Below are 69,099 nucleotides of genomic sequence, written 5' to 3'. Positions count from 1 at the left end.
ACTTTCTTCATCAGCTCCTCCATCTCTGGTACTACCAGCTTCCTGGACAGGATGGCCTGTAGGGGGAGATAGAGAGGATACAGTACAGATTAAGAATTTCATTATACACTTTGAATGCAAATACATCTATATGTCTGGTTAAATAAAGGTATAGAAAATGTTGAGGTCTGATGCATTAGCTGTAGCAATACAGTATGGTCTTCAACTCCATCTCTCTCCTAGATTTGGACAGGTGGAGAGGGGAGGGCGACCGCTACCTTTAGCAGGCCGAAGGCTGTCGCCTGACGTGACTGGTCATAAATGTCCTCCTCGGCGTATCCCAGCAGCACTTGCAGCTGCGTCTCAGTTATCTTGTGTGCCTTCGTGGTCTTTACTAGGATGGTGATGGACTGACAGCGAAAAGAAGGATCATTCAATTATTTGTCATAGCCACATTTCTGTRATTTCAAATCATTAAAACGTACAACATGGCATGTTTTTGCATTGCGGAATGAATGTACTGTTTATATTTTATTTAAGCAATAAGGCACCTGGGGGGGGGGGGGGGGTGCCCGGAAGGCCTTATTGCTATTATAAACTGGTCACCAACATAATTAGAACAGTAAACAAGTCGTCATACCCGTGGTATATTTAAGCAATAAGGCTAAGGCTATACCACGGCTAAGGGCTGTTCTTAAGCACGACGCAACCCGGAGTGCCTGGACACAGCCCTTAGCAGTGGTATTATAAACTGGTTACCAACGTAGTTAGAGCAGTAAAAATAAGTTTTGTTATACCCCGGCTGTCAGCCAGTCAGCATTCATGGATTGAACCACCCAGTTTACAATGTCTCATATACCACGGCTTTCAGTCAATCAGAATCCAGGGCACGAACGGCCCCGTTTATAATTGATACTATATTAAAATTTATTCATTCAACCATTTCCAGGATAGAAACAAACACTTGTGCTACCTTGAAGCAGTTCTGGACAAGTTGGAAGTTCTCTCCGCGGGCAGCGCCAGCCTTGGAGTAGTCTTTGAGCAGGACAAACAGCTGCTTAGTGAGCTGGCCTGCATTCTGCTCTACAGCTGGCATGGGGAACCGCAACAGGAACGTAAAAGCTAAGAGAGCCTCTGTTATCACCTGGAGGCACGGAGAGAGAGAAATACACTCAGATACAGACACACACACACACACACACACACACACACACACACACACACACACACACACACACACACACACACACACACTACTGACCTTGACGTGCATGGAGTTGAGACAGTCTAGTAGCAGAGCAAAGAAGGGATCCAGCATCTCAAGAGCAGAGGCCTCAGAGGAGTTGACCTTGGACTTCTTCAGACTCATATGGAGCAGCTAGACAGAGAAGGAGCGACAACAGTCAACCAACATTCAACTGACCACAGATGAATGAACAGTAAACCACTATTCAGCCATGGGTTACTATCTGTTCACGGGACTGGTCCGTTGTTTATCTTAATGCCTGCCTGCCGCAAAACACTATTTCATCTTCTAGTCAAACTGTGTGAAAGCCTGTGAGAAAGTTTTAGGGAGGGTAGCTCGGTTGGTTTACCCGGAGTCCAGTGTCCACTAGGATGTGCATGTTGGTGCGGCTGCTGACGGGGGCTTTAAGTCCTCCTCTCTTTGGGGTGGGGGGCAAGAGGAGACAGCTGGGAGGAGGCAGGCGAGGGTCCGGGGGCGCCTGGGGCTTTTTGTCCCTACACACAAACATAGACACAACGTCAAATATTTGCGTGAGACTCAGTGAGACAGAGCAAGGAGAAGGGAGCATGCATGCAGTGTGAGTTTGTACATACTTGTTCCGCTTGGTGACGAGGGGCAGACTCTCTGAGACCAGGCCGTGGCTGAGCAGTAGTATAGCCTGATGGTCCATGGCCTGGTTCACCAGTAGACCTGACACTATCCTCTTCAACACTGCATGGGCACGACGGGCTGTCTTCAGATTGGCTGTGTTCTCCAGGATCTAGAGACAGACAGAGACACAGAGAGAGAGAGGTGGAGACAGAGAGAGAGAGACAGAGAGCGAGAGATAAATAAAGTCACATACACACCGTTTGCAGAGTAATCTGTTGATGTCCTTGCTATCTGAGGAATTTCAGACACATCTAAGTGATACTTACATCTTTCATTGGCAGTATGAGTTGTATGACTCTGTCCTTGCCAGAGTACTGGCCCAGGAACTCATAGGAGTCCATACTCTTACTGTGGCGAGCCTCCATCAGCTTAGAGACGATCCCCTTCACCTCCTTCTCCTCAGCCACTGCACCAAACAGCTCGTTGTTGAAGATCTACAGGAGAGGAGTGGAACAATGGTGGATGTATGAGACGTGTGAAAGGAGAGCTGGCTAGTTTGTGTATCAAAATGGATTATGCACAGTGACACACATATATATTTACACACACATATATATATATATATACACACACATATACATATATACATACACACATACATACATATACATATATGGGCACAAACACGCACGGACAAACACACAAACCTGCATAAACATACAAACACACACACAAATGGACATGTATAGGTTAGAATCGTTACATCTATTAGCATGCCCATGCAGTGGTCCAAGTCTCCAGGCTTCAGGATAGGGGCGAGGTGAAACAGGAGCTGGTACACGGTGAACGTCAACACATGGACCTGAGCGAGAGAGAGAGTCAGTGGATCAAAACAAAGTCAGATCATTTAGAATAATTCACTTAATGATTGAATACATTTACACAGACAGAGATGGAGTCTCAGTCTCAAAATCATACAGTCGGTAGTGTAAAACAATAAAAAATGGATGACATTAGATTTTTTCCCCCTACCGATCTACATAACCTTCTCCACATTTAGAAAGTTTATTTTTTATCTAACGTCTTAATTGCATATATGTTCACACCCCAGAGTTTATACTTGGTGGACGCAGCTTCGACAGGCAGTACAAGTGTAAATCATTAACTCTTAGGGCAACATATATCCATTGTTTTTGTCAAACTTGCTCAGTAAATTTGGTTGGAAATCATTTATGAACAGCAATGACCTTTTCTCTGACTTCCAAACAAATMTAAGTTAAAACTGAGACTGGACCACTCAACACCTACAGGAAACCCATTCTGGTGTGTCTTTGGCATAAAAATGTATGTAATTATCCCACTGAAAAATAAAGCTATCCCCTTTTTAGACTTTCACTAGGCACCCTAACAGTGGTCTTGGAGTAGCCTCCCAAATAGCACCCTATTCCATTTGTAGTGCCCTACTTGACCAGAGGCCATTTGGGACGCATGCCTGGGCCTCGTACCCCGTACCCAAGGTCTGAGACCAGTGCTTAGCTCCATCTGTATGACAAGACAGAGGAACCTATTCAGCTGTAGTGTTCACCTGGTAGCCCTTAACCAGAATGGACTTCATCTCCTTCAGTAGGTACTGCAGGTATTTGACCCCCAGAGTCTCGACGATCTTAATCAGGGTGTTACGAGCCACGTCTCTGATCTCCTGGAAACGATTCCTCAGCAGCACACACATCTTCATCAGGATGCTGTCAACACACACAGTGTTTATTATATACTGCGCACACACACACTCCCAGAGACACGGACGCACACACCGACACACACGCGATTCAGCCACATGTACAGGGTGTGCCACATTGTTTACATTAACTGGGTGTACATACCCAGGCAGGTTGACATCCATGACAGTCGTGGGTAGTGTCTGCATCAGTTTGACCATGGCGAAGGCTATAGGAACTCTGGCCACCTCCTCCTCCTTCACGTCCTTAGACCTTACCGCCTTGCACTCCTCATCTCGCTTCACCTACACACACACACACACACGATGTCATCACTCTGCGACAATACTAAACATGCATTGGTGACACATTCCAAAAGATCCCTGACAGCGAGTACAACTGGTGTGTGTTTGAGCGTGTGTGTACCTTGGCGGTCAGACACTTGTGTAGCCTGGGCAAGACAGCATTTTGAACAGTGGCATGGATAGAGGTGATGAGGGCCTCCAGCTCTGCTTTGCTCTGGGGTAATCCACTGGGAGCCGCAGGGGCTCTAGTGGAGGGGTTCGGCTTCCTCACCGGAACAGCTTTAGGCTCCGCTGTAGATTCTGTGGCGTTAGTTTCCATAGCAACACCCTCAACGGTCTCAGCGGCGCCCGTTTCCATAGTAACAACCTCGGCCGTGTCTATGGTGGTTGTTTTCGTGTCGGTTTCAGTTTCCATGGCTTCCTCAGTGTCACTCTCCTCTGATTCGACAGCTGCCACCTCTTCCTCGTCACCTTCTTCATCAACGACGGTGCTCACAACTAAACAGAAAGAGGTAAGATCGATCAATATATCACACGCTTGGGACGGAAATCATAATCTACTTCATTGGGACCTCTTGGTCACCGATGTCCAGTCTGTTCACTCACCCCCTTTGGCCCTGGTCTTAGCGGCCTCCATTTCTCTCTCCAGAGTGTCATTGTCAAAGTGGAACGCCTCCAGAACAGTCACCAACAGACTGTGGATGGACACAGGTATGAGACAACAGTACTACTGGAAAACAAACATATATATCACCCTCTGATACACACAGACACCTACCTGACAGCCAGTTTCTGTTCAGCCTGTCCAGTCTGCAGTATGTGAACAAAGTGTTTAAGGTAGTAGAGGTATTTAGACCAGGTCAGTCTCCTACACACTGCTCCTATCACCTCTACTGAGGCTGACGTCATACCCTCGTTCTGCAGGACAGAGAGAAACACACAGGTTACACACACACACCGTTTACACACACACACACACACACACACACACACACACACACACACACACACACCAGAAAGAAGGATAACATTATTCAGTGTGTTGTGTAACTGACCTTGAGCATCTTCTCGTCGAAGAGGGCAGTCATGGCGTAGGGCATGATGTAGGTCTGGAGGGAACGTGATGACATCACAACCGTACCCTCCGTCAGCTGCTTGGCGAACTTCCTCAGAGCGCGACCTCTACGGTGGATCTGAGAGGCAAAACATTAAGCACTGGGCTGAACGCCACGCGTCCTGACTCATTTGAAGAGCGCCGGCTGTACGGCTACAATCCAAGTTGCCCCGAAACCAGTTGAAACAGTGCATTTTCCCAGCACAACTCCTATGTTCCGAAATCTATACCAGCATACCACTTAGAACGCACGCCCAACACGTTGCTTCAATCCCTGTAGTGTGCCGGTGTGAATATTGGAACAGCGACTGAAGTCTTACCTGGATGTGCTTCATGTGTTCAAAGAAGTCAGACTCGGGGTCGTTGTAGTCGGTGAGCTGCACCAGATCTCTGAAGTCTCTACGGGTGGGGAAGGTCTTCACCAGACACGCCAGCACTGTGGTGTAGTCCTGCTGCACACTCTGAGAACACAGGAGACACACACTGGACCCAAGTTCACTTTAGTGTGTGTGTGTGTGTGTGCGTGTGTGTGTATACTAACCTCAGTCTTGCTCCTCAGTCCTTTCCTGACTGCGTCCAGTATGGTGTACTGTACTATCTCCTTGTAGTCCTCGTCTCCACGACCCACTGCAGCCAGACGTGTAAGGACAGCAGACAGACACAAGGTGGCGTTGTCTGCCAGGGACATGTCTCCAATCTACAACACAGGGAGGAAAATGAATGGACGAATTACATTACTGTTAATATTACTTTGAAGATTCAATTATTTCCACAACTCGTGAAATAAATTAAGAGCAAAAATCACAGACATGCACGGACACATGTTAAGCAATATGCGACACAAATGTTTTGTCAAAAGCTACATACGGATACATTTATTGAGTCACAAAGTGAATAGGACATCTAAAATAAGACGGGAGCGTTCCAAAACACTACCAAAGTCGACGCAATAGTCAAGACACCAGACTGCAGCGTAACCCCCCATCTGTAGTGTCTGATCTCTCCTGTGTGTTGGGTCTCACCTCGAAGGAGGCGAAACAGTTGTGCATCATGGTGTAGATGAAGTTCATATCCAGCGTGTCCATGTCGTTGATCCTCCTGGTGGCCTCCTGGAAGGCGGTGAGACGCACGTCGAAGTACACCTCGTCCAGGTGACGACTGTCAAACGCATTCAACTGGAGGGAGAGAAAGGGCCGATGGTTATACATGGCTGCGTGTGTGATAAACACGGGTTTGTTTGTTCCTGTGTGTGTGTGTGTGTGGTTTTTCGAGCCTTACCTTCGCAGCTGTATCTGTGATGTACTTCAGTCCCCTATCCAGTTCTCCCAGAGTCTGTTGGGAGACAGTAACACAGGTAAACGTTCTGCTATTCACATCATACGGACCACTAGATATGAGTAGCGGGAAGCATGTAAGGCCCGGCTTCAGCAGCTAAAGCTGTGAAAATGAGTGTGCGCAACAGAACACACACACATCCGGAGTCAGGCTAAGGGGGGCTTGAGGTCCTACCTGGAAGACGGAGGTGAGGGCCTGCCTGGGCAGCTTGTTGTGGAGGATGGAGAACAGTCGACTGATAGGCTTGAGGAAGGAGGCGGGATCAGAACACTGTCTCAGCAGGTTCTGGACTGTAGCCAGGATGTCAATCTCGGTCTCCTGAAACACAAGGGAAGGGAAATACATTTACATTCAAGTCATTCAGCAGACGCTCTTATCCAGACGAACTTACAGTCGTGAGTGCACACATTTTCGTACCGGTCCCCGGTGGGAATCGAACCGGCAACCCTGGCGTTGCAAGCGCTGTGCTCTACCAACTGAGCTACACGGCAAATACTCATGAGTGTAACATTATAACATATAACCTACCAGTTATATGTGGGAGCTCATGTAACACCTACCATGGCATAACGTATCACAACCGTCACATTACGCAACCTGGCATGACGTTACCTTCGAACAATCCAATACGGCACGAACGCATAAACAAATAACCACAACACAGACTTAACATATCACTAGAACAGTAACACGTTGCTGTACCTGTGGGTTGCGGGCCTTCTGGAGGTATGGCAGCAGCAGGCGGATGAGCACTGAGCTCTGGTCCTTATCACTCACAAACCTGCTGAGCCTGGAGAGGAGAGAGATCATCACATTAGCCTGTAGAAACCATAACTATCATCATCACCATACAACGACCGTAAACCTGAGAAGGAGAGCTGTGATAAGATCACAAAGAGCAGAGGCTAGAATACGCCATCTACGATCAGTTGGCATTAGAGATATTCGACTGTCTACAACGGGGCTCTCCAACCCTGTTCCTGGAGAGCTGCAGTCCTGTAGGTTTTCGCTCCAAACATAATCCAGCACATCTGATTCTAATAACTAGGTGGTTGATAAGCGGAGTCAGCTTAGTAAACAACTGGGGTTGGAGTGAAAGCCTCCAGGACGGTACAGTAGCTCTCCAGGAACAGGGTTGGAGAGCCCTGGTCTACAGTGATCACAAAGTCAGAACGTCACCACAGCACAGTGGTCAACTCTTCATACAGGACGCAGAAGGATGCGAGGAGCGAAGGACTTACTTTGAGAGGATTCTGAGCTCCTTGGCCACCTGGGATCTAAACTTCTTCTTCTTGAGTCTGACAGAGTTGCGTACGATGCCACTGAGGTACTGTAGCAGGGTGGAGATGTGGGGCAGGAGCAGCCTGGCACCCTGGGTCAGATGCTCTGAACAACACAAACAAACCATTCATTTCTGCACTTTTATCAATGTGCACGCTTTGCATTTGCTATTATTACAATGATTTTTGTATTTATTACAAACGTTAAACTATGTATACAACCCATTTTGCATTTGCTTATACCGACTAGAGCCCATAGTTTTGGTCCATAGTCTGGTCCATCGTTATACTGTTTAGGATTTACTTTTATTAGTAGCATTTGCATATTCTAGCAGTGGCCCTGTAAACATTGCATTTGCGTATTCTATACGTTGTCCACAGGCCTCACCCGAAGAGACGTAGGCTCCCTCTGGTGGCTGGGGGAACACACTGCCGTTGACGCTCAGCTCCGCCTCCTCACCCTCCGAAACCAGAAGGTCCTTCGTGGCCACCAAGGACTCGGCGATGTCCATCACCATGGCAACGGTCTGGGTGGAGACATTCTTGGCGGAGAGCAGGGCGAACACGTTGAGGAGGACGTCACACTCCGGGTGACCAGACTTCAGCTTGGCCAGGAGGGGGAAGTATCTGAGAGAGGAGGAGAGGAGGAGAGGAAAGACGGTGGCCACGTTCAGGCGGGTTGAATCGGTCACCTACCACTGGGTCATGGRAAATTCCTCCTAGTTCCCCACTGGAAACTGGACTGTTGCCAGAAACATTCTCCCATTAATATAGTGATCTCATTGTGAAAGGACTTGGCCTTAGTGTAGCTGAAGTCTCAACACAAAGACTGCTTGATAAGCTTACCTGGCATTCTTGCTCCAGACGTGGATGAGTTTGAGGAGGGGGGTGGGGGAGTAGGGGCTCTCTGTTGGCAGACGGCAGACCTGGGGCCAGACGATAGCCTGGAAGACGGCATCTAGCTCATCTGGGGTGAAGCTGTACGAGTCGAAGCCATCAAAGAAGTCCTGGATCCTCAGGACCCCCAGGCGCCTCAGGTTCTTCAGAGGAGCGATACAGCCTGCCTTTAACTGGGCAGAGAGAGAGAAAAAAAACATTGAGGAGTTTTTAAAACCGGTTTATCTATTTTTAGCCTTTCACCTGCAAAGATTATTTAAAAAAAACAAGAGGTAACAAAACAACTTTAAGGAGTTACTGACTTGTCCTAAAAACTCATGTTTGTGTGCAGTATCATACATGAACATCAACATGCTTTATACATGCTCACACCTGCAACTGCCAGGGCAGGCCTCTCTGAGCCTCCTGCTCTAGTATAGGTCTCAGAGGGCGAGCTGAGGCATACTGCCACAATGGCTACACTGCAGCTCCTGCCCAAGACCAGAGTTACTGACTTGAAACTTTACTAAACGTTTTTCTCAAGAGACATCAAATCCCCCCAAAAATCGTCACATGCGCCCCGAATACAACAGTGAAATGCTTACTTACAAGCCCTTAACCAACAATGCAGTTTAAAGAAAAATAAGTGTTAAGTAAAAAATGTAAAATAAAAATAATTAAAGCAGCAGTAAAATAACAATAGCGAGGCTATATACAGGGGGTACCAGTACAGAGTCAATGTGCGGGGGCACAGGTAAGTTGAGGTAATATGTACATGTAGGTAGAGTTAAAGTTACTATGCATAGAACCCAGGAGCTTATTATCAAGCTTCTCTGAGTAGGAGTGCTGATCTAGGATCAGGTTGCCCCCTGTCCAAATAATCATATTAATTGTGATCTAAAAAGACAAAACTGATCGTAAATCAGCACTCCTACTCATCCAGCAGCCTCTTGTTACATGTATTTTTTATTTTACCTTTATTTAACTAGGCAAGTCAGTTAAGAACAAATTCTTATTTACAATGACGGCCTAGGAACAGTGGGTTAACTGCCTGTTCAGGGGCAGAACGACAGATTTGTACCTTGTCAGCTAGGGGATTTGAACTTGCAACCTTTCGGTTACTAGTCCAACGCTCTAACCACTAGGCTACTAAGCTTATGTGAGACAGTGAGACCCTCCGGCTGTGTATATACCTGTTCTCTCTGGTTGAGGATGGTGGAGACAGAGGCGGTGACACACAGTAGGATCTGCAGCACCTTGGACAGGTGTGTGTGGATGAGGTGGCCCAGTTTACTGATGACTGTGGTGACTATGTTCAGCAGGCTGTGCTGCCGACCCAGAGGAAGGACGGCAGAGGGGTCCGTCTCGGCTATCGCCTTGTCTACTGCAGCGAGACACAGACCTGGAGAGAGGGAGGGGGAGAGAAAAAGAGAGAGAAAGGAGTTCTAAGTGTTCGTATGTCACACTTTTAAAACAAACACAAGTCCACACACACACACACACACACACACACACACACACACACACACACAACTAGGCTGAAGCTACAACATAATAGACCAATGAGACAGAGGGCAACAGAGCCATTCAGTGAGGAATGAGACGAGAAACACTCCGCTCCCATACAGGTTGCATATCACACGGCGGAGGGCGCCCTACCTTGTCCGTGGTGGCAGACGGGCTCCAGCAGGAGGTCAATGAACATGCCCAGCTCCTCAGACTGGCATCCTGCCAGGAACCTCAGCACGATGGAGGAACGCTGCACGGCGCCAGACTTGCCCTGGAACTTACTGCCAGTCTTACTGCGCATCCGCCCAAACAGAACCCTACAGAGGTTAGAGGAGGGGGGATGGGTTGGTTATATTGGAGTGGTAAAGGTGACACATAAATAGGCCACAAGTTTAAGTTCACTTAAGATGTGACACACACACACACACGAATAATAACAAACGAGAGTAACCGCACACACACACACACACACCTCATAAGCAGCGGGATAAGCTGGGCCCTGTGCGAGGCGTCCACCACGGCCTGCTCCTCTGAGACGTTGAAGTGGATGATCTCGTCCTTGAAGTGTTTGTCATCCAGCAGCCTCTCCAGATTCTCCCTGAACACAACAGTCACGTCAAAGACATTCAATAGCACAGGACATTAGGTACAAAAGCACAAGACATTTCAGATACAGAAAAAGACATCAGATGAAGACATTGTATTACTATATCACATCAAACACAGAAAGACAGTGTATCAAATGGCCTGCCACCAGATACTGAATCATGATATTTTAGCAACTCTTTAAGCCTATCGGCCTGTACAGCTTCAAAGAGGCACCAGAGCAATGTTGTTGACAGGGTCTACACAGGGTCTCCAGGCTGATTCTGTGAACTAGGTCAGTGGTACATTATGGGAAATGAAATAACAGAACAACTCCGATTTCCTTCCATCATTCCGTTTTCAGTGCCGTTAGATGGTTAGTAAATGGATAGTTTAATAAGGGAGGTGAATAGAGGAACTCCCGTCAGATCTGTGGTTCTGGGTGGAGGTTAACATTCCTGCTCAGTGGAACCGGAGAGGGCCAGTGATGTCTCTGATCTCTATCAGCACTGGTAACAATGACTCCCATTGAGAGACCGGGAGTCCATAACAGTTATTACAGTATCCCTTACTCTTACTCCGATCATCTGAACAAAAATGTTAAATGGTGACTTTGGAAAGTACGTTCTATGCCTGGCAGACTGTAAAAGGACTGAAGGTATGTTAGAACAAGAGATAAGACGTCACGCGACAGTGTCGTTCGGAAACGAGCCAGAGAGCAAACTTACTTGTAGGGGAGGACGTTGGGGTCTTTGTAGGTCAGAACACACTCCAATGCTGCCCTCTGGATCTGCTGGTCCTGGTGACACAGCAACTGAACAGACACACAGTCACACACTGATAGCAGTACACTGACAGAGACTACTTGCTGTTTAGGTAGATAGGCAGATAACGGGTCAGATAAGTATGTTTAATTGAGTATACAGTTAATGCAGGGTAAATAGGCATATAGTGAGAGTGAATTGATGTGAGTAAGACCTTTAAACAGATCAACATTCCCAAGGCCGCAGGGACCGATTACCAGGAAGTGTACTCCGAGCATGCGCTGACCAACTGGCAATTGTCTTCACTGACATGTTCAACCAGTCCGTGGCCGAGCCTGTAATACCTACATGTTTCAAGCAGACCACCATAGTCCCTGTGCCCGAGAATACCAAGGTAACCTGCCTAAATGACTACCGACCCGTAGCACTCACGTCTGTAGCCATGCTGTGCTTTGAAAGGCTGGTCATGGGTCAAATCAACACCATCATCCCAGACACCCTAGACACACTCCAATTTGCATACCCTCCCAACAGATCCACAGATGACGCAATCTCTATTGCACTCCACACTTCCCTTTCCCACCTGGACAAAAGGAACACCTACGTGAGAATGCTGTTCATTGACTACAGCTCAGCGTTCAACACCATAGTGCCCTCAGAGCTCATTACAAAGCTAAGGACCCTGGGACTAAACACCTCCCTCTGCAGCTGGATCCTGGACTTCCTGACAACACATCCGCCACGCTGAACCTCAACATGGGGGCCGCCCAGGGGTGCGTGCTCCGTCCCCTCCTGTACTCCCTGTTCACTCAGGACTGCATGGCCAGGCACGACTCCAACACCATCATCAAGTTTGCAGATGACAACATTGGTAGGCCTGATCAGCGACAACAACGGGACAGCCTATAGGGAGGAGGTCAGAGACCTGGCCGTGTGGTGCCAGGACAACAACCTCTCCCTCAACGTGATCAAGACAAAGGAGATGTATGTGGACTACAGGAAAAAGAGGACCGAGCACACCCCCATCCCCGGGGCTGTAGTGGAGCAGGTTGAGAGCTTCAAGTTCCTTGGTGTCCACATCACCAACAAACTATCATGGACCAAACACACTAAGACAGTCGTGAAGGGGGCACAACAAAGCCTATTCGTCCTCAGGAGATTGAAAAGATTTGACATAGGTCCTCAGATCCTCAAAAGGTTCTACAGCTGCACCATCGAGAGCATCCTGACTAGTTGCCTCACTGCCTGGTATGACAATTGCTCGGCCTCTGACCGCAAGGCACTACAGAGGGTAGTGCATGCTGCCCAGTACATCACTGGGGCCAAGCTTCCTGCCATCCAGGACTTCTATACCAGGCGGTGTCAGAGGAAGGCCCTAAAAAGTGTCAAAGACTCCAGCCACCCTAGTCATAGACTGTTCTTTCTGCTACTGCACGGCAAGCGGTACAGGAGCGCCAAGTCTAGGTCCAAAAGCCCCAAGCAATTAGACTCCTGAACAGCTAATCAAAGGGCTACCCAGACCCCTCTTTTACGCTGCTGCAACTCTTTGTTTATTATCTATGCATAGTCACTTTAACTCTACCTACATGTACATATTACCTCGACTAACCGGTGACCCCGCACATTTGACTCTGTACCGTTACCCTCTGTATATAGCCTCGCTATTGTTATTTAACTGCTGCCATTAACTTATTTGTTACTTTCATTTCCCAATTTTTTTTACTCAACACTTATTTTTCATAAAACTTCTTAAAGCATTGTTGGTTAAGGGCTTGTAAGTAGGCATTTCACTGTAATGTCTACACCTGTTGTACTCGGCGCATGTGACAAATACAATGAGATTTGATGATGATAGGTGAGAGAGGTAAGTTTACCTGAGTATACAGCTCATTGAGGGTATTCTCCAGGTACAGAGAACGAGGGTTGGTGAACTTGGCAAACACATTCAGGTGAGCGATGAGTTGCCTGGGAAAGATATTAATTGTCTTTAGAAAATGCTAAATTTGCTTTAAAAAAAAAAATAGCACTGAAAATGTATTGTGGAACAAAAATAAAATGTTTTATTTCCAAAATCTTCAACGTGATCATCTCTTACTTGGCTGCTGCTCTTTTTGGTGGCATCTTCCTCTCTGGTCTAGCCTTCTCCTCTTCCTCCCCGTCCTCCTCTTCCGTCATGCTAGCCTCCATGGCAGCAAGACTGCTCCTCTTCCTCAGGTCCTGAGTAGGCGCCACCAGCAGGTCAGCTGGGTAGAACTCATTCCTGCCAATCATGAGAGGGGAGGGGCATAGGGTCAGTTAAGAGTGGACAATGGTGCTCTTTCTCAAAAGCCTTTCCTAGATGTATTGTGTCTTGTCTCCTCGCCTCCTCCTCAAAATGAAAAGACCTGAGGTTCCTCTCCGTAGGAGGGCAGTGTAGTGTGTAAGGCTGCAGTATCTAGTCGTGTGTAGGGTGTAGTGTAGGACGAACCTGATGAATCGTAGCAGCAGTGGACTGAGCTCCCTGCTGCGTGGTTCTACGCGTTCGGGGACCAGAGCCATGGCCCTCCACAGCAGGCCCCTGAAGTTAGTGAAGTCTGTCCTCTCGCTGGGGTCAGAGGTCATCTTCAGACGCTGCAGGAACAGCACCCCCACGTCCCCGCTCTCGATGACATCACAGCCCGGCTCCCCTTGCAGCACCGAGCCGCCATCTTCATCATCATCATCGCCTTCACGCAGCTCCTTTTCTGTTGGACAGAACATTTTCTTGATCGTTTTATACATTGACACAAATGGCTCATTAAAAAAACTGATCACAAATGAGCACGCACTCACCAGCAAGACCTGCCACCAACTCCAGCTGCTCATGGTAGACCTTCCAGAAGTCTTTGTTGTCCATTCCTCTGGCATGGGTCCTGGAGAGAGAGACACAACACGAGGAAGAGATGAACTGCGTTATTGGGGGGGTTAAAAAGTCATAGAGTATGTTCCTTTAGATTTATTGTGGTTGTGTGCTCTTACACTATGAGTTCAATGACTGGGTCCCACAGGGGTTTGAAGTTGATGAACAGCATGGAAATAAGATAGCGTAGAGGCACCTGCAAATGGAAGATGCAGAACGTAACTTAATCATCCACTAAGATAATTAAACGTTAATCAAAGGTCCCAAGTCTGTTCGGAATCTAGGTTCCCATATCTACGTTTTAGGTTCCAAATCTAAGTTTGATGTTCTGGGTACCTGTTGGAAGGTCCCTTGTGGCCCCCGGGGTAGTGATCTCTCTACCAGGTCATGTCTGAGCTTCCTGAGGTGCAGCAGCTTCTCTCTGTAGTCCTGCACGGAGGCAGGGACCAACTCAGCCTGAAAACACACTGCAAACACAGGCTGGACCTCCACACTCTCCTCACTCTGAGAACACAGAGAGAATCAGAGTTCAAATGTGTTATTATTGTCCATTTAGGCTCAAAATGGAAAGTTCTCTCAATTACCTTCTGCCATGTGAACAAATTCAATTAACTTGAGCAAATAAAGTCACAATTATCAATTTACAAGACATAATTTGGTTGTTCTGTACCAACCTCTGACGGTTTGAGCTCAGCCTCAAAGTGGGTCAGAATCCTCAGTGACAGCAAGCGGATCTGAGGGAGGAAGCATGGTGAAGAGGGTTAGGTCACAGTTTAAACACAACCAACAAAGTACCCAAAATAATTCAATCTAAACAAATAATTAAATCTACTTCCATACTTTGGAGCTGTTGGAGGATAGGTTGACGTGCAGCATCTGGTGCAGGTCGAGCAGTGCACCGTGGGATAGGTGCTCGGAGCAGCCGTTGACTGACAGCCGGGTGTAGTAGAGGTCTCCTAGCAACAGAGCCGACATGTCTGTTGGGAACTTCCTGTGACACACGCAAACACAGGAAGTCGATCAGGGTCAAAGTGCACCAATTACGAGAACAAAACCAGTTACCAGATTATATAACCAAACATTAAATGGCACCAACAAACTCACACAGATTTACTGTACCAATCCAAAGCTTTATCTCTGGTCACAGCAGTTATTCCCACTAAATGGGAACTAGTCTCTAAGAGCTGTTGATATTTCTCTACTTTTAGTACTTACTGGATGATGGGCTTGACCCGCTCCACTGGCACCAGGGAGAGAACCTCAGCAGATCCATTCAGACTGAGCAGGGAGCTGAGGGCCTGTCTGGCCACAAACAGACCGCCTGGAGGACAGAAAAGGGGAGAGATCTTTATTTGACCAGCTCCTGGGTTACTACTGGAGGGATGGTTAGGAGCTAGAACATGTGCATTGGAATGGACCACAACATTCATCTGTATAGCAGATAAGAGCAAACAAGGGCAGCCCATACCTTTCCCCAGCGCTTCACTCTCCACATTCAGTAGCAGGCGATTGAGGAGGGCTGTCAGACTGGGAACGACACAATCTGCTGCCAGTGGTCTGAGGTGGGGCAGGAGGACCAGGGCTGCCCAGGGCAGGGACAGGTCAGTGATGGTCTGGGTCGGGTCCTGCGGTAGGCTGATCAGAGAGAGGATCAACTCTGGTACTGACACCTTCTCTGTCCCATCACCTGGCTCCTTACCGGGGGTCTTTCCGGTGAAGACCAGGGGGTAGGTCTCGAAGGCCATGGAGCCATCTGTAGGGGGTGGGGCTTTAGCCAGGAAGAGACTGACCAGCACCTCCATGGCAGAGTGACGAGACACAGAGTCTAGACTGGAGAAAAAACCCTCTAGGTACTGTAGCAGGCTGGGCAGGAAGAACTGGAGAGAGAGCGAGAGAGAGAGAGAAGAGGGAGGGGTAAGGAGAGATGGCGAGAGAGAGAGAGAGACGTATGGAGTGGCAGAAAGGAGAGAGATTATGTTATCTATGTCCAGTGAAGGAAGCTTACTCTGCCGGAGTCAGCTAGGATGAAATTGCCTGGTGTATTGATGAGATTAGTCGATGTACCTGTTCAAACCGTTTCATGGTGAACATCTCCTTAGTGAACTCCAGTATCAGGTCCTGGTCCATCCCACTGCTGAACACCTTTATGACAGTGTCCTGTGTGAGGGTGTTAGGCAGGGAGACATTCTCCCCCAGCAGTAGAGAGGAGATGATCTGTAGCACGAGCCTACAGCAGGGTCCTGGGAGGGCTGGGGTCTGGAGCAACTCATGAACTGCCTACAGAGGCACAGAGAAGGACAAAAACAGAGAAATCGATACACATGATACCAACAGTCAGATTCGAAACCAAACTGGGTTCAGGCAAAAGTGTGATCTGAAAATGAAATGGACACAAAGTATTGTTCTTTTTTTATTCGATTTTTTCTTCTTCTGAAATGTATACCGTATAAATGGAGACTGTCAAATACATACAGAGATACACACAACCTCTGAACACAGAGCAAACTCTATGCTTATTCTTAGTTTTACTTATTCATGTCGCACAGATAAATGGCGAGCCATACCTGACAGACAGCGTCTGGCTTGGTGATCTTGGCTCCGTTGCGGTGTCCCACCAGGGTATGGAGGATGAAGAGCAGACGCTCCAGGTGCTCGGAGGCCTGACCCTTCTCATCAACATCTGTCTTATTCAGGTTCCGCAGGGCCTCACTCACACACGTCTAGAGACAGACAAAAACACGATTTAGACACGGGACACGTCTTCAGTCACAGTTAAACCGCCCTGGACCAGGATAATGAACAGTATCACTCAAACAGTCCGACAGACAGATGACAACAACCCATCTGTCACACAGGCCTTGAGACAGACAAGACAACCCATCATTCAGCCACACAGACCTACAAAGAGTTTACATTGGCACTATGCAGAACCAGATGTGAGGTAAAAATGCGCCGTAACCTGTAGAGACTCCCACAGAACCAGGAAGTGCTCTTTCTCTACGTGATTGGCTGCTGCCTGGGCCATTTGATCCAGTGCATCTCTGACAGCATCCCAGGGTAGAGATACTTCCTGGTCAGCACTTGGTCCAAGCTTCCTCAGAGCAATTGGGAGGGCCTGGAGGAGAGGGAAGAAGGATACAACAGAAAAGGGTTGTGAATAAAAGATCTTTCAACTGAATATACACGCATAAGACTCCACTTTGTTAACCTTTTTCGCAAAGAGTCTAATCTCCTATTTCCCACTGTATAACCTAATGAACTCACCGTGCCAGCGCAGGAGTGGAACATGTTGCGGACTCCTTTACACATCTCAAACAGCAGCTGTCCCACCCCCKCTGCCTTCCCAGGGTGCTCCTCCAGGTCCAGGAACATGTGGTTGAGAAGGGCGTCAAGYTCTGGCACCTGGCGGGTATCAATWCAATTTATTCAARGAGATCTGATTTCATCGCCACTGGATGTCAACTAGGTAAGACCACAACACACCTTTCTCATCAGAAAAGAAAAACTCTCTGCCGCAAACTTTCGTATGTGTTCCTTCTTGCTGCTGCCAAGACAGTGTACTGTACAAGCTGTAGGGAGAAGGAGAGATAAGTAAACACCGATGTAATATATACCAATATGACATAGATAGGAGAATAACAACAATACTGCTGGAGCTTCTAGCACCGTCTGTCTACTCCTACTGCAGCCAGGTAGGCCTAAGGCCCAGTCTCACCTGTACATCTTGGTCATGTCCTTGACCATGAGTCTCCAGAGGTACTTGTAGAGGTAGGAGAGGCAGGTGAAGGCCCACTCCAGTATCTCGGTGTCCTGGGTCTCCAGGAGAGAGGTGATGAGGACAAAGAAGTCAGGGAAGTGGGGGTAGAAATCCATCTGGAGGTCCCTAGCCAGCTGGACCACCAGGCTGATGCATAACGGAGGAAGAAGTTGTGATTTGCAGCACACACACACTGCAAGCAACAAGCTGGCCAATGAAGAACAACCATGACATTTGTTTCCACATGATATGAAGCTGTGTGCACTATTTATTGGCAAATTTAGGAACATTCTACAGAACATATTCCTATTCATAGTTTGTATCTTTCTCCTCAGCCTCACACAGTAATCTCAGGTACACACACACACACCACACCACACACACACACACACACACACACACACACACACACACACACACACACACACACACACAGTAATCTCAGGTACATACTCCAGTAGAGGCTGGCAGGCAAGGCTGTTCTTGGTACTAAGGTGAGTCTTCAGGCTCTCCACGATAGAGCTCTGATGGAACACCAGAAGGTTGAAGGACTGGCTCTTGTTGGACACCTCCCTCAGGAAGGTGGCTGAGGAACAGGTGAATGGGTTTCAGATTAGTCACTGGGTGCTGCTCATGGGGACATGTTTGGAAGCTTGACAAGGACATGTATTGGGCCAGATGTGATAGTAGTAGTGAAGCTCCTTGGTGTGACGAGTTATGTACTTACTGAAATGCTCTGTCAAATTCAGGTCCCTCCATTTTGTCAGTCCTTCTGAAAAGTAAGTGTCGACGTCCTACAACGGAAAACAGTGTTACATGCCATGGAATGATATTAACAACGACAAAAACGTCATTTTAAACAAGTTTAATAGGGGATCTGCAGTCTAACAGAGAACGCATACCTCATCATAACTCCCAGTTCTGTCAATGCGATGGATGACATCGATATTGACATTGGCAAGCCTTTCAGCAAACGTGAGAAACTGTAAAACAAACGATCGAGTTAGCTACTTTCTGTTGTGTACTAACGTTACAGTAATAAAATGACTCGCTAGCTAGGCTACATGTGATATTTAACATATTCAAGCAGCTACGCTTGTTGGTTCATTAATCGTAGCAATGGGAAAACATGTTTAATTTGAAACTGTTCAGACATTATGAAAACCAGGCATGAGAGATAGCTATGCATATTCACAAATATTTAGTTATTTTCAATGCAATAGCTAAGCAGTCGTCGCTAGCTATGCTAACAACTGTGCTACACAGATTCCCAACAACACTCACCCTGAATGTGTTCTCAGATTTATGATACGACGACTTGGATTTGATCTTCATTTTTGAGGTGTCTATTTTTCAGATGTATGTTTAAAAAATATATGTAATCCACGTTTCAAATTTGTATGAAAACGACAATGTATAGACTAACTGTGTTTACACACATGCCTTGTGCCGGGGCGCAGCCATATTGGATGAAGCATCATGGGAACGTTTTGCTTTTCCACGTGGTGAGAAGACACAGAAGGGGGCGTAGTTTTGCAACAACTTCAAGGATTACTTCCTGGATACTTTTGTTTCTCAATTACAGCTCAGTCAGTGTCCATACAGTGTCCATACCAGTGGCGGCTGCTGAGGGGAGGACGGCTCATAATGATGGGTGGAACAGAGCAAATGGAATGGCATCAAACACATGGATGTATTGCTACCATTCCACCTATGCTGCTCCAGCTATTAACACGAGCCTGTTCTCCCCAATTAGGTGCCACCAACCTCCTGTGGTCCATACATGTACTAACTAGTGGACATGACATACTGGACACTAGACACATTATACTGGACTGGACATGTTAGTATAAAGATATGTTAGAATATTTTCTCTGGGGTTCAACAATTTTCAGAAGTGTGTGTGCATGCTTGTGTGTGTGTGAACGCATTCCTCTGTGTGTGTCAGTCTGTACCAGCCATCCAGGGGGTAGGGCTGATGACAGGGGTACTTATTGGTTCAGCCAACAGAACAATCCCAGCTCTTGATTTTGTGGAGAGGTGGAGAGGTGTGCTCACTGCTACCTGCTAGTAATGTCTTTGAGACAAGGACATATGGACAAGGACACCACTTTTTCTGAAAACACAGCAGCCTACTGTGAGCTATCATAGATTTCATAGAGAAAAACGAATTATCTGCTGTTCATTGCATTCCAATAACAGAAACCACAAGGGACTACAAGTTGTGGAATAGGACAATCTTCCAGTGAGTACAGTCACCTATACCTCACAATCAGAAGGCTACAATGGCAGTCTCTCCAGTGATTGGATCCTTTGTCGCTGCGGACTATGCTGTCTTTGTTCTGATGCTGCTGGTGTCTGCAGCCATCGGGGTGTACTATGCCATCGCCGGAAGGGGCCAGAGCAGCTCCAGAGAGTTTCTGATGGGGGGCCAGAGTATGACAGCCGTACCTGTGGCTCTGTCCCTGACTGCCAGCTTCATGTCGGCTATCACAGTGCTGGCCACCCCAGCCGAGGTGTACCGATACGGGGCAAGCTACGGCCTCTTCAGCCTCTCCTATGTGCTGGTGGTGGTGGTCAGCTCAGAGGTCTTCCTCCCTGTCTTCTACAGGCTGGGCATCACAAGTACCTATGAGGTTAGAATCGATCCACCCTGTTGAGTTGATTTGTGTTCTATTCTATTCAACAGAAATAGTATAACATGTTTGGTAAATGTTATCCAGATTAATTGCAATGCAAATTCTAAGCAATTCTAAATCCCTGAAATAAATATCTTGGGGGTCACAACGTTTTGTTCAAAAGTGACCAATTGACAAATGCAATCTATTCAGGAAATAAAATGCTGACCTAATTGTGTAATTTTTCTATAAAACAAACAGATTGCTGTTTCAGGTATAGTAATCATAGTAGTCACGGTTCCGTTACTTAATATCGCTGCACATGTCCATTCCTTAGTCTTGTTGAGAGGCTGATGATAAGATTATGATTATGATTCAAACAGCTAAAATATGAGTCAGTGTTTTATCTTCATTAGCTGACTGAAACAATCCTGGCACAGTCTTGTCATCTCATCCTCTTACTGACTCTACTCTTTGCTTTGTCTTTTGGGCTTCACACATTAATTCATGTCACTGTCCTGTCCATGGGAAATGTAACAGAAAAGTGTCATATTTCTTTTTTCTCCTCATGGTCATCATTCTGCAGTATCTGGAGATACGGTTCAACAGAGCCACCCGTCTGTTAGGGACAGTGATGTTCATTGTTCAGACTGTGAGTACCTTATCACAACACTCCCACCCCTCATATCATGAATTACATGAACATGAGAACAAACCTTGTGCTACGGATGATTATAAGAGCCACATGTTATGTCTCTCTGTCTCCCAGATACTCTACACGGGAATAGTCATTTATGCTCCAGCTCTGGCATTAAACCAAGGTGCAGTAAGTCTCTAAAAGTCATGAAAGAATTTCATTCCATGCCCCATCGGCATTGAGTGCACTTGAAACCACTCCTCTGCTAAATGACGTCCCTCTCTCTCTCTTTTTCCTCCTCTCTCTAGTGACTGGGATGGATCTTTGGGGTGCTGTCATTTCAACAGGAGCGGTTTGCACGTTTTACTGCGCTATGGTACTGGACATGGCAGTGATGTCAATAAATAATGCTATAAACACCATTTATCCCCTGATGTAAGGGAAATACAGATGGAGGTTAGATTGAGACATGATTTGTGTAGCACTGTGGTGACCTTTATGGTGACCTTTAAACCATGTATGTAACACGGCTGTGGTGTGTATTGTGACAGGGCGGTCTGAAGGCGGTGGTGTGGACGGATGTGTTCCAGGTGGGCATCATGGTGGCAGGCTTCCTGTCTGTCATCATCAGAGCCGTGGTCCTGCAGGGAGGAGTCTCCAACATCCTCAACCACGCAGAGTTCGGAGGACGACTCAACTTCTGGGAGTGAGTAGATTGTCATGTAGATTATAGATGTAAAAGAGCAGGAGAAGAGTCTGCACCTGGACATTGTGCAGTATGTTGGCACAAAATACAAGACATTGCAAAAGGGCGTACTGAATCTCTCTCTCTCTCTCTCTCTCTCTCTGTCTCTGTCTCTCCTTTATAGCTTTGATGCTAGTCCACTGAGGAGGCACACCTTCTGGACAATCACAATTGGAGGCACATTTGTCTGGACCAGTATCTATGGGATCAACCAAGCCCAGGTGCAGAGATACATCTCTTGCAAATCCATGACTCAGGCCAAAATGTGAGTCATCATCTTCCTGGAAGGATAGAGTAGAGCATGAAGATCTATTTCCTGTTTGCCCCAGTGTTAATAGTGAAAGTGACAGCACTTTAGCAACATGAAATCTTATTCAAATGTGTTCATCTACACCCCCAGGAAGAACATGACACAAAAAATTATCTGGCAAGCGAGCACTTAGATATGGTCATTTTAACATTGATAAATTCTTAGAATGTTTGGAAATCACGTATACTAAGGCATTTGTGAAAATTCTATAGAAATATAGAGTGGGGCCTCCCGAGTGGCGCAGCGGTCTAAGGCACTGCATCGCAATGCTTGAGGCGTCACTACAGGTCCTGGTTCGATCCCAGGCTGTGTCACAGCCGGCCTTGACCGGGAGACTTATGAGGCGGCGCACAATTGGCCCAGCATCATCCAGGTTAGGGGAGGGTTTGTCCAGCTGGGATTTCCTTGTCCCATCGCACTCTAGCGACTCCTTGTGGCTGGCCGGGCGCCTACAAGCTGACTTCTGTGACCAGCTGGACGGTGTTTCCGCTGACACATTGCGGCTGGCTTCCGGGTAAGCGAGCAGTGTGTCAAGAAGCCGTGTTTCGGAGGACGCATGGCTGTCAACCTTCGCCTCTCCCGAGTCCGTAAGGGAGTTGCAGCGATGGGACAAGACTGTAACTACCAATTAGGGGTAAAAAGTAAAAAAATTATAATATAGAGTGGGAAAGTGGGCGAGCATTTTGACTATTAATAGACACTGCAGTAAATAGAATCGAATAAAAACATCTGTCTCGTCCAAGACTCCAAGTCTAGAACAGACTGGTGCGCTATAGCAAAGCAGAGCTACAGTAGGGCTTTATACAAACAAGCCATCTGAGTAAAAGTCTGAAAGTATTTGGTTTTAAATATACTTAAGTATCAAAAGTAAACCAGATGGTGCGATTTTATTTTTTTATTTTTTTTATTTAGTGATAGCTAGGGGCACACTCCAACACACATAATTTACCCAAAAAGAATTTGTGTTTAGTGAGTCCGCCAGATCAGAGGCAGTAGGGATGACCAGGGATGTGAATTGGACCATTTTTCTGTCCTGCTAAGCATTCCAAATGTAACGAGTTTTTTGCGCGTGAGGGAAAATGTATGGTAATAAAAGTACATTCTTTCTTTAGGAATGTAGTGAAGTAAAAGTAAAAGTTGTCAAAAATATAAATAGTAAAGTACTGATACTCCCAAAAACGACTTAAGTAGTAATTTAAAGTATTTTCACTTAAGTACTTTACACCACTGGTGTTTACAGGCAGTTGCAACAGCGCAACTTTAGATTGTTAGCTAGAACGCATTCGCCAAAAGCCACAAAATACTCCTGAATGGATTTCTGCAAATATGTAAACACCATGGGAGTCCTCTTACATTTGGGACCCAACAGTCTTATTGATCAAACAACCCTGAAAAGGTGGGCTCTCTCTCCCTCAGTTATGTACATCAACAACAACAAGATCAACAACTAATAGTAGCCAGAGCAAGATGAGCTAAAAATCTAACAAAGGAACATTAGATAAACCCCTTTTTCTGATAGTTGGCCGCCAAAATTGCTGATAAACGATGGGGAAGTGCAACCTACTCGTCCTTCTGATAACACAAACTCTGGCTCTCCCCCTCCCCGTTCTCTCTCTCTTTCGCTCTCTCCTTTCTCTCTCTTTCCCCTCTTCCTGTCACTCTTCTTTCTCTCTCTCTGTATTCTCTTCCCAGGTCTCTCTACATTAACTTATTAGGACTGTGGATCATCATGCTGTGTTCTGTGTTTGCGGGGCTGTGTCTGTACTCCGTCTACAAGCACTGTGACCCCTGGACAYCAGGCATGGTGTCTGCTCCAGATCAGGTTGAGGACACAAACCAGGAAATAACACTTTAATAAGGACCGCAGGTTGACGTTTATTGGGATGAGTCTTGTCCTGGAGGCAGAACTGAGCGATTACTGCTAGATGGGCCAGGTTAGGGTTAGGTATTAGGGTTAGCAGTGTGGTTAATGTTAGGGTTAAGATTTTATGACAGATTTTGTGGTTGTGCCAGCTAGTGACCCCTCTGCAGAGCTGCCTCCAGAACAAGATTCAAGACGAAAAACCGCATAAATACCAGGCACTGTCAATATTACTATTCTGCCAGACTGCCACTTTACGGATATATTTTGTTATCAGTTTCAACTGATAACATTCACAGCCACTAAGTGTAACCACCTTAAACNCAGGCATGGTGTCTGCTCCAGATCAGGTTGAGGACACAAACCAGGAAATAACACTTTAATAAGGACCGCAGGTTGACGTTTATTGGAATGAGTCTTGTCCTGGAGGCAGAACTGAGCGATTTCTGATAGATGGGCCAGGTTAGGGTTAGGTATGTTAAGGTGAATGTTAGGGTTGAGATTTTATGACAGATTTTGTGGCTGTGTCTGTTAGCGAACCCTCTGCAAAGCTGCCTCCAGAACAAGACTCATGAAGAAAAAAGCTAACCTACATAAATACCAGGCACAGTCAATATTACTATTCTGCCAGACTGTCACTTTACAGATATATTTTCTAAAATATTTGTTTAAACTGATAACATTCACCGCCACTAAGTGTAACCACCTTAAACTATTTTTTGTGGGAAAACAGTTTTTTCCCCCCTCATCGGCCACACATCCAGATTGTTCCCAGGAAAATATCTAAAATAACCCAAACCCAGTGCTACCACTCAGAGAGACACTGACTACTGACCACACTCTCTTTCTCTGTACAGCTGATGCCATATATGGTGATGGACATCCTGAGAGACTACCCTGGACTGCCAGGATTGTTTGTGGCTGCAGCCTACAGTGGGACCCTAAGGTTACTATTCCCATCTAGTACTTATACTGTATGTCAAACTTGATCTTACGTTTGATTATGTCAGTATGTTACATTATGTTATATGCACACTAGATTAAGTACCCTTTTGTTACTATTTGTACTGTATGCAATATCTCATGGTTCATAATATCACGACTATGACTAAATATTTACTCTCGCAGCCTATGGTGGGACACAAAGATTACTATTTACACAGCACTCACACACACTGTTATATTTCTAGGTAAATAATGGCATTATATTTGCTCTCTCTTGTCCACAGCACGGTATCGTCCAGTGTCAATGCTCTGGCTGCCGTGACTATTGAAGACCTGATCAAGCCGTACACACACATGTCAGAGAAACACCTGTCCTGGACCTCTAAAGGCCTCAGTGAGTGTATAATATCAATAGGTGTCTTTGCATTTACCACAGAACTCAGAGAGCTATATTCATGTTTGATGATATATTTATCTTCTTCTTGATATATTCTTGCTGATATTAGAAATGAATAATCCAGGATTTATCATGATTTTAACTGCTATCCCTATGCTCCATTCTAGGCTTTCTGTATGGGGCTCTCTGTATTGGAATGGCTGGCATAGCCTCACTCATGGGAAGTCTGCTGCAGGTATGCGATACAACAAAAGGTGTATGTCTTTCTACAAAAAATATGTTGTCTTGAGGTTCGCAACTCTAAAATATGTCTCTGTCTCCTCCTGTAGGCAGCTATCAGTATCTTTGGGATCATCGGAGGGCCTTTACTGGGTCTCTTCTCGCTGGGGATCCTCTGTCCATACGCCAATGCCACAGTCAGTACAGTCTCTTTAACAAAAGCAGGATTATAAGCATCTAACTGTTAGCTAACCTCTCTGAATGTTTATGTTGAAGTGTTGATGTGTTATTTCTGTGTGTTCTGTGCTGCAGGGGGGCTTGGCTGGTCTGCTCTCTGGGCTGGTTATGTCTCTGTGGGTGGGGATAGGGGCCCAGTTTTACCCTCCTCTACCAGAGCAGAGCAGGCCTCTGGGTCTGACCACACATGGCTGTAACTTCACAACCGCAGCCGATGCGTTCAACTGGACCGCATCCCCAACAGAACCAAGCCTATACACTACAGTACTACAGCAAAATACAGCAGAGAGGTACGTTGTGGGCTTCAGTATCTTTGGTTAAGGACAGGACACACTTTTGCTGAAGGGAACAAGTATATGGTTATGGGCACAGTTGAAACAAATATTCAGTTAGAAATGTACTGTAGAACAGGAATAATTTTGTCATGTTAGAATAGCAAACTGCATKAGCTGTAAACAATATAGGCAACATTATAGCTGCTGGATGCCACTATGTTTGTCTCCTCTACAGACCCTTCCTGGCTGATAACTGGTACTCCCTGTCCTATCTCTACTTCAGTCCTATTGGGACACTTACAACACTGGCTGTTGGACTGGTGGTCAGTCTACTTTCAGGTACTCTTCCCCAAATGGTAGTGTTGCTTCCTACCATATTACATGATGTGTCTAATTAACATGTTCTTTTTTACACTAAAACGTGTCTCTTTCRAGGGGGTATGAAGTTGAATTTGGAACCAAGGGTGACTTTGATGAAAGAAGATACAATGTTATTTTGCTTTTACAAGCTCTTTAAAGAAAGGGTAAGTGATTTGAGTGTTTCAATAAATAACCTCCACGACGTTCTCTCTCTTTCAACCACTTTCCTGTATTCATTTAGCTTTCATCCATACCTAGGCCATGAGAAGAGCAGGAGAGCTGGACCTCACAAAAACCAGAGAGAACAAATTGGGAAACAATAACCCCGGCTTCTGCAATGTCCACGAGTTGGATTTCAGAAAGAGCAGTCTTCCTACATAACATACTGATAAAACCATGACTTAACAGTTGCTCTTTCTTCTCATACTTCTCCCTCCCCCGTGCCGCTGTTTTTCACGTGACTCATGAATGTCCTTACAGATTGTATCAATATCTCATCTATATCCTCATATTTCTATATACAGTGTCCTCAGAAAGTATTATCCCACATTTTGTTGTGTTACAGCCTGAATTTAAAAAACTATTCTCACCCATCTACACACAATACCCCATAATGACAAAGTGAAAGCTTGTTTTTAGAAAAGTTAGCAAATTGATTGAAAATGAAATACAGAAATATCTAATTTACATACGTTTTCACACCTCTGAGTCAATACATTTTAGAAACACCTTTGGCAGTAAATTTTTTAAAATGTAATTTATTTAAATAGGCAAGTCAGTTAAAAACAAATTCTTATTTACAATGACTGCCTACACCGGCCAAACCTGYACAATGCTGGGCCAAATGTGCTCCACCCTATGGGACTCCCAATCACAGCCAGTTGTAATACAGCCTGGATTTGAACCAGGGTGTCTGTAGTGACGCCTCAAGCGCTYAGATGCAGTGCCTTAGACCACTGCGCCACTCCTGCTGAAAGGTGAATTAATCTCCCAGTGTCTGGTGGAAAGCAGACTGAACCAGGTTTTCCTCTAGGATTTTCCCTGTGCGAATTATTTTTTATCCTGAAAAACTCCCCAGTCTTTACCGATTACATACAAGCATATGCATAACATGTTGCAGCCACCACTATGCTTGAAAATATGGAGAGTGGTACTCAGTAACGTATTGGATTTGCCCCAAACATAACTCTTTGTGTTCAGGACAAAAAGTGAATTGCTGTGCCACATTTTTTGCAGTAATACTTAAGCACCTTGTTGTAAACAGGATGCATGTTTTGGAATATTTGTATTCTGTACAGGCTTCCTTCTTTTCACTCTGTCAATTAGGTTAGTATTGTGGAATAACTACAATGTTGTTCATCCATCCTCAGTTTTTTCTTATCACAGCCATTAAATTATGTAACTGTTTTAGTCACCATTGGCCTCATGGTGAAATCCCTGAGCAGTTTCCTTCCTCTCTGGCAACTGAGTTAGGAAGGACACCTGTATCTTTGTAGTGACTGGGTGTATTGATACACCGTCCAAAGTGTAATTAATAACTTCCTCATGCTCAAAGGGATATTCAATGTCTGATTTTTTATGTTTACCCATCTACCAATAGGTGCCCTTCTTTACAAGGAATTGGAAAACCTCCCTGGTCTTTGTGGTTGAATCGGTGTTTGAAATTCACTGCTGGACTGAGGGACCTTACAGATAATTGTATGTGTGGGGTACATAGATGAGGTAGTCATAAAAAAACGATGTTAAACACTATTATTGCACACAGAATCCATGCAACTTATGTGACTTGTTAAGCAAATTTTTACTCAACTTATTTAGGCTTGCCATAACAAAGGGGTTGAATACTTATTGACTCAAGACATGACAGCTTTTCATTTTTAATTCATTTGTTACAATTTCAAAAAATATAATTCAATTTTGACATTATGGGGTATTTTGTGTAGGCAAGTGACCCAAAATCTAAATGTAATACATTTTAAATTCAGGCTGTAACATAACAAAATGTGGAAGGGGTGTGAATACTTTCTGAAGGCACTGTATGTAGCCTACATCACATCAACTTGAAAAGACAAGTAGAGTTAGGATTGTTAATAATGAAATATCTTTGACTTGACTTGTGTTTCCCATTTATTAAAAACATAGTGCTATCAGTGTTGTACATTTAAAAAAAATATGAATTCGAAATAGCTCTGTCATATTTATACTTATATGATTAAATTACATTCTACAAGTAATCAACACATTCTATAATGTATTATTTACAATTATGTACACGAGAGAACTCTAGGCATTTGAACTGCATGTAGTCATTTGGTGGATGTCATTCCACAGCTCGAGGTGGGTAAGAGAGGCAAGTGTAACTCATTTTGGGGTGGCAGGTAGCCTAYTAGTTAGAGCGTGGGACTAGTAAACGAAAGATTGCAACCAAGGGGCTCCAAGATCGAATCCCCGAGCTGACAAGGTAAAAATCTGTCGTTCTGCCCCTGAACAAGGCAGTTACCCCACTGTTCCTACATCATTGTAAATAAGAATTTGTTCTTAACTGACTTAAGTAAAAGTCTCGTAAAATAGAATGTTACTTTTATCTGTAATACATAGCTAACATTTGTGTCTAAGGATGTTTGTGTTGCTAATAACACTCGTGTTCATGGACGGCTAAACTAAAACTTGCATACTGAAGATTTAACTGCCAAATATCTAGGCTATCAATCTATCGGTCAGCCTATATTCAGCACGGCGGACAATTCTTCTTCGTAGTAACGCTTCTTCATGGCTCTGTACTTCCTCAGATAGTACAGGGCCTCCAGTTCCTTTATCACAAATTCCCCACGATCGACTAGTTTTTTGATCTCCMTAGGGTCTGTGACATCATTGTTCTTCATAAAGGCTCTCTTCAGACGTTCCCTGAAGTAGTCTGCTCCTTTGGGGTATTCCCGTCCCAAAAACAGGAGCTGTCAATGGAAGAAGACCGGTTACCAATTATAATTCCAGGCTTTGGGGATTGTTTTGGAAAGATAGCTAAATATTGCATGAGTGGAAGCAAATCTGGCGTGTGGTAACAACAACGGTTGGGTGCATTGACAGCAGTCAGTCAGCGTTTAACTTACGTTCTTGTACAGCTGTCTAACCTCACTCCTCAGAGGGTTGGCCATGTCACTGCSTGAGACAGTAGCAGCCTTCACTACTGGGATGGAAGAAACGTACAGAACATACAACTGGTGATTTAGCATACAGCAGCTGATTATGTAAAACAACAGCTCAGAAATGTGCATATGTCTGATTGCTATCACATATCCTGTGAGCCTCACAATCTTAGCTGTGTCATGCATACATTTTACCCTACATTGGTTCACTTTGCAGGTAGGTTAGTTAACAGTGCAAAAGGGCCAAAATGCGACTACGTCGCAAAGCGAATGATTAGCTAGCTGGCTAGATAATTGGCAGCTGCAATTTAACCAATAATTGTCTTTGTGCTGGGATAAAAGTTACGTTGTCTCCCAGCACAATAATCTTGGCTAAGTAGCTAAACACCCTCTGCTATAAAAACATCCATTGTGATTAATTCACACGATATAATCAAGATTCCATTACATTATAAAGTCCCTTATAAATAAATCCTTGCAATTAAGTAGTGTCGATAGCTGGTTACTTTGCCCTTCGGGAGTTCATAAACAACGCCGTAAATCCTTTCACAAGTCGCAAACCAAAACACGGACCTACTGCGCGTGCGTGCGGTGGCATTTCCATGGTAACTTGGACGCGAAAAGAGTTGAAAGATATCCCACCAAGAGAAGATAGTAACCAGTTTTCCAACAAATGTTATTTCATTACRTATATAGCAAGCTAACCAGTTAGAAAATTWATATTGTGGTTAGGTTGATATGTTTACAAGCCAAGTAGCTAGTTGCATAAYTTACCAGTTGTTACTAGCCAGAGTAAATTAGATTACCAGTTAGCTAGCTAGGACTCAAGGTGAGCAAGTGACTGCAAATCAGCTTCCTTTTACTGGAAGCGTGCTGCAAGTCTGTGTTTGGTTCTTTCAGCCTTATCTTGCTACAACTAAATACTATATCCTAACTTTCTATTCTCTATGTTCTTTCCTTGTAAGCTCCCCGGGGATGCAAAGTTAACTTTGTTATTAATAGCATATCTCTCTCTACATTAGATTCATGAGAGATATTAGATCTAGTAGATTAAAGCCTAGCTAGCTAAATTGAATATAACATGTTTCAATTTCTCCCAAGCAACCCAAGTCTTTAGATATGTTCTTTACTTTTACTCACTTTTCCAATGCCCACAAATTACAAGCATACAGTAGCTTGCACATTTGTTTATGATCACATTTATGTTCATCAAGTTGATTTGGTTCAAGTCTGCCAAAAAGAAAGGAAGCAAGCTCATTAAGTCTGAAAAGGAGCAACTTCAGAAAGAATAGGTGAGAAGACAAACGGAAGAGGGTACTCTAGAACTTCTCATTTCATTCAATCAGAGCGCATCGAGCATAACATGTCAACCCATAGATAGGTTAGAAATATTTTTAAAACATTAAACATTTTCGTGAAGCTTGCATTCGAATCCCCCTTCCTGTTGCTCACAAGTTCCAATTCCCTATCGAAAGGGGATTTATGGAAGGTTTAAGATAYACTTCAAACCTGTTACTTTAATAGCACTTACTAGTCATTAGTTTTATTTCAGCCCTTGACATGGAAAAATAGGTTTTTACAAAGTTAAACATGTGCTCTTTATGACAGCATGCTAAAATGAGGTGAAATCATTATTTTMGGGGGACCAAGTTAAACAACCCAAAATGTCCTCAATTCATGGAACAACCCGCATACTGAAGATTCAGTTGCCAAACATCTGGGCTATCAGTCTGTCGGTCTGCCTATATTCAGCAGGCCTAACAATTCTTCTTCGTAGAAACGCTTTTTCATGGTTCTATATTCCCTCAGATAGTACAGGGTCCCCAGTTCCTTAATCACAGCCTCTCCACAGTCGACAAGCTTTCTGATCTCCTTAGGGTCTGTGACATCTTTGTTCTTCATAAAGGCACTGTTCAGACGCTCCCTGAAGTAGTCTGCTCCTTGGGGGTATTCCCGTCCCAGATACAGTAGCTGTCAGTGGAAGGAGGGCAGGTTACCAGTGATAATCCCAGTGCTTTGGGGATTGTTTAGGACAGATAGCAAAAGATTGCATGAGTGGCAAATCTTATATTGGAAGTAAGTGTGGGTAACAAAAAAGCTTGGGTGCATTGACAGCAGTCAGCCAGTGTTACATTCTTACATTCTTGTACAGCTGTCTAACCTCTCTCCTCAAAGGGTTTGCCATGTCACTGCCTGAGACTATCAGCCTTCACTACTGGGATGGAAGAAAAMAACAGAAGATACAACAGGTGAATTACTATTCAGCAGCTAATGATGTAAAACAGCTCAAAGAAATATGCTTATGTCTGATTGTCACATCACATATACCGTGAYCTTACAATCTTTAGCTAGCTATGTGTCATGCATAGTGCATTTTAGCTTATTTTACCTTGGTTCACATAGCAGGTAGTTTAGGTAACAGTACAAAGTCTGCGGCTAGGTAGCAAAGCTCTGGTAAAGCGAATGATTAGCTACCTAATAGTAACGTAATTGGCTAAACACCCTCGGTTATAAAAACATTAATTAGCTTTGTGATTTATTCACACGATATAATTTAGCTTTCATTACATTGTATCTAGGCTCCCTTACCGATAAATCCTCGCAGTGCTGAACGCTATCTACCTTGCTGAAAACTGGCTACATGGGAGCATTACGTCAAACAGTGCGTCGATTCCAGTGTCACGGCTAGAAGGGATCCAGCTTTTGTCAAATTAACATCAGATTTGACTTTTCATAGCAGTTTAGGATAATTTACGCAGCAGGTCAGGATACGGTTAGAAAACGGGTTAGGATGAACTAAAATGACATTTAAAAATATATKTWTTTTTAAATTAATTTGACAAAAGTTGGATTCTTTCTAGCCATGACACGCTTATAGCTGGTTGAGGGACGAGCGTCGCATAGGAGTGACATGTTCCGACTATTAGACGTTGGGCTTGTTCGATGTTGCAGGCAACCGACAGTGCAGGCAACTGCCGTCTAATGCCCGTTCACATGCTAGTCGAAACTAGGAAACTCGAACATTTCCGACTTGATGATTCGTTGAATGCGGCACGTGTATMACTACAACTTGTTAGCAAGTCGGACATTTTAGAGTTTCCTAGTTCCAACTAGCACATTAACGCAGCATGACTGATCTACAAAGAACCTTGCATCAGTAGTTCTACTCATAAAAATAAAATAAAAACTACTCATTGTAGTGAGTAGTTTCAGTCGGCTAAAGKAACCGACTGTAAAGGAGTCGATGAGTGATGTCGGGGGAGGTGCATCTGTGGCAGTTAAAGTCAGACACCAATCTGGTTTTCAAACAACAACTCTGATATTAATATAACAGTGTTGCCATTGTTTATATGTTTTTCTTTATAATGTCGAAATGAACATGTCTTCAAACCCCATATCATACCCTTACAAACTGAAATCGTATGTGTGCACATTGTACAATCAATTAGTGTGAGGGCCTCAAACATCACATTAGTTTGTCCACTGTATACATTAATCACGGTAAAGTTGATTCCTGTTTCAATTATGTATTTGGTTACTTTTGCATGAGTAAAAAAACAACTAATGATTGGTTAAAAATGTACAGTAGCCTCCCACAATGCAGGTGGTGGCTGCAGGATGAAGTTGGTGAAGAGCAACTGCAGAAACTTGCAGTATACTGCAGTCAAAACGTCATGATCACATGATTTTTGTAAAGTTCATGCAGTCGACATGTAGGCGCAAGTCGGACACATTTCCCCCTCCATACTGCAACAGCTTTGGTCAGCAACTTGACAAAAGTGATCGGCTCGAACGTGCCCATTATTATTCGTAGAGTCAGTCAGTGGCCCTGTTGAAGAGCATAAAGCGGTATTGTATCATGGGTACATTTTGACCTAGAGACTTACAGTTATCAAGACGTCACACCAGGGTACTTCTGCATGAAACACGGCCCTTATTTGAAGTGTTTCTAAAATCCCCTATGGGAAAACTGAATGGTGGAAAAACGATTGGAACCATTTCCCTGTTTGACTGCTAGCTTTTATGGGTATTATGATTCATACTGTGGTAGTCTATTAGGTGATTTCTTCCCTTATCAGCTGTCTATCACGGACTCCTGGTTTCAGCCAACCGGTGTGCGTGAATGGACATTTGGACTCCGGCCTCTCCCACTATAGCTCAAAGTGGTTGTCATCTTTAGCTGATGAGGACCAAGTTTTCTGTGTGTTTTCTAGAAGTGTTTGTGCATGCATCTGCAATAAGAAGTGATCTTGTGTTTCTATGTGCGCTAATGTGTGGTGGTGAACTAGAAAATAAAACTAAGGATATGGACACATCTGCCCGGTTCTTGCCGACCGCCTGTAGTGGGTCTGACCAAATTAGAGTCAGCTTAAGTTACTAGCGGGTGAAGGCATCTTCAGTCAACCGCTCAGACGGGTCCAGCTAGCCGTTTTTACACCTGTTKTTTTTCAAAGATTTCTCACAAAAACAAGCATATCTCTGTGAAATATAAACAGAGCACTGAGCGTATACCAAGTTATTTTCAAATCCTTTTACATTTAATTCAGCTCGTGTCATCCTAATTTTGCTTTTAGAGACCCGCGGAAACAATTTTGAGGACGACGACCGCAAAATGTAAAATCTTCAAAAGATGTTACTAGAAACGTGCACTGCTATGTCAACAAAGCTCAGTGCTTATTACCAGATGTATTTGTTTACGAAATCCGAGTTTTGGGATATAATGTCAATAAAATGTGAAAGAGCCCACTGAACGATCATACTTGTCTTTGTAAAATGGGCAGAGTGGGTGGAGACCCTATGTCATTGACCGTGTTTGAGAGCACCAAAACAACTGCAGTTGACTGCCGACTGACTGATCTACAAATCACCTTTCATCATAAATAACTACTCATTATTATTTGGAGATCAGTGTCAGTCACAGTTTACCTATGATACGGTTTTGATCCTCTCGAACAGGGCCAATGTCTTACGTCAGATAGCACGAGGAGCATCACTCTCCGTGACGCCATCTGATCTGACGTGAGACAATATGCATCCGATGTATTGTTCCATTCAAAACAACTGGGAACTCAGAAAATCCGCCTTCAGACTTCAGTGCATTCAAGACAACTGAGGAAAAAACGAGCTCCAACTTGGAAAAATCGTTTTGAACTGTGATCCCACTCGGAATTCCATGTCTGGAACTCAGGCCTATTTCTAGAGCGCATACTTTGCGACCTGAAGCTCACCGACGTCAGGATTTGACCTTGTATTTCCCAGATATTTCCCTTGAAAGCACAATAAGATACAGTACATTATAGTTATGATCCTCTCAAACACGTGCATACATGGGTTGGGTTTATATTTATGTTCAGTATAGTTCAGAAAGTGCCCTTTCTGACAGCAGTTTCCCTTCCTACCGCTCATTGTAATGTACTCCATGGACTGTGATTGGGCACCCCTTCTGTGGGTTACTGAATGTGTAAACTACTCTTTGAAGTTGTTCGATATGATGCATTAATCAYGGGGACTAGATAACCTTAAGGAAAGTAAGAACCACTTCTGCCTTTATTTCTCCAAGTTAACATTAGGGTCTCTCGCCCCAACCCCTAGCTGTTGGACACAGGGCTGCAGCCGTTCCCTTACCCCACGGAGCAGTCGCAGATCCAGGGCTCCGCCTCCATGAAGCTGGAGGACAGTGGGGTCCTGACCTGTTCCCCTGTAGGGGTCACAGTCACTCTGCCTGACTCTGTCCTGTTCCTGGAGGACCCACAGATGGCCCGCTGGGACCCTGAAGGTGAGAGACACCTGGAGGAGAACTGGACGGGCCCCACATTGACTGGGACTGATAGTGATACTGTTAAATACATGTATTTTAACATATCCCAGAATCTGAATGTAGTTCCTACCTTGTGGGGGGCACTCTTCACAAAAAGTACAGAACTTACAGATAGAAATGAGTGGAGTTGACATGATTCCCTATTCTACATTATTGAGAGCCATGATGTCTAAAATTATATGTCAATCAATAGGTCAGAATAATCTAGAGAGGAAGGAAACGCATACCTATTTAGGCGAGGTGCTGGCTAGCAGAGTGGAACAGTTAAAAAATTAAAGGAGAGCCGCACACCATAGGAGCTCAGATGCAAAAACGTCAGGTCCAATGTTGACAGACAAGCCGTCTTCATCAGGGTATAATGACAAACACTGCGGGGTGACTCGTTTATATAGTGTCAAAAGACACACAGGTGTCTGTAATCATGGCCAGGTGTGGCCTGATATCATTGGTTAATAACTGTATTTAGTAAATACAGTTAGTAACTGTATTTTAAGACAATTAAATACTCTAACAAAAAATCTGTTAGAGTTAAGTGTATGTATGTCCCTTAAGGTCCTTGTGTAATGTGATATTGTACCCCTTAGCCCAATTGTCCTTTGTATATTATTTATATATACACTTGTGTTCCCACATGTACTTCCTGAATTGATTTGTTGTTAATAACATTTAAAAAACCTGAGTGTACCAATTGATCTCTGAGATTTCTGCCCCGCGAGAATACGACCAAGGAAAGGTCCGAAAACACATTACCTATACTATCATCGGATTTAGAATGTGCCAATGTTTGTTAATGATTTCCTTAATTTGTTCAGAGCGCTTTGAATAGCGGGTAGTTAGAACGGAAGTATGCTTCTTTTTTGCGAGACTGACCTCATGTCTCGTTTTGAATTTTCTCAATGGCAGTATTAATCTGACCATTTTTGTACCCCCTCTCCATTAATTTTCTTTGCGTCTCAGCCAATATACAATTTCCAAATAATGTTAGGCAATATTTTTTGTTGTTGAGAGAATTGAAAATGGACTTTCTCCATGTATCCCACATAAAATTAGCATAGTTAGGAGCCATGGGGGATCCCATAGCAGTACCCTTCGTCTGAATAAAGAAATAATTTAGAAACATGAAATAGTTGTGTGTGAGTACTATTTCAGCCAATGTTATAATGCATGCACTGGAAGGTAGTTCATTAGGGTCACGTAACAGAAGAAAATGTTCCATAGCTTCAATACCGCCCTCGTGTGGAATATTTGTGTATAACGACTCAACATCAAAAGTAACTAACAAGGTATTCTCAGGGAGAGGATCAAGAGATCCAATAATAGAGATCATACTGCTGGTGTCCTTTACAAAGGAGGGGAGCTGTTCTGCGAGTGGTCTAATAAAAAAGTCAACAAAAGTAGATAGAGGGGCCGTTACTGCATCACTGCCCGCTACAATAGGGCGCCCTGGAGGTTTAGTGACATTCTTGTGTAATTTCGGCAAAGTACAGAAAGTGGCAATTTTAGGGTGTTGAATAGCCAAAAAGTCGTGTTCTTTTTTCGTTATCTGACCAGAACTTAAATACCCATCTAGGACAGTAAAGATCGTGTTCTGAATTTGGGCAGTGGGGTCACTTCTGAGTTTCTTGTAAAATGTGTTGTCGAACAGTTGTCTATGACACTCATTTACATAAACTGTCCTATCCATGAGTACAACTGACCCACCCTTATCAGCAGGGCGGGTAAGGTCTGAGGTATCAGATTGTAAATCAAGCAAAGCTTGTTTTTCATCCTTATGTAAATTTTCGAAAGATATGTACTCCTGTTCGTTCTTAAGGGGATGAGCAACATCTTTTTCAACAAGTCTGCAATATGTCTCAATAGAGTGATTGCGATTGGCTGGAGGTACAAAATAAATCGTGCTTCTGAAAGGAGTCGGAGTATGTGCAGGTGAGCAACCTACTTGTTCAGTAGAAATATCACGATTAGGGGGCGATAAACTATTCCCTTAAATGGATGTTTCTAAAAAAACAAAAAAATAAAAAAAACGTATACATGTCTACCTTAACATCAAAATCATTGCAGGCATAAAATATACCCCTTTATTAAGCAAGGAGACATGGGCAGGGCTCAATATCTTGCTTGATAAATTAAAGACACTCAGACCCGCGGGTTCTGGGACCGTGTTAACGGTCCCCTCTGCCTCTGGTAGTCGTTTCTTCTTACCCCGTCCGGTGCGGCATCTCGTCGGTGCGCGTGCCTGCGGCCACCCCCGCCCTTCCTTCAGCCCAATCTCTTGTTGGATAAGAAACTGGCACTGGAAGCGGATGAGGCGCTGGTTGTAGAGCGTTGGTCAGACAGGCGCTGGTTGTAGAGCGTTGGTCAGACAGGCGCTGGTTGTAGAGCGTTGGTCAGACAGGCGCTGGTTGTAGAGCGTTGGTCAGACAGGAGTGGATAGAAGTAAGCGGCATCCCTCCTGCGTCTGTCATGGAGAGGAGGAGCAGGACCTCTTTTGTCAGGGTTTCTCCAGAAGTAGACTTTGTCCTCGGCCTTGTCTTTTTTTGTCTTGGTTGAATTTCTTGATTTTTAAGTTATTTTATTTCTGTAGACAACCTGTCCTGGAGCGCTTGGTTAGTTTTCATCAGTTCATTGAATATGTCGCCATCAGTAACAGCTCTTTGCAGAGCTGTGCGTTAGGTCAGCACTGGAAGACAGACTGCATCAGTGAGACGTACGACGAGGCAGAGCGGAAGATCTCGTTCAAGATGGACTCGTTCTACGCCTTCACGCTGCTACAGGACTCGTATGCCAACATGCCGTTCCACAGCTGGGAGCTCAGACCACTGGGCCAGGACTCTGCCCTGCTCACCATCACGGCAAGAACTCACAATGTCATGCTCCATCTCCTCCATAGAATCTGGGTGCGTCTCAGTCTAAAATCGCTTCCTTTATTCGTGAACATTCCTCAGTGATTCATATCTGGGGAAACAGTGTTGTGGAAATCTAGCCAATGTMTTCAGTGGTAATGAAGGAAACGAGGCTATTATTGTATCTAGGCATTGCCCAAATCCATGACACAATGCATCCTGACTCCTTGCTCCTCTCTCTGACAGGACAACAAGTGTATGCTCCAGTCAGACCAGGAGAGAGGACTGAACCACATCCTGGGCCAGTGGATGAGTCCCTCTGTACTGCAGAAAGCCATGGTCAGCACGGGGGTCAACATCTTCGTCAACCAATACTCCGACAAATATGTCACCCGTAAACGCAAAAGGTGAGTGCCATCAACCCGCATACTGTGGATTAGATGAAGAATGTTACACAAAGCAAGGGTGGGCACACAATTCATGTTGCTTGTAACACCGTTGAACCTGTATAGCTTTTTGCAACAAAAACCTATTAGCAACTCATGGGAAACCTACAGTGGATTGCTAGATTGGGGTGTGACATGTCTGATGCGGTATCCTTCTCCCTTGTAGGACCCTCTGTAAAAAAAAAAAAAGTTCAAATCAACTCTTGGAACTGAAAATCCTGTTAGGCTTAAATGGTGTCGAGTTGAAAAGCTTGTGTCATAACATTAACCTATTCTCCAGGACCCTGATAGAACACGCGGTGTATGAACAGATGGCACTGCTCTCCTCTGCCTTCTCCTGGAGCCAGTGGAACACACAGTGTGGCCAGGAGCATCTGGTGCTGCAGGTACACACACACACACACCTAGAGATGCATACTGTTTAAACACACTCACATCCTCTGTCACACACACAGAATGAGGAAGAGTCCTTGGATAGAGGACCTTCCCAGATAGTAACAGAAGTAGCTTCAGAATCAGGAACAAAGAGCTGCAGTGCATATAGGGGAAACATTGAGCTGGTTGACTGGACAACTAGATTTGATTGACATTCACCTCTGGTACTGACATTACCCTGCACCTGCATAGTACTTTGTCCGTGCAGATGGAATGGATATTTACCGTACTATTGGCACCATCTCTCCAAAGTATGTGAGCATCTAGCAGCCATCCCAGTGTCGTCGTGGTGTGTGTGTGTGTACAGTAGGATTAACCTCTCTCCCAGGTGTGTGAGCACCTAGACCCGGTCCAAGAGGACTCGTGGTGTGTGTACCTGCTGGGGACCCGGAGGTGCCAGAGGCTGATGAGCAAGGAACACAGTGAGGCGTTCTCTCCAGAGCTGGACTCCGGCAGTGAGTTCCACTCCACCTTCCTGCACATGCTCGGAGACGACATGTCCCGCGCCGGACAGGAACAGGCGCGACACTCTCACCACCTGTTCGTCGATGCCGTGCATAGACTGCTGTGTGCCACACGGCCTCTCACATACTCCTGACTACAGTAGATACCAGACTCCCCATGTAGGAGTAGCCAAAAACAACAGATCTAGGATCAGATTTGACAATTCCCAATCATAACTTTAACCATTAGGGGGAATATGTATATCTGATCTTGTATCAGAGGTTAGCGGCAACTTCAACCTACTCTGTGCAGAGCACCGTGGGTATGACAGACTGCTCACTGTGAACTTTAACCCTTACAACAGATGGACCCTCATGTAAAACCACAAAGTTTATTTCTGCAGAATAAAGTTCCTTTATTGTGTAAAGTTTGACTCCCCCTCTTTGGAACATACAAAAGTGGATGAATTTCACAAGTGAGCACTTAAAGAAGTAGCGTAAAAAKCATTTGTGTGAGTTTGTAACAAAACGCTGGTTATAACAAAAACAGATGCAATATAATAGATATTCATATCCCCACACAGTCTAATGCTGTCAAACAATAAATTAAATTAAAAAATGGCAGTGTATTACCAAGGTTCATAAATGTAATTTAAAAAAAAAACTATTTCACCTACAACAACTTAACAAATTAATGCTAAATAATTCTTAAAGTGGTGGCCTCTTCAGGCAACCGCAAATGCCATAGATTCAGAAGTTTACTATGAAATGTGTTTTAAAAAGCAAAAACTGCTAAATCCACTGTCCATGAGCAAGCATGTTGATGGACCAACAAACGCTCAAAAAGGTGTGACGTGATTGGATAGCATGCACTGAAGTCCATTACATGATTGGACAGCCCAACACTGGTGTCCTCCTTGACTTGATTGGACAACATTGTGCCCACATATACAACGGCCAATAACATTACAATCTCCCTTCCGTAATGGTGCGGCAGAATGTCTCCGGGCACCAATAGGAAATCTCCCTTAGCTGTGGTGGTCAGTGTTCAGAAACTTCAGCACCAACACGCCGACTGCTTCTGTCTTCAATTGCTCTTTCTTCACACACTAACTAGTAGAACACACGTGATGGTTCAAGTTGCAGAAGACCTTCCAGGGGTTGACCATAGCCAGATGCCTGCCTGTCCATCTCTGTCTGTTGGGGCCACTGCCCCTCTAAACCGGTGGCTGTCCGTTGTGCCTCAGCCCTGTGTAGGGCCACAGGAGCTGCTGGATGGTCACCCAGGAGTCCCCTGTCCCCACGGGCGCTGCATCRACGGCCGGCTGCAGCACCAGGCTGGCTAGGAGGGCCAGGAGGCCTGCTAGGACCACTACTAGGGCCAGCCACAGCCACAGTCCCCGGGACCCACTCGCTGCAGACGCAGGCTGGGAGGAGTAGCCTGAACCCGGGGCTGCTGCGGCCTGCTCTGCCAGGATGGGACTGGAGAGAGAGTGGGAGAGAGGGAAAGAGAAGATTTAGAATGGACGCCAAAATAAGATTTAGCCTGGGTTAGGCGAAGCCAAGCTAATGTCTGGATGAGACAGTCAGTCTGCTTTAGCCAGCTGGTCGTCTGTCCGTATCCCCAAAGCAGTGATGTAGCGATGCAGAAACAGACTGGTGCCTAGGCTAAGTTAGGATGGCGTTAGCAGCGTGGACTGACCACCACTTTTAAAGCACTCTGTGAAGCACACACCTGGTACACAGACAATAGAAAAACAGCACTAAAGCACTGCAGCAGGTTGAGCGGCGAGGCACTGCATGTCTCACATACACTCCCCAGAGCACACACACACACACACACACACAAAGTCACACCAGTTCTCCTGATGGGAATGGATGGAAGAGATTAGAGCTGAAGGAGAGTTTGTTTGAAGCAGAAACACTGAACCGAGACCCTCACCACAACCACACATCCAGAGACTGCCCGGGCTCAGAGACCAAGGGCCAGATTGACAAAGCGTTCGCTCTAGACCAGGTATATTGTTTACACCCGTCTTTCTGCTCAGTCAATCTGGACCAGAGTCTGCTCCCCGGACCTAAAGCAGCACAGCCTGGAAGCCAGATGGTCTTATGATTTAACCCACTGCTTTACATTTGTCAAGCAGTTGGCTGAAGCAGAAAACAGACAGGAATCCAGGCTACAGCATCAAGAACGCTTTTCACACTACTGAGCTAAGCCGAGCTGTACTGCTCTGGCCTCGTTACGCATCCACGGTAGTTGGTGAAAAAAAACTATTATCTGAGCCAGCACAGTACAGTATGGTTCAAGTGGGCACGATGGTGTGAAAAGTATATAAGCCTCAGGAGCAGCAGAGAAGCTGCTAAGCCTAACCAGCTACGCAGCAGTAAAAAGCAGTGCTGCCTGGCTGTAGATGGAAGCGAAACACTAGTGGTTGGTTRACTACTAACGTCTTGTTGGGCATAATCAGGGCGGTGATTTTGTTGCCCAGCTCAGTGAGACTGGACTTCCTCTGAACGGGCACTTCTCTCCTCTCCTCATCTGAAGGGGAGTCTGTGTCGTAGGCAGGCCTGTGGAACGGTGTGGGCATGCACGGTTCACACACACACACACAAAAATACATACACACATAGACACTCTGTAATGCATGTCTCACACACACACACACACTTGTTTAACACAACACACACTAAGGACCCACATTGTTACATACATGCTCAGGGCATGAACACAAAAGCACACAGATACTCTGCAATCAAATGTCCCACATGCGCTTGTTATGTACGCAGGTTATTCTCCTGCTGACTAGGTAGAACCACAGACTTGTTACATACATACAGTACATGGTTGGGCAAATTAAAATGGGCACATCATGCAGAACGTTTGTTTTCAGGTTGAGGTCAAGTACGACACTCGCGTGTGCTTCTGACACARAGTCGATATCAGCACTTACCCCTTCATCAGCATCACGAGTGAYGGCTCGTCAGTCTCAACCCAAGCCCCGGAGCTAACAAAGCGCTTTAGAGGAGGACGCCCCGTGCTCTTCCCTGTCACATTCCTGTAACCGCGCCACATACATACGTCACATTCCACACAAACACCGCACACAGACTACACGGCCCGCAAGTCATGTTTTAACAAAGGCCCCTAGATGGACATTTCTCCCTCAGAAATCCGAATGGTGTTTGTTTTGCAAAACAGGGTCAAGACTGCGTTTTAAATATACTTCAACAACTCCCCACTTCCCCCACACAGTGCTGCAGTCTACCTACCAGGGAGATCTGTGGGTGAGTCTCTCCGCCTCCGTCTCGGTGGTGTCCTGCAGTTTATTAGGCATGTCAAAATGCATGGGTCCCCCTCCACCACCGGACCGGGGGATAGCTGCTATGCTGACCCGTCGGGCTGATGCCTGACGAAAGGAGGAATAGGGAAACAATACAAGACAGTGTACAGATGCACAGACAGTGATTACTACAGTGACTAAAACAGCAGCACATTATCATATACACTGAGCCTAAACTGACCTACCTTATAGTACGTTGCTCCAGATTGCTTTTTGCCTCTGAAATCATCTGAAGGAAACATATTCAGTATTAGAAAGAAACATAAGATAGAGGTATGTGTGTGTGTGTGTGTGTGTGTGTGTGTGTGTGTGTGTGTGTGTGTGTGTCCCTCACCGGAGTGTGTTCCTCCAGAGTGGGAGCCGAAGGACCTCTCGTTCTGCAACATGTTCTCCCTCAGCTCAGTGAGCTCAGCGTGTTCCTTAGTGTACATCCTCCTCAGGTTCTCTACATGCTGGACCATTATCTCTACTGCCTTGCCTGTACGAGACTCCTGGAGGGGGAGAGAGAGCGAGAGGTTACACACATACACCACCCCCCTCCACCGCTTTACCAGTACCTATACGAGACTCCTGCAGGGGGAGAGAGACATCACACAGACGCCGACCTACACCGTCTACCTAGATGACTCTCCTCAAGAGAGAGGGGGACAAATCACGCAATTCAATTGTACTGTACCTGGTGTATGGCGCCCAGCATCTCTGAGCGACTGGACACTCTGGTCATGGACTGGATGAGGACGTCCAGGTTCTTCTGAAGTCTCTCGATGATCTCCATAGACTGGTTATCATCCTCACACAGAGGGGCCAGGGCCTGGGAAGAGCAGACACGAGGAAGGTAAAAAAGGAAATTGTATACCCCTCTCACCTGTAGCAGGTCCTGACAGCTACATTTGGACACCTCACTCCTGTGTCTCCCTCCTCAACCTGTCCCTTTACATGTGGTTGAAGTCTCCCTTCTACCCAGTCCCTTCCTCTCACCTGTAGTAGTCCCTGGCAACTGGACACCTCCCTCCGGACGTTCTCCTCGGCCAGGTCCCGTGACCTCTCCTCCAGCCTCAGCCTCTTCTCCAGGGTGAACAGGTCACACTTAAAGCCCAGGGACAGGCGCTGGAACTCCGTCTGACAGGAAGACAACACAGCCTTAGCTCTATGATGGTACATACAGAGAGATAATCAAGAGAAAGAAAATGTTGGAAAGCTTACCACTACCTCAATCTCCTTGTCGTTAGGGGACAGGCTGCAATGAGGAAAACAGAGAGTATCACAGTATGTGTCACTAGAAAACAACGCTATGAGTCAGTACCTGAGAGCATTTATATTATCATCTTGCAATGRATCTCTAAAATATGAGGTATTGTACTGTATTGTTGAGTATCCTACCTGCTTCTGTCACCTACGGTTGAGTCCTCAGAAACAACAGAGGTTTCAACTGGTATGGGACACAGAGAAACATAGAGAGAGCAAGAGAAAGAGGCTCATGGTTTAAAATATTCAAACATTTGTCTTGCTATTGATCTCTGTTTTACAATAGAAAGAGATAGATTAGAAAAACTATAAATCGACCACACAACGTGACAATTTTGACTTCAGTCAGTAATTGGACTTATACTATCATCAATATATTAGCAGCATTCTCAGCTGAGGTATCTGGGGTTAACTCACCGTTCTTCTCTGTGGTAACACCGGTTTCACTCAGGTCCTCTTGTACCTTCCCTTCCTCGATGACATCCATACTGTGAGACAGCTCCTGGATGATTGTGGTGAACGTTACACACTCCGTACACACACACTTCTCCCTCACTGTACACACACTCTTCCCGGTCTCGCTGCTATCCTCCGCCTCAGACACACACGATTCTAAACAATCTAACAGACTGTATCCAGGAACCAATGTCACATTGTACAGATCTAGCTAGGTATACTGTAGGACTATCATTCATTCTGCCAGAGCGCTGTGAAGTGCTTCCCTGTGTAGATAAGCACAGAGTCGACTAAAGTGAAAGAATGTTCACTCCCACACAAGGCAGGAAAGACAACATTTTCTCAATAAGTCACAAGGTCATGATACTATGTATGCAAAGTTCTCACTATCACAGAGCTCTCATCTCAAATGATTTGTGCACTACTTTTGATCAGAACCCCTTGTAGTGCACTAGGGATTAGGGTGCCATTTGAGACAGGTAGCCATATATCATTAAATAGACAGCTCACCAGTTCCTTCTTGAACTTGCTCCTGAGAACCAGGGAGTCCATTTTGGCTCCTGGGGGGTCAGGCGTCGTAGCATCCCTTGGACCCTGTGACGGGTCAGTGGGCGCAACATTCAGTCCATCCATGGTCTGAGAGCCTCCGTCCCCTGCCAGATTGACTGTCCCTGTAGAGACGGTGAAAGGAGTGTTACACACACACACACACACTCTCCCTCACACACAATGTTGGCAGGAGGCCATAGCTCTTCTATTTCCTCCTACCTGCCAAGTCCACCTCCGCTGTAGACACCTGCACCACTGACTCCTGTATGCCCTCCTCCTCCTCCTCTAGTACTGGTAACAGGCTGGTGCTGAACACACACACACGAGAGCGCTGCAGCAATTCCACCATGCCAAAACAATTGCACAACTTGCCCTTATCACTACCGGGTGCCTCTATCACAACCAAAAGCAAGAGTAACGTTCCAAACAATTCCAAACAAAGCCGACATTAGCCTCCTAACAGAAAATACATCTCAGCACACAGACAGCATAAGTCGGAGGAAAGTACACCACTTCCATCATGTAACTAGGACACAACCATGTATACACACACACACAGACACTCACCTGTCCTCTGCTAGCACTCTCTCAGCCAGCTGGTCCTGGGTTAGCTTCTGAGAAAGAGCGAGAGAGGTGAGAGATAAATGCAGGTGGCCTTGTAACACACTTTCAGCACCCTGTGTCGGAGGAAGTTCACGATTAAAAAGAGAAACACGCGCACAATTGCATACCGTACCTGTCCCATGGTATCAGAATGTTATCTCTGCTCTGTACAGTGAATATACAAGGACGGAATGGAGAACGCTCATTTCTTACATAATGTGCTGGTTGATGGAGAGCCCTGCAGCGGAGTGTGCGGTGTGTGTGTGTGTGTGTGTCGGGGGCTGCGAGTATGAGTGTTGGACAGAGTAAGTGTGGACGACGCATTTACACTGGCAGGGCAGTAAGTAGTGGGGGCGGTGGAATACAGCACACACACTTCAGATACGTAAGAGTAGAACTCACTGACTATATAAAACTGGGCACTTCAGCGCAGGGCTGTTATACAACTGGTGGGTCTAATCCTGAATGCGGATTGGTTAAAAAGGTAAATGGAACTGTGCATAACAATCAAGATGAGAATGACACTATAAAACCAACCTCAAATCTCACTGCAAAACAGATAAAAGGGATCTGGATCTATCTATGAAGCTTTTAAACTCTCCACAACCCATGTTTATATACAAAACGGTTATTCAGAAGGGAGGACACGGGACAATCAAAGACTGTTGCATTTATTCACGCAACAACCGGTCCATGACATTGCTTAAGCAAACACGGTGTTGAAGTCAAGCAGATTTGGCCAATAACACCAGTCTTCGTTTCCTGCCACTGAATAACTGCCTAAGCTGATGTTACTATGTGTTATGAAGTGTTCATAAAGGGATTATAAAGCTTTAAGTGTGTTCAACCAAGTTTCAATACCGGGAATAATGCATATTTAACCCGAGAGTCCCAGGAAATACAGCAAAAATCAGTTGTGCCCATTTAAAGCCAAGATACTAAGCCAGGGATAGTCATTGCACCACTAGCCTATGTAAAGATTTCATACCAAGTGAAATTGATATTTAGCAATGATATAGTAACTTTGTTCGCCAATTACATTTTTGTGAATTGCGAAACAGGCCGTTCATACATTCTGAGCGTTATGTTCCTCAATTAATTCAGCATATTTCAGCAGTAGGCTAGGCCTAGGCTGTGTCAACACAGAGCGCACTCTTGAGTTTTCAAATCATACAGACTTTGTAACGGCTGTCAAACAAAAGTAAAATGACCAAAGTTGCTAAGCTTGCTAGATAACCTCCCAGCGAATGACATAATATCTCCTATTTGGCTAAATCGAGTGGATGATTATACAGATAGCAGGTCAGCTCATGAATAACAGAGAAATTAAGAGAGGAAATTGTAAGGTATCTTAACGGGAACCAATACCATTTGCTGATCACACGTTCTCTACCGAAGCTCTCATATGGGCAGCAATAGGAGACAGCGCAGAGAAGCCGGGGAAATGTTAAAACGGTATTTTGACACACGCTTTAATAATGAAACCTCTGATGATAACTCTAAACTGCATTCCGTTCTCTGTGTGCAGTCCGGCAGTGTCAATTATGTGCGTGATTTGAATTGATGGCGACTTTGTGTTTAGTAAATATGTTTGGCTTCCATGCAACAACCTGCTTGGATAATGTGCCATTTAATTTTTTTGCCAATCTGCTGCTGCACATGTATATTTTGTGGAATTGCGTTAGTGCGACATTGGGGGAAAATATTGTAATTTCATATTTTGTTTTCTGGAAATGTGAAGAGTGAGACACTCCTGGGATCCTGGTTACCGTTGTTAATTGGGTTTTAAAAACTCACATAAGTCAAACTTGAMTAATAGCCTACAAAGAGATACATATTAATTATTATTATTAGGTGGGTGCTTGCTTGCTTTGCTTGCTTTTCTCCTGTGTTTTTCTCCCCAAGACACACACAGAGAGTTGGGTCAAGGTCAGGCATCAATGGCTACACTTGAGCAATTAGGGTTTACTGCCTTGCTCAAGGGCACAGACAGATTTTTGACATGGCTCAGAGATTCAAACTAGCAACCTTTCGGTTCCTGGCCCAACGCTCTAACCGCTAGGCTACCTGCTCTCCAGTCTACCAAACTGACAGACAGATCCAGCTCTAACCGCTAGGCTACCTGCTCTCCAGTCTACCATAAACTGACAGACAATCCAGCTCTAACCGCTAGGCACCTGCTCTCCAGTCTACCAAACTGACAGACAGATCCAGCTCTAACGCTAGGCTACCTGCTCTTCCAGTCTACCAAACTGACAGACAGATCCAGCTCTAACCGCTAGGCTACCTGCTCTCCAGTCTACCAAACTGACAGACAGATCCAGCTCTAACCACTTGCTAATCCTCACCACAGACAGAAGAAACTTGCACTCTCAACTCGATTAAAAGGAATTTGTTGGCTCCCCCTGGAAACATTTCTCACCGGAGTGCCACTCCGCTGTGCCTACACAGAGCAGGAGACTGGAATAACAGAAATAGCATGTCTGTCTCTGCGGATTGAATCACAGCTAACCCCTGTAACAAGACTGAAATAACCGAACACAAACCGGCTCAGAAAATATAGAGAAAGGTTTACAGTAGACTACACAATGGTATACACGCAAAGATAAAGACTACATTATTACACAGACATAACATATGTGCACAATCTGGAGCTAGGAACCAAATAAGCCATACTTGCCTCCTTTGGAAAAGTGTACCGTGCAGTGGTTCAGTGAAGCAATTGGGGCAGAATACTCACACAGGAGTTAGGGACCATGGTCCTCCTCCACCCTAACCCCTTCCTCTCTGGGCACAGCCCTCAGCCGACTAGCCCCTGTCCATACCCCTCCATCCACAACACACAGCACCACTCAGCCCAACCAGGAAGAGAATGAACAGAGAGAGTAAAAGACAGAGAGAGGGAAAGAGCAAGCGATAGAAAAGGGGAAGTCGAGAGGAGAGAGATGGTGTCACAGTGGCTGTGACTGTCAATGAAGGAAGTTAGTTTTCCCATCATCGTGCCATCCGTAAAATACTTCCTGTGTATTGTACTGACCTGCGCGTCACTCATATTGGTTGAGGTGATGTTGTCCTCTCCTCCTTTTCCTCTTTCACTGCCATCTGTCTGCTGGGGGCTGACCCAGAGAGAAAGTTGAAAAATCAGTGTATCAGTGTCGCTTGGAGCCCAACCGGAGAAATTATAAATGTTTTGGTGGGTGTTTCTCCCTCTCAGATAGTAGGAAGCAGCTGGGGTCACTGACTGTGACTGCACCAACCTATGAGAGCGGTCACTGCTCCAGCCCCGATTACAGGTGCTTCGTGGGTATGCAAAGTATCGCTAAAGGGGCCCAATTACACAGCAAACATTTCCCTCCTCACAGCTTGGAAAACACTAAATTTGACTGGCAAATGTGTCGAGAGGAAGAGAAGCGTGTTACAGTGCACTCACACACACCGAAACTACAACTGTACAGTAAAAGCCACTGAGAGCTCTGTTCTCACCTTCCAGTCAGTAAAATGGTCTCATCCATCACAGGGTAAGTGCAGCTGGGAGATACAATCTCAGCCAGCCTAGGGGGTGGACTGTTCCCAGCAGTGACAGTCCTGTCGTGTTCTGGTGAGCCAGGCTGAGGTGTGTCTTGAAGAAGAGGCACTATGGTGTCAGGGCTCATTGTATCTGGACAAAAGGGTGAGTAGGAGTCATAAGGTGAAATGGCATTGGAGAGGGCCATCCAACTGAATGCATGAAGACAATACTAATTTGCTGTAGTTGCAGGCTAGAGTGAGTCAGGGATTGCATGGTGCAGAGAGAGAAAGACTGATCAGAGGGGAGGAAGAGAGAGAGTGATGGAGACAGAGTTGGTCTTACCCAATAGAGAAGAGTGGGAGGGAGGGAGTGGATGCTCCTCGGTGTCAACAGCCGGCTGGTGGGTGTCCTCAGGCCCAAAGCATTCTGGTAGTTTGGCACCCTGAGGCACAACACATACAGATCATTTAAAAAAGAAAGAGTATGAATATGATAAACAGACGAGCATCAATACATAAGCCACCTGTCCATTCAGTTAATGGGAAAGGATGTAGCGATAAACTGGCAAGCAACAATGCCTTTGCTTACCCAACAACAAAGCATAAAAAACAACCTCTTATATCACCTCTGTATCAGTGTGAGTCACTGCCCATTCCCTATCGATCCGATTAAGTAAGAAAGCTCGACTTCAGAAGAGGAGCCATTCTGTTTTGTCTATCTAGAACTAGTGACATGAGCAAATAAGTCCCTTTGGTAGTCAAATAAAAGCAAGGTTGTACGATTTGTTATGTCAAGTGGGAGGAAAGTAAAAAGTATGAGAGAGGAAGATGGAAGGAAAGAGTGTGTTCCAGCCTAGATTGGTCCATGTCCTGTTGTCTATTCACAGAGGTGTGGTTAACACTTCTGCTCCTGTTCCAATACTCTTAAAATGCTTCCTTCCTGTGTTCCTTCCTTGGAGGGGTCACTGATCAGACATGACAGGACTGGTAAAAGCTACACAAAACCTAAGTGACCAGGATAGATAGGTGATTCATTCAAGGAAGAGGTGAGGGAAGGATGTATGTTCAAAGTATTTGAACGGGGCCTATGACCGTTTCCCCTTTTCCTGCCCACCAGCACCAAAGGAAGAAGTGGCCTCTTAAAACTGTCATCATCATCACATACGGTCACACGCACTCCGACGACTACGTAGATCTACATACTAGAAGGGACATCCCCATTCAAAGCAATGTTCCAAGGTGGGGTTCTACTCAAATGAACACCCATTTTGTTTTATATGAAAAACAACCACCAGTCAAATCTTAACAGCGACAGAGCTGTGTTCCTTTCACAAAACGCATGACGAGGGTAACCCCTCAAAAACGTGCATTTTTTAAAATATGTTATATAGTTCAGTCTTTTAAGTCTGGAGTGGATAACCACCAAACTCATCCAGAGAATCGCTTTAAAGCACACTGTCACAGTAAGAGTACATCCACAGTAATAGGTTTTAAAGACTGCCATCTACCTGTGGGGATAGACTGTTCACCCTCTGGTCACTGTCTGTTGACGCTGTGGTTTCTGAGAGAAAAAGGCAGAGAGGGGGGTAGAGAGAGGGAGGGAGGGGGAGAAAGAGACAGGAAGGAAGAAGAAAAGCTAATTAGTTAAAGTTGAAAAATCGTCTCTGTGATATTCAGCTGGGGCCACTGGCAAGGTCAAACTAAGCCCCACCCACTACCATCTTGGACCATAATATTAGACCATTGAACTCCCTGTCTGTGTTAGAGTGGGTTTAGAGGCAGTAATAACCACATTCTTTGGGTTCTGGCAGCCAGTGATGCAGGGAGACCACTGGGGATTACTGAACACTTTCACTAGGTTTGGATGACTTTAACACCTGGCCATAGAAGGCTTGCCAGCGAACAGCTACACACACACACACACACACACACACACACACACACAACACACACACACAGAGGTCCTATCTGGAGACCCTGGCCATCTTGGCTGTCCTTGCCACAAACCCAAGAGGCTGGGTGGGTGTCTGGGCCTGATTCTTCAAGGTGGCTGAGTGCTCTGTGACTCCAGGGGATTACAGGGGTAATCTACAAGGCTTTTGACGGACTCACTAACCCTGGTTTACCCAAGTGTTTCCCCCGCCCAGTAGCCCAGAACATAGAGAAAGACCTTACAGGAACTCCTGTAAAACTCACTAAAACACAGCTCAATATGGAGTTATAATAGGATATCATGATCATTACTAATCTGTGGAATCCTACTCACTCACCTCTCAGATCCTCTCCTCCATCTGGTCGGGTCACTTTTTTCGCGAGAGAGGAGAGAGAAGGGAGATCCCCTCAGTCCCCCTCCTGTCCTCTCCCCCACCACGGTCCACCTCTCCCCACCTCCCCTCCCCCTCTCCAGGCTGATCCCCTCTCTCCGTCAGTCTGTCCTCGTCCGTCGGGCCCGTCTCCTGACTCTTGAAGTCCCTGTACGTCTCCACCCCCTCGTTCTTCAGGAAGTCTTGGAGGACAAACTCCTCGTCCCAGTACAGGTCCTCCCCAGCCTGACAAAGTAAATCAGCTGAATTAAAACCTGTTCAGGGAATTGATGTAAGGTCAATCAATCCTATCTAGTTCTAAAGCATTTTTCACATCAGAAGTTGTCAGAGGTTTTCCAGTAACTCTGCCTAGACACCAAAGAGCACGTAGAAGCACGGTAGTGCAGGAGAAACTGTCTAGAAAGGTTCAAGAATACAAACTGATTGAATAGAATAGAACCTCAGATCACGTCAGGAGCAAAACAAACAGTACGATAAAGTTACACTTGTTTATTCAATGTGTCAATGTTTTAATTGCATCTGTCCCTACTTAAATAAATGATAGATATAWATACATAGAATGGAGCCTGTTCAAAGTGCTAATGTGAGGTTTATGAGTTTAATAGCAAAACAAACATGGAGTACGATGAAGTGACATTTTCCCCAAATGCTGATCAAAGATCAGTTGTGTTTCTCRTCCCTAWWAGTTAWGGTTGGGTAGATGGTAAACTGATCTTAGACCTGTGCCTATGGGCGATAATAGACAATAAAGGCACTCACAAAATAACATCACAGAATAGGAGAGAGATGAACACAGAATATTTTTTCCGTATCAGAAAGTGTGCAAAGTGTCCACACAGCCTCCCACTCCATCCTTTAGCATCTCTATTAAACAGCCTCTCCATCTGGATGGAAAACGTACTCCAAAGTTACACAACTATTCACCATCTGAATCAGAGTTCTATTCTCTGCTATGTTCCATGGCTCTCAATGCCTGTGTGATAACAGTAGCCCAATATCCACTATACCAGACATATTTCTTGCATACAAGTTGAGTGAAACGCTAACTTTCTCTTATCTTCCTACAACAATATATTCTAGACATTCAAAAGCTACATGTCATCTGTGGRGCACAGGGGACACCACCTCTTCCCCCATGTCTCCCCATCTCTCAATTAGTCCTACCTGTGGATCATCAGGGTCAGGGGTTTCACAGCTAGCCTCACTGCTGTCCTGTCTACCTCGTRCCTCCCTCCATCTCTGTATCCCTCCCTCTCCCTCCTACCTGTGGGTCTTCGTCGGGGGTCTGGCAGCTGGCCTCCCTGCTGTCCCCCGGGGTATTTAGCTGGTCCAACTCTTCACGCAGCTGCTGCTTCTGATTCTCCTGCTCCTGAACCCTGCACGGACGAACCCACGTAAATTACACACATATTCACGCAGACAGACACGTAAAGCAACACCCCCCCCCCCATCCATCTACACTAAAGTCAACAATAAAATGGTCACTAGCCACAAATACTTCTGAAACCATGGCAATCATGCATCCAGTGACTACAAAGCAAATGGACAGATTCATCACTCTCACCCAGCCCATTGACAGCGTAGTGAAGGGTCCATAACATAACATACTGTACCCAATCCGCAGGCCCATGCAGTGTCCCATGCTGCTGTTGCCCAGCCTGTACTAGGATGATAGGAGCTCTGGAGAGCCCCTAACTCCCAGTATCGGACAGCTTCTAACACRCAGTCCAAGAGTAGTCCAGAGTAGTTTAGAGGGCCTGTGCACAGCTGGCTAGCCCAGACAACGTTCCCACAGCCTGGCCTGATAACGGCCCACCTCCCCCTTTTATCCTCCAGAGCAGGGCGGCAGTGTGGAACGGGCCCACGTGGCAGTGAGGCAGCTACAGACAGAGAGCCATACTGGGCCAGGACCCAACCACTACTTAGACAGGTTAGAGGTCACCCAGTCAGACCCAGAGCACAGAGACTTCAGGAGAGCAGACAAATATGACCAGATTCCTCCCAAGATCCCTCCTGCCACAGGGTAGTATCTTAGACAATGACAGCCCCTCCCTCCACATTGTAACCCTCTCTTATACAAGACCCGCAAAACCTCCTTGACCAGTGAGAGAAGAGCAGCACCAGTTCCTCTTGACCCTCACTTCCAACAGGCACACACACACACACACACACACACTCAACCCCCACTCACCTGACTGACAGGTGTAGTATCTCAGTGTGGGACCTCCTTATGTTGCTGGCCATCTTGATCAGTTCGTTCTCCAGGGAGTCGGTGTACTGGTCCAACTGCTCCAGGCTGAGGCCCCACTCCGTCCTCCTCTGATCCAGCTCAGACTGCACCGCCTGGGGGGGGGAGAAAGGGCAGGGAGTCAGCCTCTTCCTGGAGCTGCTGGGTCTCCGGCAGTCAGACCGATAGTCTATCCAGCAGTACTAGACATACAGTAAAGTGTGTCCATCTAGTGACACTACTGCACTCACTCTTTACCCAAGAAGAATGTTTACTGTGGACGTGTCTGACGAATGCAGATCGGAGAGAGAAAGGAGGTGGGAGAGAGGAAAGGGAGTGAATAGAGTGACAGGGAGGGAGAGAGGGGGAATGAAAAAGAGAGACAGAGGGGGGCAGAGGGAGGTGACAAAGACAGAACGAGAGAGCAGGAAGAGGGGGGGGGGAGCGCGTGAGTGTGTGTGTGTGTGCTGAGAGAGAGACTGCATTTACGCTACAGCACACTAAGCCGCACAGCATTAATAGGCATTGATGGGCTAGAGATAGTTATATAACATTGTAGATTAGGGATCTCTGGAGAGGAGAGAGCGAGAGAGAATGGCCATATTATGTAATCCTATAAAAACTACYAGCAGAGAGAGTCCTATTCAGCTCAAACTCCTCCCTACTCTCCACATTGAACTCAGTAGMGCGCATCTCAATATCCTAATTGCTCTTTTCCTTGTCTCATTTCCTGTATCTGCATTCTGCYCTGATCTGAAAGAACAGGATAAGTGAAAAGCAATATGATGGAAAACCAAAATAGATTTGCTTTATTCTCTTGCATCTCTGAACCTAGAGAAACACCAACCTCCGCTTTGGTACACATATTTGACCCCCAGCATGCCTACGCACAGACAAACACCTACACACACAGAGTTACTCAGTAACAGAGTTACTCAGTAACATCCTCCTCTACCACTGGGCTAGATAGCGGGTTGATACAGCCACTAATGGCTCTCTAGTGTGTGTGTGAGTGGGTGCGCGCGCACGAGCGAGAGAGAGATCAAGATAGTGTGTGGGTGTGTATGCCCCTCACCTGCAGTCTGGGGTCTTTACTAGCCCCTGGTCCTCCATAGTGGTGTATGAGTCCTCTGAGTGTTGACAAGATGGAGAGGCCCTCGTCCTTAAAATCTCTCTTCTGAGAACAAACAGAAAAACAATGAATGTGTTTCAGGCGTAACTACTTGAAGTATTAATCAAATTCAATTTGCTATGGAAGAAAATTAGTAATGTATCTACACCACATAGTCAAAGAACAATGACATCATAGACGCACAAAAAGTAGTTTCCTCCATGCACACTGCTTTTAAAATGTGTGCTGGTTAGATACCAGTCCCTGCATAGTGTATGGAGTGCATAATTAGGACAGTAAGGGCTGAAGATATCTAATGAATTATCAGGACTGCTGTATCTATAGTGTAAAATTGGGACAATGTCTGCTGTATCRACTGTATAGAGTACCAGTTTGTTGACGAGGCTCTTGAACTCAAGGGACATCTGGTCAGGTGTGGGGCCCTGCAGGAGCAGTAACACCTCCCTGTCCAGAGTCTCATCTAGCGCAGATGAAAAGCTCAGCGGCGACACACACTCCGCACCCTGGAAATAAAACAACACGACTTGGTCATTTACCCRGAAGCGGATAGGCTGATGGTGTCAATAAACTGTAGCCTAATAGGGTCCCTGGAGCTGATGTMTTGGGTGAATACAGTGGGTTGTTGCTCGAAAATGTGAGCGTACTCAAACAGAGAGAGTGGGTGTTCAATTCACTAGCCGCAAACATGGAACTAGGGGATATATTTAACTKACCTCCGGAGGTGTTTGAGCAAGGGCCAGTTCTGTCTGCAGGGATCCTGAAGTGCTCTGGTTCAACCTGTATGCCACCGACAGGGAGAGACCTGCACTGCAAGAGGGAGAGCGAGGGAGAGGGAACGAGAATGCAAAGGGACAGAATGAGAAAGGGGGAAAAAAAGAACATCATCCCACTCCACAGAGAAAAGACTMCTTCACGGCAGAAAGAGAGAGAGAGCAAACCAAAACGGAACAAACTACGAAGACAAAAGGACATAGTTAAACAACAGAGAGAACACACAGCATTCCCCAATCCTGCTACTAGAATAGTCAAGGCGCCATCTCTAGTACAGTGTACTTACACTGCCATGTCTGGCTGCATCATGTGCATCCGTCTCTCCAGCTTGGTCTTGTCTGCTCTCAACAGCTGTCAGAGACAACAACAGACATCAAACACGGTTAGATAACAACACTACTGCTGCAGCTAATACATATTCCCTGCAGCTGACAGAGACAGAAAGAAATGGATATCCATAGTGCTCTGCTGAGAGAGACAGAAATACTTTMTATACCCCGTMTTCACCCCAATTCCGTGGTKTCCAATTGGTTGTTACAGTCTTGCCTCATCGCTGCAACTCCCGTACGGACTCGGGAGAGGCGAAGGTCSAGAGCCGCGCGTCCTCCGAAACACAACCCAACCAAGCCGCACTGCTTCTTGACACAATGCCCACTTAACCCAGAAGCCAGCCGCATCAATGTGTCGGAGGAAACACTGTGCACCTGGCGACCGTGTCAGCATGCACTGCGCCAGTCCCGCCACAGGAGTCGCTGGTGTGCGATGGGACAAGGACATCCCTGCCGGCCAAACCCTCCCCTAACCTGGACGACGCTGGGCCAATTGTGCGTCGCCCCATGGGTCTCCCTGTCGCGGACGGCTGCGACAGATCCTGGACTCGGACCCACAATCTCTAGTGGCACAGCTAGCACTGCGATGCAGTGCCTTAGACCACTGCGCCACTCGGGAGGCCTGACAAATACTTTTGCAGAGCTCTCGGTCGGCAGTTCAGAGCAGTGGGTTACAGTGTTGCCACTCCTTTATGATCTAGTGCATGGGAACAGGGGCTAAGGGGAGATTTGGGATAGGGTAATGCTTTCCAGACAGCCTCCTCACCTCTGTGGCCGACGAGTACTCCACCACTGCACCCTTCAGCTCCTCAATCTGTCTGCACTTCTGTAGAGGGGTGACAACATGACAGCAATATTCTTGATTTCCATCAACAATATCCTATTTCCCCCAGGACAATGTCTCGGAAACGTTCTACATGTACGGTCATATGAATGAACAGATCAAAAAAAAATGTACGATCAAAAGGCTTCCATACCCTGAAGCCTGGGTTATTACTGATCTCAGGACCCAATCTACAGTGTGACTTTCGCTTTGTACAGCCGTGTTACCATGGCAAATGTAGGGGACAGCACGGCTACAATAACGATACAGCTTTATTCCTTACTGAACAGATACTGAACAAAAGTACTAGAAAGAAATGCTTTGTTTTTTTATTCAGATGATACTGACCTGGAGTATGAGGGATTCCTTTTCACTCACGACAGCATCGAAGGAATGGTTTTGGACCTGCGGATGAGAGAACAGACACTACACCATGACACCGCTGGCACTCATCCACAACACAGACAGACCAATCAGGAGCAGGCGTGGGGGATCACTTTGATCCTGAAGGCCAGTTACACAGGTCCATAGCACTGCACTCCAGGCCTTTTCAGAAGAGCATGAAAGGCGAAACAAACATTAACACAACCTTTACTTCTAGGTGCAGTTGGCCAGAAACAGATTACTAAGAAGCATTCTAAACGGAGAACCTTAATTGAAAGTGATTTTCTTTTAGTCGAGAACTAGGCTTAATCTGTTTCCAGGAAACCGCTTTCTAGTTGCCTACCTTGAATCGCTTATTCCCTCGACGGTGCAATAGATTGTTCACTTTTATTCACTGCAGACACACAACGTTTATGTGGACCCACCTGCAGCTCAGCGTTTAGGTCACACAGTTCAATCATCCTCTTCTGGAGGTCATCCATCTCCATGGTGACCTTGATGTTCTAGTCCAAAAGGTAGAGAGGGGGTAGGAGGAGCGAGAGATGAGTAATTCAACCCAAAAGAGACGGCTTATTTTACCCTACCATGTCACCTAACAAGGTACATTAGACTAGATAGCTATGGAATGGCATTTCCTAAATCGGTGTTTCCCAACCCTGGTCCTACATTACTCTCAAAAGTACACATTTATATTGTAACACATCGGATTCAACTTGTCAACTAATCACCAAGCCCACAATTAGTTGAATGAGGTGTGTTTGTCAAGGGCTACAACGGAACTGTGTACTGTTGGAGGTACTCGAGGACCAGGGTTGGGAAACACTGTCCTGGATCCTGGAAAAGCTGCTGCTTTGTCGCCCTAGTAGGCACTTAACTGACCAATGACACTGATTGGTCGGAGAGTACAATCCTGATGACTTGCCACCAAATCCATCTCTCATTAAAAGGAATGACAACCACATAGAAGCACTTGAGGCACCTTTTAGATGCCTCCAATTAAATACATGATAAAGTACTGAAATGACCCAAGATCAATGTAGATCTTGCTGAAAGGGGTTCTGTGTGCAGAGAGAAAGGTATCCAGTACAGTACCTCATCCTGAAGACAGCTTATCTTTGCAATCAGACTCTGGTTCTCTCTCTCCTGTTGGGGAGATGTTGGGTTAGTATATGGCTCTGGACATTGTATAGTTAGTTGCATACAGGTAACTGCCAAATGAAACACCAAAACGAGCCAGCTTCAGTGCACCGTGGCATAGATTCTACAAGTGTCTGGCACACTATTGGAGGGATGCGACACCCTTCTTCCATGAGAAATTCCATAATTTGGTGTTTTGTTGGTTGTGGTGGAGACAAAAGGCCACTAGAATGTGCGGTTTTGTCACAACACAATGCCATAGATGTGTCAAGTTGAGGGTGCATGCAACTGGCATGCTGACTGCAGGAATGTCCACCAGAGCCTTTGCCAGAGAATTGAATGTTATTTCCTCTACCATAAGCCGCCTCCGTCGTTTTAGAGAATTTGGCAGTACGTCCAACCGGCCTCACAACCACAGACCACGTGTAACCATGTCAGCTCAGGACCTCCACATCCGGTATGTTTCACCTGCGGGATCGTCTGAGACCAAACACACAGACAGCTAATGAAACTGTGGGTTTGCACAACCGAAGAATGTCTGCACAAACCTTTTCAGGGAAGCTCATCAGAGTGCTCGTAGTCCTCACCAGGGTGTTGACCTGACTGCAGTTCGGCGTCGTATCCAACTTCAGTGGGCAAATTCTCACCTTCGATGGCCACTGGAACGCTGGAGAAATGTGCTCTTCACGGATGAATCCTTGTTTCAACTGTACCGGGCAGATGGCAGACAGTATGGCGTCGTGTGGGCGAGCGGTTTGCTGACGTCAACATTGTGAACAGAGGGCCCCATGGAGGGGATGGGAATATGCTATGGCCAGGCATACTGTAAGCTATGGACAACGAACACAATTGCATTTTATCGATGGCAATTTGAATGCACAGAGACACCGTGACGAGATCCTGATGCTCATTGTCATGTCACTCATCAGCCGCCATCACCTCGTGTTCCAGCATGATAATGACCGGCCCCCATGTTGCAAGGATATGTATACAATCCCGGGAAGCTGAAAATGTCCAAGTGCTTCCATGGCCTGCATATTTAGACATGTCACCCATTGAGCATGTTTGGGATGCTCTGGATCGACGTATACAACAGCGTGTTCCAGTTCTCGCCAATATCCAGCAACTTCGCACAGCCATTGAAGAGGAGTGGGACAACATTCCACAATCAACAGCCTGATCAACTCTATGCGAAGGAGATGTGTCTCGCCGCATTAATGGTGGCACACCAGATACCGACTGGTTTTCTGATCCACGCCCCTACCTTTTCTTTAAGGTATCTGTGACCAACAGATGCATATCTGTATTCCCAGTCATATGAAATCCATAGATTAGGGCCTGATGAATTTATTTAAAATCAACTGATTTCCTTATATAAACTGTAACTTAGTAAAATCTTTGAAATTGTTGCATGTTGCGTTTTGTTCAGTGTAGATGGTTGAATAGCATGACAGTGAAGATGGGGTGTGTATATATACCATATGTTTGCTCTGAGCCGAGGCCCTGGCCCTGCTCTCCTCTGTACAGCTCAGACTCATCTTCATCTCCTCCACCTCATCCTTCAACATCTTCTCCTTCTGGGCCAGCTGCTGGCCTCTACAMGGGGGAGAGAGGGACATTATACTAGGGTGTGTGTATGTGGGGCCTAATAGGAGGTTCAATTGAGAGAAGGCAGAATAGGAAGGCAGGCATCTCAAAAGTATGTGTATGCGTGACTGTGTACAATCCATACAGTCTGGCCTGTGACTTGAGCTCCTCGTTCTCCTCTGCTAGTTTCTGGTTATGGTCCTCCATGGTCTCCACATTCTGCTTCAGCTTCCTCACCTCCTCCTGAAGCTTCTGGTTACTGAACTGCAGGTCGGTCACACAGAACACCAGGTCTGACGTCTCACTGGGGATAAAAACACACACAGTCACATTCAGGGTGAAACACAGTTAGTCAAATTGGACAATTGCACGCACACACGAACACGAGCATTACTTACAGATCTGCTCGTGACACCTCCCCTCCAAATGCCTCCAGACTGCCTGAGGTCATGTTCAGCAGGACAGACCTCTTAGCTGACGGAGAGGAGAGAGATGGAGTGAGAGAAGTGGTCTATGCTTAAAGAGAGAATGAGGGAGAAAATACATTGACTTGCTAAAATGATGAGACGTTATGCGTGTGTGTAAGAGTGTGGTGTAGCGAGAGAGAGAGAGCTACTTGGAGGCATGGTACAAGAAAAAACCTTCACCCCTCAGAACAATCATCCGTTTCTCTGATAAGTCCTCTAATGTCTCCTATATGTCTGTGACAGGCTCAGAGTCTGACAGACCATACAGTGGCTTGCGAAAGTATTCACCCCCTTGGCATTTTTCCTATTACAACCTTGAATTAAAATATATTTTTTTGGGGGGGGGTTGTATCATTTAATGTACACAACATGCCTATCACTTTAAAGATGCAAAATATTTTTCTTGTGAAACACACACAAAAAAATAAACTTGTGTGCACAACTATTCACCCCCCCAAAGTCAATACTTTGCAGAGCCTTTTGCAGCAATTACAGCTGCAAGTCTCTTGGAATATGTCTCTATAAGCTTGGCACATCTKGCCACTAGGTTTTTTGCTCATTCTTCAAGGCAAAACTGCTCCAGCTCCTTCAAGTTGGATGGGTTCCGCTGCTGTACAGCAATCTTTACGTCATACCACAGATTCTCAATTGGATTGCGGTTTGGGCTTTGACTAGGCCATTCAAAGACATTTAAATGTTTCCCCTTAAACCACTCAAGTGTTGCTTTAGCAGTATGCTTAGGGTCATTGTCCTGCTGGAAGGTGAACCTCCATCCCAGTCTCAAATCTCTGGAAGACTGAAACAGGTTTCCCTCAAGAATTTCCCTGCATTTAGCGCCATCCATCATTCATTCAACTCTGACCAGTTTCCCAGTCCCTGCCGATGAAAAACATCCCCACAGCATGATGCTGCCACCACCATGCTTCACTGTGGGGATGGTGTTCTCGGGGGTGATGAGGTGTTGGGTGTGCACCAGACATAGCGTTTTCCTTGATGGCCAAAAAGCTCAAAATTTGTCTCATCTGACCAGAGTACCTTCTTCCATATGTTTGGGGAGTCTCCCACATGCCTTTCGGCAAACACCAAACGTGTTTACTTTTATTTCTCTTTAAGCAATGGCTTGTTTCTGGCCACTCTTCCGTAAAGCCCAGCTCTGTGGAGCGTACGGCTTAAAGTGGTCCTATGGGCAGATACTCCAATCTCCGCTGTGGAGCTTTGCAGCTCCTTCAGGGTTATCTTCGGTCTCTTTGTTGCCTCTCTGATTAAGGCCCTCCTTGTCTGGTCCGTGAGTTTTGGTGGACAGCCCTCTCTTGGCAGGTTTGTCGTGGTGCCATATTCTTCCATTTTTTAATAATGGGTTTAATGGTGCTCCGTGGGATGTTCAAAGTTACTGATATTTTTTTTYTAACTCAACCCTGATCTGTACTTATCCACAACTTTCTCCCTGACCTGTTTGGAGAGCTCCTTGGTCTTTATGGTGTCGCTTGCTTGGTGGTGCCCCTTCCTTAGTGTTGTTGCAGACTCTGGGGCCTTTCAGAACAGGTGTATATATGCACTGAGATCATGTGACAAATCATGTGACACTTAAATAAAATCCACCTGTGTGCAATCTAACTAATTATGTGAATTCTGAAGGTAATTGGTTGCACCAGATCTTATTTAGGGGRTTCATAGCAACGGGGATGAATACATACGCACAAACTACTTTTCCGTAAAAAAAAAAGATTTTTTTTTTCATTTCACTTCGTCAATTTGGACTATTTTGTGTATGTCCGTTACATGAATTCCAAATAAAAATCCATTTAAATTACAGGTTGTAATGCAACAAAATAGGAAAAACGCCAAGGGGGATGAATACTTTTGACTGTATGTCTGAATCAACTCACCTGACAGGCTGTCTCGGAGTCTGACAGACTCTTGAGTCAGGTCCTCTGGTGTGTCGTCCCTGTGGTTGTGGTGAAGACAAGGAGACAGACACCCAGAAACATGACATTACATAGTCACACAGTATCACAGGCTTACTTACACACACACACACACACACACACAGGCAGGAATGCAGAGGTTAATGTATCTGTTACAACACAAAAGTTACAAAAGCTTATCTAATAGACAACAAGCTCTGATGAGAATATTCAGCTGCAAATTTGATATGCTTTTGCCCTTGTGACAGAACACATGAACTAGAACACAGCGCCCTCTACAGGCAAAAGTGGGACAAGACGACATGCACTGCTATGTAGTGCACTATGTTTGACCASAGTCCTGGTCAAAAGTAGTGCACTATAAAACYGAAGAGTGCCATTTGGGGGGACACAGAAAACAGCTCCAGTACCCATTCTTTCTGCAGTCATCGATCCACTCCTTCATGATGGCGTGGTAGGTGTCCAGGTCTATGGAGACATCTTTGTGCTCCGGGTCCAGCATATTACACAGGTCCTCCAGCCCCCTGTCCTCAGAACCACGGCTGGTGGTGTGACGCAGGTAGTCCACGATACGAGACACGTACACCTTACCTGAAGGAGCAGGAGGTGGCCAGGTTACTGTCTTTACCAATTGACTGGGTTACTGTAGTCAGTCTGGTAACTAGCATGGTAAGGGACCTCCCCAGGCGTCATAGCAATCTCCTTCCTCCGCCTGAGGTTCTTTCAGTAACAGCTTTTAGTAAACAAAACAGGACTGTGAAGAGACAACCACCCACAGGGAATCTAGAGCACTTGTACCACTTCATTGACTGCTTCAGAAACAAAGAAAAGAAAGTAGACCTGCCTACACCCCAGTGGCGTAAATTATTGGCCGCCTTTTTAACAAAACTTTATCACAGTGTGTGTATGAGATTGTGCCTCATTATGCGTGTTCGATACGGTGAGTCGGGATAGAAGTGTGTACTCCACAATGTGCTCGATTTGATATTTTGAGTGTACTTTCTGTGCTCAGTATATATTTGATACTTTGAGAGTTTCATGCTGTATGTGAGCGCGTGTGTACCTCTGCGCTGGGTGTCACAAACATGGAAAATGGTGTCTAGTAAATCCTCTTCACAGATCAGACTGACCTCAGCCATCATCTCCTTCCGGTTCTCAGAGGACATGGCTCCTACACACACACACACACACACTTTCTGTAACTACACTGGCCAATCGCCAATTCATCAACAGACATTAGCGGCCAATAAACATGATTGTTCTGTCAGTTGCATAACTTTCCTTGAGGCAACATAATAAAATGTACATAATGTGTGTGACATAAGACATGGCGAATGGAAAGGAGTGTGTGAGAGGCCTGAGGAATGCTCGTAACCTCCTGTGATCAATCATCTATAATTGATATCATTGTTCACTAAGAACTGAGCAGTGCCTTCGTAACCCCACCGTGAGTGTGTGTATTCCCCTTACCGTCTCCCATGGACAGTCTCTTGACAACCAGGGCTGGGTAAGGCAGCTCACTCTGCAGCAGGTTGGCAGTGGCGTCCGAAGAGCAGAAGTTGAGGTTACAGGACAGCAGGCTATGCGCAGGTGTGTGAGTTTGGGACAGAGATGGGGTCCTGTGCCTCTCACTGCCATCAGACCCTGTCCCCTCAGGCTGAGTAAACTGGGGACCATGAGAGAAGCTGAAAAAAGTGTCTCCAATCTGGACAGCTGGGGTGGAGCAGTTCCTCTGCCATCCTCTCCCTTGCCCTGCTAACCCCACCCCTGTGCCCCTCCACTCCCCGGGATTACTGGTGATTGTGAAAGTAGCATTGACAGGGGTGGGGGGGTTCATGGTGGGGTTGACATGGGTGGAGTTGGGACAGTGGGAGCTCCTGGGAAGCTGGGGTGAACCCTTGGGGGTTAACAGCCCCTCCCTCTCGCGCTTCTTCAGGATGACTTCCAGGTTGCGGCGCAGGCCGGACTGGGGGTTGTCGTAGCTGCTGGAGGTGAATTTTGGGATCTGGAAGGGCGAGGAGGGGTTCACCTCACAGTCGTGCCGCTGGATGGTCTGCAGCTTACGACAGATGCTGGCAACAGGGTTGTGGCGTTGACGATGGGTCACTCCAAGGTCCATGCTGGAGCAGGGGGTGACAACACAAGAGCTAGAGAGGGGAGAAGCTGTCATTGGAGACCGGCCGTCATTGTAAACATGAATTTGATATTAATTGACCTGCCTGGTAAAGTAAAGGTCAAATAAATCATTAAAAGGAGACGGGTTTAGTGAAAGGAGAGGAATTATACTGATAGTTCATCACACCAGATACTTCCCAAGTTCATCACATTTCAGACATCCCAAATTGACTACAGTTGTTGATTGAGGTTGTTGTAGTCTATCCTTCTTGTGTTTCTTGTGTGTAGACCATAGGGTTATCGTTTTAAAATGGGAGCAACAGAGCACAACACACCAGCAGTCTACCTGGATAAAAATAACGAGCTTACCTGAGCCACTAATTGAAAGGACACTTATTATTAAATCAAATCTTCTGTAAACTAACAAATGTTTCTAAAAACATTGAACTAACAAGAGTGAGTTACCCTAATATATATTTTGTTGACAAGACAAAAATGTTGTAGCCTTGTGTTATGCAAAATACGATAACAAGGACTACCATGAATAATTGACGCCAATTTTCTTTTCTTTTTTTCAATAAATATGAACGACAGACTGTCGTAGTTTATACTTGGATTTTGATGTAGGCTACTAACCTCTCTTTACCGTGTAGCCTATCTTTTGTAAACGTAAATAGTCCTCGTTGAAGTCTCAATTCGCTTGATATAGCCTTCAAAGTCAAACCACACTCGGGAAATCAATCAGAACGCTTGAGTGACGTGAATGCAATTTGAAAGGGACGAGGTAGATCCCTCATCTAAAACCAAGCCAACACTGACCCTATGTGGCCAATAATATTGTTGCATCCCCATTTGATCACAGACCTATAGACTCACAAGTCGAAAGTCTGTGATTTTGCAGTGTAAAAATCCACAATTGGAGATGTGTGATTGGAGAAAGTGGTAAAAACAAACAAATACGTCGTACCACCGGCCACGGGGGTTGTCTATGAAGTTGATTACAGTGCCCTGCAGTGGTGTAAAGTACTTAAGTAAAAATACTTTAAAGCACTACTTAAGTAGTTTTTTGGGGTATCTGTACTTTACTATTGATATTTTTGTAACTTTGACTTTTACTTCACTACATTCCTAAAGAAAAGTATGTACTTTCTACTCCATACATTTTCTCTGACACCCAAAAGAACTCGTTGCATTTTGAATGCTTAGCAGGACAGAAAAGTATCCAATTCTCCCACTTATCAAGAGAACATCCCTGGTCATCCCTACTGCCACTGATCTGGTGAACTCACTAAACACAAATGCTTTGTTTGTAGATTATGTCTGAGTGTTGGAGTGTGACCATGGCTATCTGTAAAAAAAAAATATATATATATATATATGTATATACAGTATATTACTTTTACTTTTGATACTTAAGTATGTTTTAGCAACTACATATACTTTTGATACTTAAGTATATTTAAAACCAAATACTTCTAGACTTTTACTCAAGTAGTATTTTACTGGGTGACGTTCACTTTTACTTGAGTAATTTTCTATTAAGGTATCTTTACTTTTACTCAAGTATGAGAATTGGGTACTTTTTCCACTACCGCTGCTCTGCGTTCTTTTGTATCTTTAGCTAATAAAGAGACTGCACCCTGTCTTTTCATTAGAATATAATATAGCTGAGATAACTTTGAAGAATATCGTGCCAACTAATGCCAAATCCATGTACCTATTTTGCAGTAGACATGCTGTGATCCAATGTAAACATCACACTTCAATGTAAGCTAATGGATAACTTTCAAAGTGTTACTGTTTATATCAATACAAACATGGTTCTGATGTCTGTGCGATTGTCAATCAATCATTACCAGGGTTACGCATGGAGAAATGTGTTCTAAGAGTGAAGAACCGGTTAGGTCACGTCATTTCCTCAGAGAGAGTGTAGAGGCTAGTGTTGATCTACACCAAAGGCCCATGAACTGGTTGGAATATCTTTTGTACAATACAAGTTCAAATCTCTTTCTCTCTCTCTCTCTCTCTCTCTCTCTCTCTCTCTCGGAGAAAGCGCGTGTCTTCAGACCCATGCTAAGAATTGTCCCCCTTTTTTTCTAAATTTTCTAAAATGACATACCCAAATCTATCCATCTGTAGCTCAGGCCATGAAGCAAGGATATGCATATTCTTGGTACCATTTAAAAGGAAACACTTTGAAGTTGGTAGAAATGTTAAATTAATGTAGGAGAATATAACACAATATATCTAGTAAAAGATAATACAAAGAAAAAATGATGTTTTTTTGTATTTCTTTTGTACCATCATCTTTGAAATGCAAGAGAAGGCCATAATGTATTATTCCAGCCCAGGTGCAATTTAGATTTGGCCACTAGATGGCAGCAGTGTATGTGCAAAGTTTTAGACTGATCCAAGGAAACATTGCATTTCTGTTCAAAATGTTGTATCACGACTGCCTAAATGTGCCTAATTTGTTTATTAATAACTTTTCTTGGTCAAAAATGTGCACTCTCCTCAAACAATAGCATGGCATTCTTTCCCTGTAATAGCTACTGTAAATTGGACAGTGCAGTTAGATTAACAAGAATTGAAGCTTTCTGCACAAGGTGCACCTGTGTAATAATCAGGCTCTTTAATCAGATTCTTGATATGCCACGCCTGTCAGGTGGATGGATTACTTTGGCAAAGGAGAAAGGCTCACTAACAGGAATATAAACAAATTTGTACACTAAATTTGTGATAAAAATGTTTTTTGCGCGTATGGAAAATTTCTGGGATTTTTTATTTAAGCTCATGAAACATGGGACCAACACTTTACATGTTGTGTTTAGATTTTTGTTCAATGGTGCAACTTACCTCTGTACACATACTGTCAGGTCCAAAATTATTGACAACTTTCATAAAGATGAGAAAAAAAGATTGTATGGGGAAATGATATTATTTTATTCTAATATAATTGCTCAGAGAAAGAGATTTTGTTTAAGAAGTAATATTTTTTTTCCTAAAAAAGATAGGGGTACACATTATTGGAACCCATACTTCCAATAAACTGTTCTTCACCCTGCAAGGATAATGGCACTGAGCCTTTTTCTAAAATATTTGATGAGATTGGAGAACACATTGGGAGGGATCTTCGACTATTCCTCCATACAGAATGTTTCCCAGTATCCTTTGTTTGCGCTTATGGAACACTCCATTCAATTCAAACCACAGGTTTTCAATGGGGTCCAAGTCCAAAGACTGAGACGGCAATTGCAAAATGTTGATTTTGTGGTCAATTAACCAATTCTTTGTGGATTATGATGGGCTGCGGCCAAGTTTAAGCCTCCTGGCAGAGGCAAACCGTTTTTTGTCTAAAATGTCGTGGTACTGGGTAAAGTTCACGATGCCATTGCCCTCAGCTCTGTCGTTGTTTGTCGTGTCATCAGCAAACTTTAGAATTGAGATGGAGTCGTGCGTGGCCACGCAGTCGTGGGTGAACAGGGAGTACAGAAGGGGGCTAAGCATACACCCCTGGGGGGCCCCGTGTTGAGGATCAGTGTGGCGGAAGAGCTGTCGGCCCGACAGGAAGTCCAAGACCCAGTTGCACAGGAATGAGTTCAGACCCAGGTGTGATAGGGCAGTGTGTAGTGCAGTGACGGTTGCGTTGTCCGTGGATCTGTTGGGACGGTATACAAATTGTAGGGGGTCTAGAGTGACGGGTACGGTGGAGGTGATATGGTACGTGACTAGACTCTCAAAGCACTTCATGATGACAGAAGTAAGTGCTACAGGGCGATAGTCATTTAGTTCAGTTACCTTAGCTTGCTTGCGTACAGGAACAATGGTGGAAATCTCGAAGCATGTGGGGACAACAGACTGGGATAAGGAGAGATTGAATGTCCATAATATACAAATAAAACAGCTTGTCTACGACTAATAATTGGAGGACAGTTGGAAGTAAGCTTCTGTAGTTTAAAAGGACCTATGCCTATATCCACATGAGCTTCTATAGATAACCTTCTGGAAAATCTATGACAACCCTGCTTGAGAAAGCCGGCTGGTTAAGCCTTATAATGTGACTGTCCCATGTGTGTGAAGGTTTAGCATGACTGCCGTTCCACAATAACATTTGTCCCGCAGTCCCACAGAATGTGATTCACCAAAAAGAGGCCAACAAATCATACATTACACATTTGCAACGAGAACCAATGTTGTGGTTGGCCCAGGCACCTAGATCTAACATTATACAATGGGTTTGAAAGTGAATAAATGTTTAATCTGTAAGCGGTTTAGGAGTGTGTTGGTGACAGAGAGAGAGTGCGTATGATTCATCATGGCGAGTGTTACAGCCGTCCCCTCATCATCAGCGAACGCTCCATCTCTCAAGGTAAACGTCCTCTTTCCAGTACCCGAAAAACGGTCATGCTGGATCTCATCGCCACTGCTAACCTATAAGTTATCGTTTCCTATTTCTGAAAATGACTGGATAAGAAGTCCTGACGCAGGTCTCGTTCAGAAAATACTAA

The 69,099-nt window shown here is 45.3% G+C and overlaps 7 protein-coding genes across 10 annotated transcripts in view; 3 read left to right on the top strand and 4 right to left on the bottom strand.

Moving 5' to 3' along the window:
• The window catches only part of LOC111950142 (small subunit processome component 20 homolog), a 23,501-nt gene extending 4,097 nt beyond the window's left edge, over positions 1-19,404 (bottom strand). Inside the window, 48 exon segments of the mRNA XM_023967548.1 lie at positions 1-56; positions 258-389; positions 953-1,123; positions 1,241-1,357; positions 1,575-1,719; positions 1,819-1,985; positions 2,143-2,310; positions 2,580-2,678; positions 3,402-3,558; positions 3,697-3,836; positions 3,958-4,334; positions 4,443-4,531; positions 4,615-4,754; positions 4,892-5,029; positions 5,271-5,411; positions 5,492-5,647; positions 5,973-6,125; positions 6,229-6,282; positions 6,460-6,603; positions 6,988-7,075; positions 7,527-7,671; positions 7,954-8,192; positions 8,412-8,635; positions 9,635-9,843; positions 10,101-10,267; positions 10,423-10,548; positions 11,264-11,349; positions 13,174-13,264; positions 13,395-13,559; positions 13,767-14,022; positions 14,111-14,190; positions 14,297-14,373; positions 14,514-14,681; positions 14,852-14,911; positions 15,018-15,168; positions 15,393-15,498; positions 15,646-16,054; positions 16,242-16,454; positions 16,742-16,897; positions 17,137-17,292; positions 17,442-17,579; positions 17,661-17,726; positions 17,728-17,746; positions 17,893-18,081; positions 18,388-18,520; positions 18,662-18,728; positions 18,837-18,917; positions 19,219-19,404. The exon segment at positions 1-56 is cut by the window's left edge and continues 55 nt beyond it. Of these exon segments, the coding sequence (XP_023823316.1) occupies positions 1-56; positions 258-389; positions 953-1,123; positions 1,241-1,357; positions 1,575-1,719; positions 1,819-1,985; positions 2,143-2,310; positions 2,580-2,678; positions 3,402-3,558; positions 3,697-3,836; positions 3,958-4,334; positions 4,443-4,531; positions 4,615-4,754; positions 4,892-5,029; positions 5,271-5,411; positions 5,492-5,647; positions 5,973-6,125; positions 6,229-6,282; positions 6,460-6,603; positions 6,988-7,075; positions 7,527-7,671; positions 7,954-8,192; positions 8,412-8,635; positions 9,635-9,843; positions 10,101-10,267; positions 10,423-10,548; positions 11,264-11,349; positions 13,174-13,264; positions 13,395-13,559; positions 13,767-14,022; positions 14,111-14,190; positions 14,297-14,373; positions 14,514-14,681; positions 14,852-14,911; positions 15,018-15,168; positions 15,393-15,498; positions 15,646-16,054; positions 16,242-16,454; positions 16,742-16,897; positions 17,137-17,292; positions 17,442-17,579; positions 17,661-17,726; positions 17,728-17,746; positions 17,893-18,081; positions 18,388-18,520; positions 18,662-18,728; positions 18,837-18,917; positions 19,219-19,269 (6,860 nt within the window). The 5' untranslated portion in view covers positions 19,270-19,404.
• A 579-nt stretch (positions 19,405-19,983) lies between these two features.
• Positions 19,984-28,651, top strand: slc5a8 (solute carrier family 5 member 8). The gene is made up of 15 exons (XM_024012239.2): positions 19,984-20,570; positions 21,139-21,204; positions 21,322-21,373; positions 21,498-21,565; positions 21,741-21,895; positions 22,059-22,199; positions 23,937-24,066; positions 24,963-25,051; positions 25,335-25,444; positions 25,615-25,682; positions 25,777-25,863; positions 25,979-26,193; positions 26,414-26,517; positions 26,614-26,702; positions 26,797-28,651. The coding sequence occupies exons 1-15, from the start codon at positions 20,220-20,222 to the stop codon at positions 26,917-26,919; spliced, it is 1,848 nt and encodes a 615-aa protein (XP_023868007.1). The 5' UTR covers positions 19,984-20,219; the 3' UTR covers positions 26,920-28,651.
• LOC111950134 (electron transfer flavoprotein regulatory factor 1) lies at positions 28,403-30,252 on the bottom strand. 2 transcript variants are annotated; one of them, XM_023967530.2, is made up of 3 exons: positions 30,130-30,252; positions 29,646-29,722; positions 28,403-29,489 (listed from the first exon to the last, which is right to left on the bottom strand). In XM_023967530.2, exons 2-3 carry the CDS (start codon positions 29,688-29,690, stop codon positions 29,256-29,258), a joined length of 279 nt encoding a protein of 92 aa, XP_023823298.1. In that variant the 5' UTR covers positions 29,691-29,722; positions 30,130-30,252; the 3' UTR covers positions 28,403-29,255. The 2 variants fall into 2 exon arrangements, with proteins under 2 accessions (XP_023823298.1, XP_023823307.1); XM_023967539.2 differs by having other exon boundaries at positions 29,646-29,719; positions 30,130-30,251.
• Positions 30,253-30,799: 547 nt separating this feature from the next.
• LOC111950120 (electron transfer flavoprotein regulatory factor 1) lies at positions 30,800-32,584 on the bottom strand. 3 transcript variants are annotated; one of them, XM_023967507.2, is made up of 3 exons: positions 32,071-32,584; positions 31,822-31,896; positions 30,800-31,652 (listed from the first exon to the last, which is right to left on the bottom strand). In XM_023967507.2, exons 2-3 carry the CDS (start codon positions 31,864-31,866, stop codon positions 31,407-31,409), a joined length of 291 nt encoding a protein of 96 aa, XP_023823275.1. In that variant the 5' UTR covers positions 31,867-31,896; positions 32,071-32,584; the 3' UTR covers positions 30,800-31,406. The 3 variants fall into 3 exon arrangements, with proteins under 3 accessions (XP_023823275.1, XP_023823285.1, XP_023823267.1); XM_023967517.2 differs by having other exon boundaries at positions 32,250-32,584; XM_023967499.2 differs by having other exon boundaries at positions 32,271-32,583.
• A 4,431-nt stretch (positions 32,585-37,015) lies between these two features.
• LOC111950114 (dynein axonemal intermediate chain 7-like) lies at positions 37,016-40,002 on the top strand. Its single transcript, XM_023967486.2, has 4 exons — positions 37,016-38,396; positions 38,589-38,749; positions 39,069-39,174; positions 39,552-40,002. Exons 1-4 carry the CDS (start codon positions 38,241-38,243, stop codon positions 39,819-39,821), a joined length of 693 nt encoding a protein of 230 aa, XP_023823254.1. The 5' UTR covers positions 37,016-38,240; the 3' UTR covers positions 39,822-40,002.
• A 55-nt stretch (positions 40,003-40,057) lies between these two features.
• On the bottom strand, positions 40,058-65,352 carry LOC111956007 (inositol 1,4,5-triphosphate receptor associated 2-like). Its single transcript, XM_070434344.1, is given in 37 exon segments — positions 40,058-41,148; positions 42,118-42,237; positions 42,621-42,725; positions 42,940-43,076; positions 43,196-43,239; positions 43,345-43,501; positions 43,687-43,821; positions 43,989-44,129; positions 44,214-44,247; positions 44,391-44,439; positions 44,673-44,757; positions 45,222-45,382; positions 45,480-45,568; positions 45,828-45,874; positions 48,901-48,979; positions 49,347-49,521; positions 49,714-49,813; positions 50,879-50,946; positions 51,655-51,919; positions 52,959-53,070; positions 53,886-54,037; positions 54,997-55,098; positions 55,422-55,556; positions 55,767-55,860; positions 56,111-56,175; positions 56,920-56,979; positions 57,325-57,381; positions 57,786-57,863; positions 58,453-58,503; positions 59,976-60,093; positions 60,230-60,388; positions 60,483-60,558; positions 62,438-62,496; positions 62,887-63,067; positions 63,540-63,647; positions 63,947-64,623; positions 65,228-65,352. Coding segments are annotated over 36 exon segments (4,512 nt in total). The 5' UTR covers positions 64,596-64,623; positions 65,228-65,352; the 3' UTR covers positions 40,058-40,883.
• Positions 65,353-68,906: 3,554 nt separating this feature from the next.
• LOC111981083 (branched-chain-amino-acid aminotransferase, cytosolic-like) overlaps positions 68,907-69,099 on the top strand; it is a 30,669-nt gene continuing 30,476 nt past the window's right edge. Inside the window, exon 1 of the mRNA XM_024012227.2 lies at positions 68,907-68,960. Within this exon, the coding sequence (XP_023867995.1) occupies positions 68,907-68,960 (54 nt within the window). The remainder of the gene's footprint in view (positions 68,961-69,099) is intronic.

The sequence above is a fragment of the Salvelinus sp. IW2-2015 genome, linkage group LG3 (assembly GCF_002910315.2).
Source record: "Salvelinus sp. IW2-2015 linkage group LG3, ASM291031v2, whole genome shotgun sequence".
In the NCBI taxonomy this organism is placed as follows: Eukaryota; Metazoa; Chordata; class Actinopteri; order Salmoniformes; family Salmonidae; genus Salvelinus; species Salvelinus sp. IW2-2015.
This window is presented reverse-complemented; position numbering and strand designations above follow the sequence as displayed.

What these genes read in the sequence shown, in the direction of transcription:
- LOC111950114 (XM_023967486.2), top strand. Translation starts at nt 38,241, where the DNA reads ATGGACTCGTTCTACGCCTTCACGCTGCTACAGGACTCGTATGCCAAC. An exon ending in ATCTCCTCCATAGAATCTGG is followed by an intron (nt 38,397 to 38,588) that starts GTGCGTCTCAGT and finishes TCTCTCTGACAG; the next exon opens with GACAACAAGTGTATGCTCCA. An exon ending in AGGAGCATCTGGTGCTGCAG is followed by an intron (nt 39,175 to 39,551) that starts GTACACACACAC and finishes CCTCTCTCCCAG; the next exon opens with GTGTGTGAGCACCTAGACCC.
- LOC111950120 (XM_023967507.2), bottom strand. Translation starts at nt 31,866, where the DNA reads ATGGCAAACCCTTTGAGGAGAGAGGTTAGACAGCTGTACAAGAAT. An exon ending in TTAGACAGCTGTACAAGAAT is followed by an intron (nt 31,653 to 31,821) that starts GTAAGAATGTAA and finishes TTCCACTGACAG; the next exon opens with CTACTGTATCTGGGACGGGA.